Source organism: Chionomys nivalis, chromosome 23 (assembly GCF_950005125.1).
Source record: "Chionomys nivalis chromosome 23, mChiNiv1.1, whole genome shotgun sequence".
Lineage (NCBI taxonomy): Eukaryota > Metazoa > Chordata > Mammalia > Rodentia > Cricetidae > Chionomys > Chionomys nivalis.
In genome coordinates, this window is record NC_080108.1 from 389,095 (window position 1) to 450,458 (window position 61,364).

At 45.1% G+C, this 61,364-nt stretch overlaps 2 protein-coding genes across 2 annotated transcripts; both read right to left on the reverse strand.

Moving 5' to 3' along the window:
* Positions 1–14,003: 14,003 nt before the first annotated feature.
* Kcne3 (potassium voltage-gated channel subfamily E regulatory subunit 3) lies at positions 14,004–22,384 on the reverse strand. Its single transcript, XM_057756368.1, has 3 exons — positions 22,326–22,384; positions 18,341–18,481; positions 14,004–16,377 (listed from the first exon to the last, which is right to left on the reverse strand). Exon 3 carries the CDS (start codon positions 16,335–16,337, stop codon positions 16,020–16,022), a length of 318 nt encoding a protein of 105 aa, XP_057612351.1. The 5' UTR covers positions 16,338–16,377; positions 18,341–18,481; positions 22,326–22,384; the 3' UTR covers positions 14,004–16,019.
* Positions 22,385–32,001: 9,617 nt separating this feature from the next.
* Lipt2 (lipoyl(octanoyl) transferase 2) lies at positions 32,002–34,077 on the reverse strand. Its single transcript, XM_057756406.1, has 2 exons — positions 33,592–34,077; positions 32,002–33,171 (listed from the first exon to the last, which is right to left on the reverse strand). Exons 1-2 carry the CDS (start codon positions 34,055–34,057, stop codon positions 32,942–32,944), a joined length of 696 nt encoding a protein of 231 aa, XP_057612389.1. The 5' UTR covers positions 34,058–34,077; the 3' UTR covers positions 32,002–32,941.
* Positions 34,078–61,364: the final 27,287 nt, after the last annotated feature.

Genomic DNA, 61,364 nt, shown 5'->3' on the forward strand with positions numbered 1-61,364 from the left:
TTCTGAGGCAGACAAGGCAGGGTTGTTTCTATTTTCTATCCAGAATACTGGGGCAAGATGGTTCAGTAGGCGGAGCAGTCTCCTGCAGTCTTGATGATCTGAGTTCAATCCATGAAGCCTATAGAGATGAGGAGAGCTGACTCTGAAGTTGTCTTCTAACTTCCATGCAGTTGCCATGGCTTGTGAATAGCCCACCCAACCCCCAAAGTAAATAAGTAAATGTAAAAAAGAAAAACCTTAAGAATACTGGAGCCCAAAGTCACACAGTGGGTAAAGCAAGGTCTTGAAGCCAGGATATGACTACTACTGTTTCCAGGATACAGAGTTCTTTATCCACTCCAGCACTGCAGTGACTTGGAATAATTTGCTCATCCAGTCAACAAATACATTGTGTCTGTGCTAAGGCAAATGCCATTTTAGGTGGTGTTGAACAGGATGGTGTTCCCAACACTGACAGCCAAGCACGTGTAACAGACTAGGAGACTGGCAGTGTGTGGGTCGTGATAGCAGGAGTCCTTCGGAAGCACATTTGGGATGGGAGTGTTCAGGTAATCGGAAAGGATTCTCAGCTGGACCTCTGCCCCTCCTTGAAATCCTTGAGGTCCAACTGTCTAAATTGTTTTTTAAAATGTATGAATTTTAGGTGGAGAGATGGCTCAGCAGTTAAGAATCCTGGTTGCTCTTCTAGAGGACCAGGGTTGGTTCCCAGCACCCACACAGTGGTTCACAATCTTTATAACTTCAGTTCCAGGGAATCTGATGGCCTCTTCTGGCTTCTGTGCTGCATACACATGATGCATAGACATGTATGTGACAAAATACTCATACACATAAAGTAAGTTAAAAAAAATTAAACGTAAAACTCTGTGTTCAGCACATCGTCAGAGTGTGCAGCCTGTAACCGGCACAACTGTGAGCTTGTTTGCTCTACCTTGCCAAGGAAATAACATTTAGATTGAGATCCAAGAGCCAGTGTGAGTTAGCAGACTGAAACCTGTAGACCCCAGGCATGTCTCACCTAGTTCTGGGTGAGCTGCCCAACCTGCCCTTATTTATTGACCAGGACACCACCCCGCTGTGGCTGCCCTGGTGTCCTCTATTGTCACTACAATCCCTTCTTCCTTCTCTGCAGTCTGGTTTCCCATGGCACCCAGATCACCCTCTCCCTGCTGTGCTCTCTCTCTCTCTCTCTCTCTCTCTCTCTCTCTCCCTCCCTCTCCCCTGCTGGTGTCTCTGTCTCTGTCTATCTCTGTCTCTCTCTCCCTCTCCCTGCTGATCTCTCTGTCTCTCTCTCTCCCCTGTTGGTGTCTCTGTCTCTGTCTCTCTCCCTCTCCCTGCTGGTCTCTCTCTCTCTCTCCCCTGTTGGTGTCTCTGTCTCTTTCTGTCTCTGTCTCTCTCCCTCTCCCTGCTGGTCTCTCTCTCTCTCTCCCCTGTTGGTGTCTCTGTCTCTGTCTCTGTCTCTCCCTCTCCCTGCTGGTCTCTCTGTGTCTCTCTTTCTCTCTCTCTTTCTCCTGCTTCTCTCCACCACCCCACCCCCCGCCCCATCTCCCTGCTGTTCTCCTGCTCTCCCTGAGGTTTCTCTATCAGGGTCAAGATCAAGAGCTTGTGTTTTCATCTGTAGTCCTCAATGATGTTTAATTCAAAACAGGGGAGAACCTGATCCACTCTGGGAGAGCCTTGCCTGCAAGGCTGAGTATCAGAAACCCGAGGATCGTTTGGCCTTCTCATGATTGGCTGCTAATTATTTTATGCCCTTGACTGCAGTTTTTTGTTTTGAGGCTTTTTTTCTCAATGGGAGAAATAAGTAAGGGAGCATGAACTCCTCTTGTTTTTAAATCCTAAAATATCAAGCCTGGGGGAAATTCTGGCATACTTTCCACTCCCAGAATCCTTATGGGGAGAGGATGATCAGCAGATGTAGATTAAAGGGGGAGTAAAGAATGGCTTCATCTTTAAGAAGCCTTCATCACATGGCAGGCACACGTGAACATCAGAATTCTTAGAACCGACTGTCAAGTGGAATTTTTCTCTTACCATCTGCACCTCTGTACAAAGATAGGACAGAGTCCTGTTTCAATGCCTGTGTATCTTGATCACAAAATGAGTTTCACTTCAGCGATGTTACTGTCCCTCATTCCCAGACTCCACCATCTAATACAGCGCCTGTTAGTTAGCTACCTGGTGAGATTATAATGCTGTGCTGAGTGTTTTATGTTGTTGCTGACATTATACGACATAGGACATACTACTCTGGCTACATAGGAAATTCTTTTTGTTCTAATCTCTCTCTCTTCCTTCCTCTTCATCGCTCTCTCTCGTTTTATTAGGCTGCTAAATCTTATATTGTTGGTAGGCATGGTAGCACCCAACTGTGACCCCACTACCACTCAGGAGGTAGAGTCATGGAGGTCAAGAGTTCAAGTCTGAGCTACTTGAGACTCTGTCTCAAAACACACACACACAAACACACACACACAACAACAAAAACCTAGGCTCCTCAGTGGAAGAAACTTAAAGGGTATTTGGTGTAGTGCTTCTGATTAAAACCAAGAGGCACAGTCAGCTCCAGAGAGGCACTGAGTGACAAGTGGTATAAGACTGCCCGGGAATAAGAAGTGGGACTTAGAAATCATAGACAGTGTTCTTTCTGCCATAGGTATTTTCTTTTTTCTTTTTTGCCAGATGGTCACTACTGAGTTTGGATATGAATCTGGAGTGACCGCCACTCACCTCTTTAGTCCCACCCCCTTCCAGTTCCTTTGTCTTCCCTCTATCTTCATCTTAAAATTTGAATCAAATCCAGGAGCCACAACAGGAACTGGGCTTGCCTCTAAGAAAATCCTGAACCTTGGCTGATGGGGCCCTAGGGTGTAGCTGCTTTCACACCGCTCAGTGGACTGTCAGAGCAATTTCAAGATGTTTCTAATGTCTCCAAGGGACATTCTTTAGTGCATCCAGTAGTTGGCATGAAGTCTTTGGAAGTCTGCTCTAAGCTTCCCCAGGCTGAGGGGTATTTAATCCAAATCTACCTTGGGCTTCCTAAAGATTCATTTCTGATTTACTAAGCCTGCCATAGTCTTTTTTCTTTTCTTTTCTTTTTTTTTTTTTTTTTTTTTTTTTTTTTTTTTTTTTTGGTTTTGGTGTTTCCAAGACTGAATTCCTCTGTAGAGCAGCCCTAACTGTCCTGGAACTCTCCCTGTAGACCAAACTGGCCTTGACTCACAGAGAACCACCTGCCTCTGCCTCCCTGAATGCTGGGATTAAAGCCATGTGCCACCACTTCCCGGCCACATAGTCTTAATATACATGGAAGCCAAGGCAGGCTTGAAAGACTTGCCTTTTTACCTGAAGCCATCCGAGATGAGCTTCACCTCCCCTCTGGAGAAGGGATGTGGGCAGACTGGTGTAGTGCCCAACACAATTCTTTGTATGCTCATAGCTGTTTGTAATAAATGTGCACGAGAAGCCTCAGTTTGAGTTTAGCAGTGACCACTGTTGGGATTCACAGCATGTAGGCACGTTCAATGCAGCAATCACAGGGAGCAGCTGCTGCAAGGAGTGTGTTAGCTGTGGGCCTCTAGCTGCAGTGCCTTCTGGAATCTGGTGCAGTGTTACCGCAGCCCTACCCCACCCTCATTATAGTTCCCTTGGCTTTTCCCTGCTGACTGAGCACTGCATGTATGCCCAATGTGGGGTCTTCAAACAGCAGTCTCTGATCCCCATTATCATCATTAAGACTTTCTTAGACTGCATGGAAGACTTGGGCTCCCACTACCCAGTTTTCCTTCCTCCGCCTTTTTAAATGGTGTCAACACTGCATTATGATCTGAAGCTCTCCACCTGTTCTGGACACCTCATCCCTGGATCCTTCACAGATCTTCCCCCGCCCCACCCAGAAAGACTGCTTGCATTTCTCACTCCATCTGGGTGTCTTCTTAGCTTCCTGGAGAATCCAAATAGGAGCTCCAAAACAAGAAGCCCAGTTCAAACAGAACTGGTGCAAGCTTTCCTCTGCTGGGAGAGGATTCATTCGAGGGCAGGTGAGGAGCTAAGTGATGTGAGTCTTATAGAATCCTCAGAATCACGGAATGAGCGCAAATTCAGCATTAGATTTATCATGCAGGTTTGGTTTTTGTGTCATCGTGGCTGTAGTAATCTCACCAGTGACTCATGTTTTAATAAGAGTAAGGAATCATGGGAATACAGAAGAGCTGTTTTATTGAGAACTCTGTGTCAAACAGGCATAAAAGCAGGCTCGAGAGATGGCCAAGCAGTTAAGAGGTTATGCTGCTCTTTGCAGAAGACTAGAGTGTGGTTTTCAATACCTTGGTCAGGTGGCTCACCTATAATTCTAGTTTCAGGGGAGTGTGATGGCTCTGGCCTCTGAAGGTACTTCACACCACACACACACACACACACAGTCATGTACACACAGCCACGTACACATGCACTCGTGTGCACACACAAACCAAAGCCACAGCAAGATGTCTTGAACCACAGACCACTGGGGTTAAAAGGATCTACAGATATTGTATCTGGTGTTTTTTGAACTGTGTTCCATAGAGGTTTCCATGAGCCTGGGCAGAAGGTTGCATGTAAAATCTAAATGTATGGTTGTTCAAAGAGCAGAGAGTGATTAAATTTAACTCAGAGAATAAAGGGGTGAGCAGATGAATTAATGTAAGTCAAATGGCTGATAAGTGGAGGAACTAAGATGAAAATCTTGATTTTCTGGCTTGTGTAACTTTATTTTATATAAAATTATGCAAAATATAACTGTATAACTTCAGCTATTACTTCTGTAGTTAGTATGTTGGCTGTGAGGAAACTAGAATGGAAAGAATTTGGAGGGATGGTACGAAGCATGCTTTGTTTCTGTAGTCTTATTCCTGGGAGAATGGCATATTAAATTTGCCCTTTTGGATGCAACTGGGTGACTCCAAACAAGTATGCTTTTCCTAGAATCTGGTTTTCATTATTTTTATATCCTCGGGCTCACGAGTCAGCAGGGACGAGGATACCAAGAGAACTGCCTAATGGAAGGAATCTGTTTGCTTCTAACTTACAATATGAACAACCTCAGCACACAGATCAAAGCCCACGGAAACTTCTATGCCCCTAAGCAATCTACAGGACAGTATTTTGAGAGATGGCTAAGAGATATTTAATATGCCCCTTTAAGAAGCCCATATTATCAAATACTTTGTTCTCTATTCCATCTGTCTTTGGGATTCATGCTGCAGAGAAAAAAGTCCCTGAAATTCAAAATGTGGTCTATTTCACCCTCTCTCTGTTTAGAAACTTGATTGTTAGTAGAAACTTAGGTTCAAATGATATCTATTTTCATCATCCACAACACACTTGAGAAATGCTGAGAACAGTCAGGTCTCAGTGGTGGCCCTGACTCTGCCAAAGTTTGCAGTTTTGCTTTTTTTTTTTTTTTTTTTTTTTTTTTTTTTTTTTTTTTTTTGGTTTTTCAAAACAGAGTTTCTCTGTGGCTTTGGAGCCTGTCCTGGAACTAGCTCTGTAGACCAGGCTGGTCTCGAACTCACAGAGATCCACCTGCCTCTGCCTCCCGAGGGCTGGGATTAAAGGCGTGCGCCAATCCCTTCATCTGCAAAATTAGAGAATTAGAATCAGTAATCTAGAGAGGGAAACTGATTGTACTTTATAAAATACTTGCTCCATGCAAGACATGGTTATGCCATCAGGCCATAAGAGCCCTATACTTTATTTGTTCACTATTTTATTTTATCCATGTGTGGGGCGTTTTGCATGTGTGTGCAAGTGTGCTTGCCTGGCGTATACACGTAGATGCCAGAGATCAAGGACAGGCGTTTGCCTCTATTGGTCTCTGCCTTCTTTCTGCCAACTCTTTAGAGACTCTTGAAGCCTTCACTGAGCCTGGGGCTTATCAGTTCAGCTCTTAAGCTCCTGGGATCTGCCATTTGTTTGCCTCACGCTGCATGTAGGTTCTAAGATCTGAACTCAGGTCCTCATGCTTATGCAGCAAGACTACTGAGCCATTCAGTGGGTATTTATTTGCTATTTTTGAGACAGCTCTTGCTCTATAACTCAGACTGGCCTCAACCTCTATCATCCTGCTGCCACTTCAGAATGCTGGTCTTGTAGACACACACCAGTACATCCAGTTTCCTACTGTTGGCTTAGGACTTTGCTGTTACCATCTTTTTAATGATTTTCAAAAAGGGGATGCACATTTTTACTTTTTAATGGTCATGAAAATTACATAGTTTGTCTATATACTATTGTATCTAATATTTATATCAATTCAATGAGAGAGAGAGAGAGAGAGAGAGAGAGAGAGAGAGAGAGAGGCATGTGGATATAGAAGTTTAGAACCTGACTAGTTAAATAAATTGCTTAAGGTCCCATGAGAAGTGATGAGCAGAGCCAGGGTTCTAGTCCAGTCCATCTTCTCTGAAGCTTTTGTTCTCCCACTGTGCCAGCTCCCGGTGAAAACTCTTTACAATTCTAAGAATCCTTTGTTCTGTAAACTACTAGATCTGTCTATTAGACAAAATAGCTTTATTGACCCCATTTACTGTCAGAGTATTTGATGCTTCAATGAATTAAAGAGTAATTGACTAAATGTCAGAATGACAGGTCTGGAAGTTAGACATGACATCCAGCATGTCTCATTTTACCATTTACTTACATGTGACCGTAGTCAGTTAAATTCCTTCAGTCTTGGTATTTCCTTATAGGTATGTTGTGAGGATTAAACAAAACAATGCATTTAATGCATTTTAATCCCTTAATAGACATTACTGTGTTTTTATTGATGTAGTCAAATTAGATTTGCTATTACAATCTTAGAATTTCAGCTACTGTAAATTATCTGATTTGTTAATAACCAGTACAAGAACATTACATTTCTTCACTCAAAGAAAGAAAAACAAACAAATAAACAACAACAACTGATTGACTCCAGCCAGGGAAGCAGATAGACTGACTGCAGATCATCCCCTCTCCTCCATTCCCCCAAATCCCCAATCCCATCCTCAATTCTGTAACAGACTACCTGCTGGGGCCTCTCTTCACTCTACCACCATTCCCAGGGGATGAAGTAGATCCTGGTGGAACACCCTGCCTTTCTATCTCTTGTGGACCCTTTAGCACCTCCTCTCAGTTCATCCTCACTTCTAAGTGACAACTCCACACACCTAGACATGCATTTTACCACACATTTTACCTGGAACCCGCAGTGACCACACTTATCAGGATTCCAGAAAAATGTCCTACCAGACAACACACAGCCACCATACTTTCCTAAGAACCAGAAAGGCAACAGAGACCAAGGCACAAAACACCTACCCAGCAAAGTCAAGACCAGATATCAGCACCCAGAATTACAGTCGTCCCAATCCCAGATGCTTAGATGCCAGCATAGAAACACAATAACAGGACAATACATCTCCACTAGAGCCCAGCAACCCTACCACAGCAAACCCTGAGTTTTGCAACATAGCTAAGCACAAGAAAAAATACTTAAAATAACCTCTAGGATATTATAGATGTCCTTGAAGATGAAATTAATCTCTTAGAGAAACCTATGAAAACACAAATAATGGAAGAAAATAATAAAACAGTTCAAGACCTAAAAGTGGAAATGGAACTAATAAAGAAAACACAAACTGAGGGAAATCTGGAAATGAACAATTTAGGAATGCGAACAGAAACTTGGGAGGCAAGCCTTGTCAACAGAATACAAGAGATAAAATAGAGAGTCTTGGGCACTAAAGACACAATAAAAAAAAATGAATACCATGGTCAAAGAAAATGTTAAATCTGAAAAAAAAATCTGGCATAAAATATCCAGGAAATCTGAGACACTATGAAAAAAAAAACAAACCTAAAAAGTAATAGTAACAGAGGAAAAAAAAAGAAACCCAGGTCAAAGACACAAAAAATATTTTCAACAAAAATCATAGAAGAAAATGTCCCTAACCTAAAGTAGATGTCTATCAAAGTACAAGAAACACAAAGAACACTAAATAGATTGGACCAAAAAGGAAATCTCCCTTGGCACATGATAAACACCAAACACACAAAACAAAGAAAGAATATTAAAAGCTGCTAGGCAAAAAGACCTAGTAACATATAAAGGCAGAACTATGAGACTAACACCTGACTTCTCAATGGAGACTCTAAAAGCCAGAAAGATGTATGACAAACTCTAAGAGACTACAGATGCCACCTCAGAGTATTGTTCTCAGAAAAACTTCCAATCACAATGGACGGGGAAAATAAGATAGTCCATGATAAATATCAAAATTAAGTAATATCCATCCACAAACAAAATCCCCACAATGTAAAATGACTACTTAATTGTCGTCTGCTGTAGTCATAGATTAGTGTCTTATTTGGCCATCATCAGAGAATGTTCTTCCTCCTCAGCCAAATACTTATACAGAGAGTGAGAGACCTTGGGACACTCAGCCCTAAATGAGATGCCTGCATCAGATCCCTCCCCGCAAGGCTCAGGGAACCCTATGGAAGAGAAAGCCATAAGTATATAATGGCCAGAGGGGATGGACGACACCAAGAAACCAAGGTCCTCTAAATCAACATCATCAAAACTCACATGGACTCCCAGAGACTGAAGCAGCATGCACAGGTCTATACCAGGTCCTTTGTATATGCTATGGCTTCTAGTTTAGTGCATTATGGTATTCCTGAGTGTCCAGGCAGAAGGATCCAGCCTCCAGCTGCTCATTTAGCTTGGTGTCCATTCCTCTGGTGACCTTGCACTCATCACTGTCACAGTGACTGGACGGGGACTGGGAGAAGGCCAAACACAGGCCCCCATCACCCCTCTATCTTCCAAGGCTTGTAGAACCCAGCTCTCTTCCCTGTAGTCTGTAGGCTGTTCCTCCCCTAGATAATTAAACCCTATTCCTTTAGAAATTTATAGGACGGAAAAAAGACCTTCAAGTATTTTCCCCTGAAGTAAAGAAAGCTCTCCAACTTTCCAAAGACTAAATGTTTTTTCCAAATAGGGGAATATTTCTTTTTATGAACTCCACAACAGAGAACTGATAGATCAACTCAGTTATATAAATTTCTCAAACTCTTCATCTTCTGGGATGGTTCCAATGACTACCTTCCCTGAGCCACCATATTTCACAATTGATCCTGTTATGTCAGATCATGGTGCAAGTGGGAAGTAGAGAGGGGTGGGGAAAGAGGGAGGACTCCACAGATTATGTGAAGGAAGGAAGAAAACAATGAGTCAACTAGAGACAGTCCTGCTGAGTGTCTACCGTCTTTAAGGAAGCAGTCTATGCTGTGGAGGAGCTGTAGAAGTGTAATGCTGCGCCATCTAGTGGCTAGTTCTTTCTAGTCAATAGTTAGCATTGCTAGTCTTTGGGTTTTCCTTTTATTTTAGTATATACTCCAACCAGTAACTACCTCCTCTTTTATCATCCCATTCCTGGTGTCTGTCAGGACAAAGGAATGGGCTCAGTGTCAGTGCAGTTCTTGAGGAGAAACTGATTCCTTAGAAGCGGAGTTAGGCACAGAAGGTTTTTTGGTGGGAGACTCTGAGAAGATTGGGGGTAAAGAAGTTAGGAAGCAGGAGTGGGCAGAGGGCAAAGCTAAGGCATAGTACGGTTGCAACGGAAGCCTCAGCTGATCCGAGGTTTCTGGAACTGAGATGGTGGCTCAGCGTTGTCCCAAGTTGAAGGGATGAGATCAGAGCATCTTATTTATATCAGCTTATCACTGGCTTCAGCAGCCCCCAGAAAGAGTAGAAACCTTTGGCTCATGACAGTGTGTAGCAAAGGATGCTGTTGTTCATCTAACACTAGCTTTCTTCCCCCTTCCTTCCCTTTTGACTTGCTTCTAACTCAGCCGCAGGGCTCACTCTGTCACGGGTTAACCACTGCTACAGATGGGTTCTCTGGTTTCATCAGGCAGATCATGTTCAGAATTCTCGGTAGCACTTGAAAGAAGAATCTTTTCAATAAAGGGCTGGCTCTGAAAGCCTTGCTTTGTCTATGTCTCCTGTGCTTACCCTGCCATGTTAATATGACCACCCCAGTGAGAAAAGAGACCAGACTCTATGGTGCCATTGGGGGGAAGATGAAAAGTCACGCAGCCACATTCACAAGACAGACGTAGTTACTTATACTCCTAAGGTTTCCATAATTGCCCTCCTGAGAAGAGCCAATGAAGGTAGCAGCATTTCTTCTTTCTAGCAGCGTTATAAGTATTTTGATCTTGACCAGTTATCTCAACAGAGAGAAGGGTGCACTCAATACTACTAGCTGTCCACCAAGCTATGTAATAGACATTGGCTGGGGTGTGGGTAGCCAGATAGATCTTGTGTGCCAGCTTCCCTTGCAGCCTGCTGTGGGCTAAGCCCTCATGAATGGACCTGAGCAAATGAAATGTATGCAGCTTTTGTCAAGTGTGCTTTACAAGTAAACCTCTGAACCTGGACTTCTATCTTCAGTTTCTCCTCAGTAAAAAATGAGATTCCTTTTTTCTTTCTCTCTCTCTCTCTCTTTTTGGTTTTTCAAGACAGGGTTTCTCTGTAGCTTTGGAGCCTGTCCTGAAACTAGCTCTTGAAGACCAGGATGGCCTCAAACTCACAGAGATCTGCCTGTCTCTGCCTCCCAAGTGCTGGGATTAAAGGCGTGCGCCACCACCCAGTAAGAAATGAGATTTCTGGTAGAACTGCTCCAACAAGAATGACTCTGAGTAATGCATGCAGGTTGGAGTCATTGTCCTGGGTCACTGAACAAAAATGAAGCAGCACCATCAAAGGTACATATATGTATATGTGTTCATGTGGAGACCAGAGGACAGCTTCAGCTGCTATCTCTCAGATACCATCCATCTTGTTTTGTGATCTCTCATTGAGCTAGTACTTTCCAAGTAGGCTGTACTGGATGGCCAGTGAGTCCAGAGATCTACCTGCCACCACTTCCCTAGTGCTGAAATTGGAAATATGTGTCAGCATGCCAGTCTCTCCAACTAAGCTATGGCCCCAGCTGTCCCTGTTTCTCTGTTTGACCTTCACAATAATGTCTGTCCCCTCTGCCTTCTGGTACTTAACTTTTTTGTTTATTACATGCTTCTACTTAGTGCTATTGTGTTTTGTTCTTTATTTCATGTTCTTCCCCTCACCCCTAAGTTTTGAGAACCCCTGTAGCCAAGACCAGCTTTGAACTCACTATGTAACCGAGGTTGGCATTGAACTCCTGATCCTTCTACCTCACTTCCCAAGTGCTAGAATTGCAAGCGCACCATCCTGCCCAGTTTCCATCACATCTGTTAAACTTGAAGGCTCTCTCAAGATGAAACACTCTGTTCCTGTTCCTCAGCTAGCACAGCTGCGGCAGATGCTGATAAAGTCCTTGTAAAACCCTTCACCTGCATGGAGTGATGCTATCATTAGTGTTGCATCTTCCCCCAGAGATTGAGCCTCAAGCAAATGTACTCGGGGTGTGAGGGGGTAAGTACCCCTTTAACCACTAGCAGGTCCAACATGGTATGTAAAAAAGGGAGCCACAAAAGGTGGAACCAACTCATTGGCAAACTTCAGAACCTTCTCAGGAGCCAAACTGTTGCTAATTCAACCAAGAGCAGATCCTAGTTAGCTCACTTTCACAGTGCTCTCCTGCCACAGCTCATGGCTGCTGGCCTTCTCCACAAAACTGACATTTGTAGCACGATTAATAAAAACCCAGAGACAGATATTGGGGTTCAAAACAGCCAGCCACAGTCTCTTACCTCTATCTCAGTCCAAAAGGGTGATCTGTCTCCAGGAATCCTTGAAATGAGGCTGCTAGTGCCATAGAAACTGGGTGGTAGTGGTGCACATCTTTAATCCCAGCACTAGAGAGGAATATAAGACAGGAGGAGACAGCTCTCACTCACAGTCTCATTCTGAGTTCTTGGAGGCAGAATCGCCATTTCAGACTGAGGTAGAGGTAAGAGCCAGTAACTGGATGTTTTGTTTTTTCTGACCTTCAGGTTGAACCCCAATTTCTGTCTCTGGATTTTACTAATCGTGATTCAGTCCTTCATCAACCAGAACCCCCTTGCCTCCACTTCTAGTCTTCCCATCTGAGCAGGGTTACTCACAATGATGGATTCACTAGTTTAGGGGTACAAAATGTTCCCTTACCTTAAAGGAGTTGAGTTCTCCCATATAGTGTATGTCCTAGCCACATATGAGGGCTCCCTGTGTATCAGACCAAGGCTGGACACAACCTGGCATACACCTTGTTAGACTCTTTTACTTTCTCTGTCTGCTTTGTTCTGTCCCTTGTACATTATTCCTGCCAAGCATTCCTCACCACTAAACGTTTGTCTCGGGTGCTCTTTCTTGTAAATTCACTGGTGTCAAACCTTTACTCTCATTTTTCCAAATTGCATTCTTATTTAGTTCCAGGGAATTTCATCTCTGGCCTGTGCACACCACAGGCATAACTGGCTGGTTTGTTCTGAAGTCACTATGTCAAAAATAAGTGAATTTTTTGAAATAATTATAGGAAATACCTGCTATGTTATATCACTGTGACGATGTTAAAATCCAAATTAAAGGTGAATACATTCATAAGGCAGTGTGTTATGTGTAACAAATGCCCTCAGGCATTCATTGTTTTACTTACTCGTGTATAACATCCATGCCTATGCGATGCTTACCGTAAGGTATGTACAACAAATACCTGGTGAAGAAATGAGACTGAAATTTTGCTTTGAGAATCAGGACCATGTTCTGATGTTTGACCAGCAGAGGGCAAAACAGATGCAGACAAAGATCTGAGAGATGTCTCCGGATTGAGACTACTCCCTCACAGTTGGTCTGGGGTCCATCTGACAGGGTGTGTGTGTGTACTGAAAGTAACACCTTCATCAGAGGTGTTGAATGTAGAATGTTGAATCTGACGTTTGAAATTCTAGAATTTCTACTACCAACTATCAGTAGTGAAACTCTGTGAATTCAGACGAGTTCCTGGTCCTGAGATCCCTACAGTTGCCTTGGTCTCTGCAGCTTCTGTTTTTGTTTTTTTTTTTTTTTAATATTTATTTATTTATTATGTATACAATATTCTGTCTGCATGTATGTCTGCAGGCCAGAAGAGGGCACCAGACGTCATTACAGATGGTTGTGAGCCATGTGGTTGCCGGGAATTGAACTCAGGACCTTTGGAAGAGCAGGCAATGCTCTTAACCTCTGAGCCATCTCTCCAGCCCCCTGCAGCTTCTGTTTGAACTCATGAGCTGTGCTGCACTTATAATCTCCCCTGTGCTCATGTTAAATTTGCAAGTAAAGGAATTAGAGTTAAGTCTCCTGATGAATGTGTGTGCTGAGCGTCCTCCACAGATGGGGATGGAGTCAAAGAGCAGCCACACAGGGGCAGCTTCTGCGCCTTCTCCCCAGTTGCCAAGGACAGTGTGTTTCAAAGTCTCTGCTCCAAGCTCCCCTTGTCTCATTTTCTCCATTTGCTCTGCCTATTTATCCTATTTATCCTACACTTCAGAGCTCAGTTCCAGTTCTCCCATTCTCTAAATCCTGCAGATCAAGTTAATCTCATTTCTCAAAAACACTTCTGTCCTCTTTCACCTGACCGACCACTCAAAGCAGTACTCAATTGCAGTCCACCATTTATGTGGGTGTTTAGAGGAGAGAGACTCTGGAGTCCCAGTGGCTGTAGACTCCTGAATCAGCTGTCTTGCCTTGTCATAGGTCCTTAAGGAAGTCACCTCTTTCCCCTCATGAAAAGGTGCTCAAGGCACGGACTTCGACACTTTTGTAGAGGTCCAACATAACTGCTCATCCAACATACGCTCTTTTGAGCCTCCATTCAATAAACACAGAAGCATTTATTTTATTGTTTTTAAAGATTTATTCATTTGTATTTAATGCGTGTGGACGTGTGCCTGCATGTGTGTCTGTGTATCACGAGCATGCCTTGTGCCCTCGGAGGCCAGAAGAGGGCACTGGATCCCTTACAACAGGAGTCAGATGGTTGTGAGCCACACGGAGCTGGGGAAGCAAACCTGGATCCTCTGCAAGAGCAGTTGGTGCTCTTAGCTGAGAAATATTTGGTTTTACTGGGAGAAGCAGTTTTCCTGCCCTTTATAATGCAGGCATCATTTGTCGGGTCATATAAGTCAAGTATCACACACACTGCTAAAATGGGAAGGGAAAATCACCTATAATTCTACACCACTGAGATAACTGCTATCAAAATCCTGTGAGGGGTTGCTGAATACAAACATGTATGTTTCTGTGGGGCCTTCTGGAAAACTCACAGGGATCCCTCAGATCAAAATCAGACAGCAATGGGTGGCTTCAGAATTGCTGATGAATAATTCATTCACCACGGTATATAAATTAGGTAGAACCCTGTGAAACGACTGATATTCACCTGTTTTTGACTGATATAAATAGCACTTTGATGTGCTTCTGCCTAATTGTAGTGAATGTAAGGGCAGAACTGATAAGCCCTGATATTAAACCTTAAAGTTTATTTCATTACACTAAGGAGAAAAATGAAAGAACCAAAAGGAGAAGTACCCAGCTGTTTTAGTTAGGGTTTTTAGTGCTGTGATAAACATCATAACCAAAAGAAACTTGGGGATGAAAGGGTTTATTTTATCTTACATATTTCAGTGAGGGAGTTGGGGCAGGAACCTGGCACTAGGAACCTAAGCAGAATCTGTGGGGAGAGCTACATGCTGGCTCCCTTCATCTGGCTTGTTCAGTTTGCTTTCCTGTAAACCCAGGACCACTGCACAAGAATGACACTACTCACAGTGGCCTGGGCCCTTTCACACCAATCATCAATCAAGAAAATAACCCACAGGCTTACCTATAGGCCACTCTGATGGAGGCATTTTCTCAGCTGAGGTTCCCATATGACTCTAGATTGTGTCAGGTTAACAAAAACGAAAAACTTCCAACCAGCACAACCAGATAAAGTTATAACAACTTTAAAAGTAAGATGTCCATTGGACTTCCCAATGAACCACACCTTTTAGACACTGTATCATTTAACAGGGCCATCTCCTAGGTATATAAGTAATCCCCTTGAAACAAACTTGAAGTTGGTGTTTCTCACAGAATTCAGAGAAGAAGAAGCTACACCCGAGGTAGTGAAGTCCCTGGCATTGGACACATGACAAGGAGGAGCCTGGTGATGTGACTCAAGAGGCACATGACCATGTTACTAGTGAATATAATGATCAGAACTCTGCACTTTGCACAGTCTCTGTCAAGATCTTCAAAGTGCTTGAGCAATGCATTAACACAATGGCATGTTTGGGGTAATATTTGTAAAAGTAAGATATTTCTTACTACCCCCTCCCCAACTCTCTACCAAGATAGGGCTTGCCCAGGCTGGTCTTGAACTCCTAAACTCAAATGATCCTCCCTACTTAATCTCTTGAGCACTAGGATTACAGGTATGAACTACTGTGCTCCACCTCAAGTTCTTTGGGCCAGGATCTTACTCCTTGTATCACTGAAACGTCCTAGACAAAAAGACTAGAGTTCCTGGATTCCAGTCAAGGCACCTGTTCTGCTTTGTTGGCAGATGAGGCAAAACCCGCATGTGTTGTATGTTTAAAGAAATAAAACATGAATTAACACAAACAAGTAGTATTACCTGGTTTTATCAAGGTTTCTCATGTTTGAAGATCACACATTAAAAGATTATGTTTCCAGAGCGTCTTCTGCTCCATTTCCCTTCCTCTTCCTCTTCTCCTACTCACTGGTCGTCCATACTTCTATGTATTTGTTCATGGGCTCCTAGTATATAATGCCTATCTTTGTCTGGGAAAAAATGTCTTATCCACAAGACCAGGCCTACCAGCCTATCCTTTCTGGTCCCAATGGTAATCTCTCTTAGCAATTTCTTGTTGCTTTTGTATAGATAGAGACACTAAGGCTTGAGAGGGTCCAGAGTTGAGTTCTGGGGGCCCAAGAAGACAATCCTCAGGCAGCAGACTCTTCCGTCATTCTTGGGCACCTCACATCAGATCATAGACACACGGTTCTTGATGTACACATGATAGGGGTCACTACGTTTGTCCACCTTGCGAGAACGGGTGTATCCCAGAATGAGACTGCCCACAGTGACAGCAAATAGGAACATGACAAAGAGAATATACATGTAGGAGTTGTCATTACGGCCAGGAAGACTAGCTCGGCGTTCTTCAGTTTGATTGTCTGGCCCAGGTCCAGATCCTGGCCCAGGACGGCAGAGCAAGTGACTGTGGAGGGTGGCATTCAGAGCCTTCAGCACAGCATGGAGGCTCTTGTACCAGGTCTCAGTCCCATTGGAAGTCTCCATAGCAGCAGAGATTGAGGTAAAGGAAGAACTGGAACGTGATCTGATGGTGAGAGGAGAAAGGGAAGGGGTGTCTCTGTTACCAACAGCTTGAATGACTTGCCTATTTTGCAGACCTAGGCTCGAGACCCAATACCACAACTCTTCCCCACTCTACTTTGCTTGTCTGTCTTCTCCACTAAGCCTTGGGCTCAGAGATGGGAAGGGCTACATCTGCTTTCCTCACTGCTGTACGTGAGCCCTCACAGAAGCATCCCATTGTGTATGTGGAATAGAGTCATTCCTGGCCACTGAAAACCATTTTACTCTCTCTTTTTCTTGGATTGTATAAATCAATTAGACTAGGCAACACGAACTTTAGAGGTTATTTAATCTAGCTCCTTCCATTTTATGCACAGGGAAACTGAGGCCCCAAACAAATAAGTAGCTTGTTCATGATCAGGGAGTAGTTAGCAGTATCTTTTTTCAGGACTTCTTAATAGGCCAAATAGTACTTCCAATTCAATGCCTGATTCCAAGGCTCTCTTTCACTGAGGCAGAACTGTCAGGAAATATTATTATTACCTACATGTATCAAACATGACTTTACCTACCAGGTTTCTCCCCTAGAAAAGATAGTTCTCACCATGATAAGTACTCATGACCGCTCTATGAAGAACTAGAACAGAACCTAAATAATATAGCATCACCATACTGCACCCAGGACAGACCTACATTCTATGAAAGACCTTTGGGGTTCTCTGCCATCCACTGTGCTTTTGTCTGAATGAAAGAGGGAAAAGAACATAGATTCCTGAATTAAGATGTAAGAGGCAAGAAATCTGAGGTTTTTTTCTCCATATGGGCTAGTGGCAAGCAGGAACATCACAGTGAAATTAATGACTCAATGAGTCACTCAGTCAATCATTATTTTCTCAGACTAGGGTCTGTGCTGGGGCCTAGAGAAAGCTCAAACCCAGCACTTACCCTCAAGGCCAGCCTAATGTGATACAGGTGACAACACAGGAGCTATGTAAAAGAACTACTTAAAGTGATTAACACTCCTTAGGACTTAGAGAATGTTCAATGGGATGGAGTGGTTTGAACTGGACTTTGAACCGTCCTAAGAGATAGAGAAGGCAAGGGCAGGAAAGATATGAACAATGGTACATCAACAAGACAGTGCATAAAGTGTCTAGAAGAATGGAAGATCACATATAGATGTTGGAATGGAAGATGGACAGAAGGAGGGGACAGGGTGAGGGACAGAAGAAATCCATGGGGCCAAATCATTGGAGTGCCGTGCTGCGTGCTGTAACTTGATCCTGTAGTTGGCTTTAAAGATACCATTGCATTTAAGAGGGTAAAATGGGCAGATCAATAATTGTGTAGCTGCTATGTGACCTGGCAGGGGTGAGAATTGAGTCAGGTCAGTGACAAGGATGTTTGGAGACAGGGCGCTGAGTCCCGGAGCAGGGTAGAAGGCGTGACAAAGTAGGAGCAGGGACAGATGACTAACATGAAGGTTGAAGAGGGAAAAGCCCCAGACAAATTTACAGTCAGACACAGACAACCAGCATGGATCTACACAAGCCCACTCAGAAGGAAGTTAGCTTCCAGGATGGATGTGGCTTCCTTATCTATCAAAAAAAAATCATCAATGGGAGTTGTTGAGCATTGAGTGTAAAGTTTCTCGTGCAGGATGCAAAGTTCTAGAGATTTATGCCACAGCAAAGTGAAGACTGGTAACACTCATATGGTTAAGAGGGCAGACTTACGGGGTTATGCATTATTAACCATAACTAATAAGGTTGTTATGCTTCCCAAGCTTGCTCTAAGTATGCATTCTTTTATTGCATTGAAGAGGATTAATGTGCTTTTCATTTTGAGAAGCACACACACTCAGTTTTTAAACCCTAAGCATCCATACAGCAGAAGTGAGATCTCTCAGCGCCTGGTCAGTTTTCTTAGGTATCCTTCCTTGGAAAGGAATTTTGACTGCTGGAGCACAAATCTGGAGAACTCACCAAACAGTACAGAAACTCTGCTGGCTCTGAGACATCTCTGAGAATCTCCTTGTGGATGTCCCACGATTCCTCAGTTCCTTTACCTCCCCAGGGTGCATCTGGATACAGCCAGAGTCTTGGCGTTGACAGGAAAGCTGAGAGCTAGAAATTGGGGAAGAGGCAGGAGAGGAGGAAGAGAAAGGAACCAGTCACACAAACCTCAGAACCAAGGGTGGATCCCCCGAGGTCAGTTCCTGAGAGTTGTACAATCATCTTTCTGTGGGTTCTGGCCCCACCCCTACCACTCCTCTCCCCTTCCTGCAACAGCTAGCCAAGGCCAGCCTAGAGCTGTAGCTATAGGAACTGTGTGATGGCCAAGGAACATCTGATTGTTGTCTCTCAGTCCCCGGTTCATAACACCTTAACTGGGTGACTTTGTGGGCATCCCATATTTAACCTGTGGAGCAGCCAATGGTACAACCTAAAAATTTTCTCCTTCTCCAGGGTGCTGGCACCTTGCAGAAGCCTTCTAGAATCCAATAGAATGAGCTGAGTGGTAAAATAGGAGTCTTCAGTTTCATAGAAATAAATGGAGCTCTACTAATCAAATCTGTGTGGATAGACAGTGTATGGATGTGTCCCACCTACTAATCAAATCTGTGTGGATAGACAGTGTATGGATGTGTCCCAGAAGGCCACTGTGTTGGCTCAGTGAGGAAAGGTGCCTGTTGCTAACCCTGATGGCCTGAGTTTGATCCTGGAATCTACATGGTGGAAAGAGAGAACCAACTCCTGAAAGTTGTCCTCTGATGTCAATATGCATACACACACCCAATAAATGTCATAAAGTAATTAAAATGAGCACGTCACACAATTAACTCTCTGTAGCATGGCTTTGGTGTGAAGATTAAAGAACATTCTGTAAGGCACAGCTGTAAATGCCTCAGATGGTGGTGGTGGTCTGTGTAGTGCAGGAGCTGGACTGGAGAGCCTTCAGAGTTCATTAAGGCTAAATGTCCACATTTTACAGCAAAGGAAATAGAAGCCTAGGCAGCAGTCTTGGTTCAGCTGCCACTTGTGTGACTTTGGGCATGTGATTTCCGTGCTTTTGGGTCTCAACTTCTTCTATCTGCATCTGCAAAATGAAGGGGTCATGGTCAGCTCAAACGTCCTGTGACGGTATGAATCACAGAGCCGTGTTGTGAGATCTTGGGAGATTGGAGGCACCCTCTGGGAGCCGAGGCATCTCAGCCTGACATGGAGAAGGCTGCAGAGTCTTTCTAGCGGGTTAAGATATTCCTGAGTCTCTAGATTGACTTACAGCTGACGTTACGGGCTAGGTAAACTGAGGGCCAACTGATTGACTTGTACCCTTTTCCTCCTAGCATCCTACCTGTGTGGGCAGTCTGTCCCCGGGGAAGAGACAGATTGTGTGGGAAATGGGAGTGAGGGGCAAGTGAAGGACAGGGTGGAATCCACTGAGTGGAGTGGAGAGGCAAGCAACCTTTCACCTGACAGACCCTCCCATCAGAGCCTTGCGGGACATTTGGAGTTCTGACGGGAGGAACACAGAAACCATATTATGTACTCTCTTGTGCCAGCTAAAAAGAACTAATGATTGTCAAACTCCTGTGGATGAGACCCTGCCACTGGCTCCACCTCCCTATGGCTCTCTCAGTCTGTGTTTATGGCAGTGAGCTCCAGGCCATGGACTCAGTAGACATTGCCTGCACTTCGTGTCTCTTGCCTTTGGTTATATTGTTTTCTTAAGCAGAAATTCCTTGGAACTTTCCATCTGCTCAGCAAACTCATCCATTCGTCCTTTCCCAAGACACCTGCCTAACTAGTTAGTTTCTCTTGTTTGTTACCGGAGTGCTTTGAAAACAGCCTCATTAGAAAACCCTGCTACAGAAAAAAAAAAGGAAAGAAAACCCTGCTCCTCAGCCATTGTGGGTGAGTGTACATGTGGGCCCAGTGTGTTCATGCACATGTGCTTGGAGATTTCCAGGCAGGGAGCTGGGCCTCATGCATTTTTTTTTCTACAGGCCTGTTTACATAGCAAGCACTGAAGAACAAGAGAACAAGTGAACCAATACCTCTTCTATAGAGAGCCCCACAACCCTTAACTCTCGTCCCAACAGATTCCTGAAAACAGCCTCCAATGCTTTCAGAGAAAAACAAATAACAGCTCTAAGTTGGATCAAGACAGGCAGCCTTAGGGAAAGGAGAGGCTCCTTGATCAGGTGGCATGGAGCAGGCAAGGGAAACTGTGAGCCTTCTTTGGAAGCCCAGACACTTCCTGCATCTGATCTGAGCCCATTTATCCAAAGGGCAAACATTCTTGGCCCCCAAACATCAGTAAATGGTTTTGCAACACTCTTCCCTGTGTACCTAGGTGTGGCCATCCACACCCACAAACCGTACACACTCAGTCCCTATCTCTTGCCTTTCAAGGGAGTCTTTCATGAGCCCAGCCGGCTGTGTGGCCTTGAACACTGCGTTTATTTGCTCTGAACGGCATCTGTAGGATGGGGCAGTTACCCATGCCCGGCTTACCTCATGAACACTGAAGAGACAATGGATGGGGAAGTGTTTTGGAAGCAGCAAAGGTAAGAGAACATTGCTGGGAAGGCTGCTGACATGGTCCCCCCGCTGTCTCCACATCTTATATATAATATATATATAACTTATATAATAAATTCACCCCTTATTACCAAGAACAGTCCCCCTGTGTGCCACTCCCTGCCGTGGCCCTCCCACCTCCACAGAAACCAGAGGGTTCTTATTACTTTTCGTGAACCTCCGAACCGTGGGCCTCCTGCATTGTCTCCCACCTTTTCTGGTGGATCATGCCTCCCTTGCTGTTTAGAAGTGCCTCCTGCAGTGTGAGAACGAGGAGATCTGGGTTTCTGCCCTCTACTGATCCAGTACGTGTAGCTGCGTGTAGACCGGAGGTTCTTGGTCTTTTCTGGCCTCCCTCTTAGAAGCTACTTCAAGCACTCCTCACACTACAGATAGGACTGTGCCTTGAGAAGTGTGAAGAAAGTTGCTTGTTGATTTTCATCTTAGGGTGTTAACAGACTTTAAAAGCATTTTTAACACTTCCAGCACAGCAACCCTCCATCTGGCATTGACAAGGTGGCTGAGTGCCAGAGAGAATGTGTTTATTCCATATGTGCACATGAAATAGAGTACTGGGCTAGGGGTGAAGAAACACTGATTATAATTCAATTTGCCCCCCCCCCCACATCTCTGGTGTGACCCTGGATAGGGACCTCAGTTTCCTCACATGCAAATGAATGAGGCATAGGAAGCTGGAATTAGGAGGAATTGCTACGTGGGCTTTGCATGCTGGCTGAGATAAGAGACCTCCCAAACATTCCCCTGTGCCCTAAAGTGGTTTATGCGGAGCAACTGGAGCGTGCAACCCATTCTACTGGTGGCGACTTTTAGAAAAGAAAGCCCAAGTCACAGAGCCATGGTTGACCAGTACAGGTTTACACTACCTGAAAACTAGAAACCAAGATTTCTGCCTTCCAGCCTAGATCTGCTACTAGCCACAGAAGTTGCTTTGGGAGTCCCGCGCTTTCCTGGGAACTTGTCGCAGAAGACTAGTCACAGTGGAGTAGAAAGGGCAAGGCAGTTAGTTCTGCAGAGCCGGTGGCTTTGGTCGAGCAAGACCAAAGCCTGGAATGTTGCTTCTGCGAGTACCCCCTGCAGACCTGTAGGTGTTCTACACCTTCACCTATCTGCAGGCATGAAGGAGCCCTTGCTGCCTGGAGAGTACTGGGAGGACGTGTGCGAGCCTCCCACTATTTCCACGATCAGCTAAACTCTCATCTACTTGTGTTGCTGGGGGATACCTGCTCTTCTCTCTGGGGACGATCCACTCGGTATTTTAGTAGCACCCCAAACTGGGTCCTCCCTGTCAAGAAAAACACATACTGGACCCTCGCAGAGGAGACGGAAACCCCTGCACTTTTCCTACCCTGTGCGTGCGCCTTACCTGCCTCTGCGATCTTCCCCTGTGAGCGCCGCAATGATGCCCAGCAGCGTTCCTTGCCGTCACTGCTCTGCACAGCTCTGGATCCCCTTTTCCCTTCCCAGCTGTCCCCTCCTCCGGCCCCGCCCTATGCTAGCACACCAGCTTCACCGCTGGCTAGCTTCGGGCGCCTCCGCCCAGCTCCTTAGCCTCACCCGGTTGTGGGGAACCGCCCGCTTCCTGGACCTGAGACCAAAATTTTCTCGGTCTCACAATTTGTGTCGCTATGTCTTAGGCAACCTAGCAAAAAGCTGATCTCCAGAAACCCAGACCAAGCTCTGGCCATTGGTGGAGTTGGGTGTAGCATCTGTGTGGTTGTGTGGCCCTGGGCAGCTCCCTACTGGGGCCTTGATTTCCTCACAGCTGGGTATCACCATTCTGTCACAAACTGATGGTAGGGTCAGACATGTTCTCAGAATCCAAGATACTAAAACAGTAATAGCCAGGGGGTGGGAAATGTGATTCTAACACAAACCCTGTTTTCCAGTTTGCAGATGCCCAAATTTGGGGGTGCTCAGGGTTTGTGTGTGTGTGTGTGTGTGTGTGTGTGTGTATGACTTATCTATACTTACCAAGCAAATTAGTCAGAGCGCAAACTCAGAATCCATTACACTCCAGCAGGTGGCTCCTCAGTAGACCCTCACGTTCCCGATCAACTTGCATCCAGCCACATCTTAATGGGTGTCTGCCCCAGATCACTGGGTCCTCATTCAAACTGTTTCTGATGATGTTACAGGCTATGTAAAAGAGAAGAAGCCCAGGGAAGCCCAGAAATGGGGGCCAGGAGGCCATCAATAGGAAGATGACAGAAACATGGACCAGCCTCTCAGGGACTTGGGGACCACTTATTCAAGCTCTCTTTACCAGCGGAGGGCCACACAACGCATTCAGATGAGCTCCCTCACACCCTTGCAGAGATCTACTGCAGTATTTCTGAGGCGCGCAATTTCAATCACAGAATTTTAGTATATGATTATCTAAGAAGTGCTTAGGATGGGGGGGACCTGTCGTGTGGTAGGCATCTTGTGCATAGTTTCTAATCTTCAAAACATATCATTGCTGTGTTGTTTCTGTGACATACGCTTTTATGCATCCATTCCTCCCTAAGCTGGAGACTACTCTCAGAGAAGTCACCTTGTCACCTAGGTATGCTCTTAGTTTCCAGTCTACAAACCAAGGGAGTGCTGGTTTCAGTAAAGTAGACTGCAGGCTCCTCCCAGAGGCCCTGATTCAGAAGAACTAGGGCCCAGAAATCAACATTTTAATAAACAAGACTCCCAGTGATGCTTAACACTAGCCTTGAGGGCACTGGACATACAAGTGGTGCACAGACATATATGCAGGCAAAATACACACACACACACAACAACAACAACAAACAAACAAACAAACAAACAAAGAACCCACATAGAGTGGAAAAGATGGTTCAGCAACTAAGAACACCTGTTGTTCCCTTTAACTCAACACTTCCCACCCAAGGTTATGATTGAGTCCAACCCTGGGATAGAACTGGGTACCAAGTCATTCTCAGATGAATTTGTTAAGTGAATGAATGAATGAATGAATGAACGATGGTTATGGCCATGGAAATCATTTGGCATTGTGCTCTCAAGGAAAACTCTCTAAGAAAAGGTACACTTGGATAACTTAGGCTAAATTCTGTCGGCATCAGACTCCCAGGTCTAACCAATCACTCATCCCTAAATGACACACACTGGAGTCCGGAACTCCAGCTCCCCCTCAATCTCTGTCTCTGTGCATTAGAAAACAGGTGACACCTGAACCTGGGCAGTTTAGAGAAAGTATGATGGGGGCTTAGGAAACCAACAAGGAGCAGGGCAGTACACTGGTTAGCAGCGGCAGAAAGGGAAGTCAGACGGAGAATGAAAGGTGGAGGGGATGGGGTTTTCCAAGAATCTGGTGAAGGACAGTGGTAGGGAGGGAATCCAAGATGGAGTTACAACCAACCATGCTGGAATAAATAGCAGTCTCTCTTCCCCTCCTGCCCTTGGCCTTCTACCACTGTCTCCTGTTGGCTCAACCCAGATGCAAGCTCCAGATGCAGGAGGCCTGTACTGGGCAGAACGTTGGCACACCGAGGAACAAGCAGAAGTACACCTGGTTAATATCTAACAGAGGCAGTGACAACAGGCAGAATGGGTGGTTCCTCTTGTGTTCCCTTCCAGTCCTGGGTCTGGGGATGAGGAGGTGTGGTGGTGGGAGTAAGAGAACTAAGGTGTGTGGGAGGAGGGTGTGAAACATTGCAGGAAGTAGAAGACAGCAACCTTCAGTTTCCTAAGTACCCGTGTGCTCTCCAGGCCTTTATCTGTGCTATTCTCTCTGCCTGGACACACTTCCTCACAGAAAGGTCTCCTCCATGAAATCAGATGTCCTCCTCCATCTCTCTAGGCTCCATTCCTGTCTATTTCCCCTTTCCTTGCAATATCACTCTGATTAAAATCCCTCTTCTTATGGGCAGTGCCTTCTGAGGTGAGAAGAATTTCCCTGACTTCTCAAATCTCCAGACTGATGGAAAATATGCCCTGGTTGGGGAGGCCTCCAGTCAAAGGGTGGTGATGTGGGAGCCCCTGGATCATAAGTGTGTTGTTTGTTTCTTCGGGTGCTTCAAATCATCCACCTCAAAAATCATCAGATGTGGCTGTCTTTCCTGGAGCACATCTGAACTCAGTCAGGCAGAATCTCCTCATTCTTCTGAGTCTAGAAGTCTCCTAGACAGTGAAGCCTTCGGTCAGTGGAGGGAAAAGCCAGCTCAGGACATCATTGGCTCTGGGACCTGAGCCAAATTACTTTACTCTTCAGGATCATTACCTGCCAAACAGGGATCTTGGTCCTGCAAATCTCAGAGCGTTCTGAGAAGCACATGAAGGCACGGCTTGGAAAGCACCCCGAGGATTTAGGATTATTGTTGCTGTGATGACCAGAGCACCTTGGAGAGGAAAGAATTTATTTTTCTTATGTGTCTCACTATTTTCCTTTCCTTTCTTTTCCTTTCCTTTTCCCTTCTTCTTTCTTTCTTTCTCTCTCTCTCTCTCTCTCTCTCTCTCTCTCTCTCTCTCCCTCCCTCCCTCCCTCCCTCCCTCCCTCCCTCCCTCCCTCCTTCCTTCCTTCCTTCCTTCCTTCCTCTCCTGATTTATTCTCTCTCTTTTGAGACAGGATCTCAATTCCCCATGTAGATTGGCCTTGAGCTAAAAGAATTCCACCTGCCTCTGCTCCGCGAGTGCTGATATTAAAGGTGTGTTCCACCGTAGTCTCACTATTTAACCGTGGCTGGCTAGAACTCACTTTGTAGACCAGGCAAAGTTGTAGCAATGCTCTTGTTCCTCCTCTTGGTGCTGAGATTACAGCACATGCAGTTTAAAATATTCTCTTGGATTGGCGCTATTATAAGCAGAGTGTTTGTCTCTCTTATATGACCCAGAATTCTGATCCATTCAATCTCACTTCGAGGCTTTCTTACTTTTTTCAGATTTATCACTTCATCTACGTTCTGGCAGTTTCTGTTCACACAACTTCCAGGCCACTTAACACTTGATTGCTCATTTTGTCTACAGATGTGTCTCTGCTACAGAGCTGTGACTCCTAGAAAGGGCTGGACCTGACCCATCTCTGTACCCTCGGAGTACAGGAGAGGCTGACAAACCTATCTTATTGTCCATTGCAATCAACACAGATTGAGGACACATTGGCCAATGGAAGCCTACTGAGGGGTGCCCTGGGGTCTAGAAACCATCTTACATGAAAATAGAAGAATCAGGAGTGTTTTGCTTGGTAAGAACCCATCTGAGAATTAATCCACTTTCTGATTTTGCAGACCATTTCTAGACATTGCTTCTGCACAAGCCCTGGGCTAGGAATGAAACCACGGGTGCATAGCTACCATGCTGGCTGCAGAGCTTAAAGTCTGAATGGTGCTGGACACACAAACAAGAAACTTGGCACAGTGTGGTCAGGTCCACCAGGAGACGTGAGGGTTATGCCCAAGAAAGGCCTCCGGGGAGGCATTGAGGGAGGGCCCAAGTTTGACAATGTTGGTAACAGATTTTGGTTTAGGTTAAAAAAATATTTTCTTTCTTTCTTTCTTTTTTTTTTTTTTAAGATTTATTGCTTTTATTTTTGTTTTGTTTTGTTTTAATAGGTTTTCTCTGTATAGCTTTAGTAACTGCCCTGGAACTAGCTGTTTGTTTGTTTGGTTGGTTTTTGAGACGGAGTTTCTCTGTAGCTTTGGAGCCTGTCCTGGAACTAGCTCTTATAGACCAGGCTGGTCTTGAACTCACAGAGATCTGCCTCTCTCTGCCTCCCAAGTGTGCTGGGATTAAAGGCGTGCACCACCACCTTCCAGCTAAAGATTTATTACCTTTTAAATTTATATGTTTGCCTGGGCATGGTGGTTTACAACTTTAATCCTAGCACTTGGGAGGCAGCAGTAGGACAATTTTAGGAGCTGGAGGCGAGCCTGGTCTACATAGCAAGCTCCAGTCCAGCCAAGGCTATAATGAAACTCTGTCTCAAAAAGCCAATAACAACAACAGCAACAATAGTAATAATATAAATTTATGTATATGTTGTGATCCTGATAGGTTAGGCATAATTGTTGACCTGTAACCCAGCAGCTGGGATATAGAGGCAAGAGGATCAATTAAGGTCTGGTCCTAGGCTACATGAGACCCCGACGAAGCAAAAGGTGAAAGGGCTGCTGGGGCTGAGTTTTGTGTGGAGCGCTTGCTCACCATGCAGAGGGCCCTAGACTCCATCGCAACCATGCATAAGGTAGACTCCATCACAGTGCTAACAGAAATGGGCAAAGGGCCGGCTCAGGAGGAAGATCTGGAGCTATGTGAGTAAGGCTGGCAAGCCCATGCCACGGACTGAACACTGATGTGTATCAGCAGAAGGACAAATGTGGAGGCTCATCATGCAAGCTATTAAACCACCACTTCCTCCTCTGTGCTAGCAATGCAGATATAAAACAAAAGCAGAAGGCAGTGGCATGGTGGCACATTCCTTTAGTCTCTGCACTTAGGAGGCGGAGGCAGGCACAGCTACATAGTAACACTGTACAAACAAACAAAACAACAACAAAAAGAAAATAAGCAAGCTACCAAAATTAGTCTTCCATATATAGAAGTTCATAATTCTGGGAATTTGGAAAATTAAACACTAAGGCCTTAGTCTAGTGTCTCTTTGTTGTTCTTTTAAGACACAGACTCACATATCCCAGGATGGCCTTGAACTTGATATGTATTGGAGGGTAATATTGAACTTCTGATTCTCCTGCCTTCATCTCTTAAATGCCAGGATTACAAACACACCCCACCACGCCAGGTTTCCTGCAGAGGTGGGTAAAGAACAGAGTTTTGTGCACTCCAGGCAAGCACTCTACCAACTGAGTGCTAACCCCAGCCCCACAGCCCTGTTTTCAAAAGCAAAAGATTAGTAACGACCTTAATGTCTCCACTAGGAACTAGTTAAATAAACAAGGGCACAGAAAAATCATTCAATGAACTACTGAATAGTCCTTCAACAGAGTGAAATGTTCTTTATGGGAAAGGAGTAGGCCAAAGCCCCTTGGCCTGAGGACTGCCATTTTTACTTCAACCTCCCTTTTACCTGCAGGGTGAAATAAGTTCAGGCTCCCAAGCCCTAGAGAAGCTGAGAACTTTCCAATGACTAACCAACCTCCTCCCTAAACCATAGAAATAGTTGTCATACATCTTTAGTTCTCTGGAAACATTATGGCTGTTCCCAAGAACAGAAGGAACAGATGAAGTTGATTGGTTGGATTGAGAGTTTTGCATTGTATATCGGTTGACAATGATGGATCCTTCAAGGAAGCCCCTAATCTCTAAATCCTGACTGGTGAAAAATTGTAACTGTAGCTTGGCGATAAATGTTAGGCTTAAAAACCCACTTTTGCCCCTGCTCAGGGCTGTCAGGAGAAACAAGGCTCCCAAGTCCTTGCTTGTACTGCAGCCCTGATCAATCAGTGACCCACTTATGTGGTGATTAAATAAATCTCTGGAACCCATAAGTGTTGTCTCTCTCCTTCCCCATGACACATAACGGGCTGGGTGTAACATTATGTGCTGATCTGAAGCAACATCCAAAGCTGAGGGCTAGCACACGATAATGCTACTATGTGAGAAAGGGTGTGCATAAACACATATGCGCATTCATTACACATTCATGCACACATATACATTTACACACACACAAATATTCTAAAACATATAAGTAAAACATACTGTCCTGTAAGTTCCCAGGGAAGGAGGCCGGGGCTGCAGGGCTGAGGGACTGGGACAACTCCTACATTTCCACATGCTATACCCTTACATTTCTATTTTGCATATATGCACTATTTAAATCTTTATTCTGCGTACATGCATTATTAGACAATGAAGGCCAGGCCTGGTGGCTCCTATAATCCAAGCACTTGGAAGGTGAAGGCAGAAGGAAGGATCAGGAGTTCAAGTTCTTCTACTGCTCCATAGCAAACTTGTGCAAACAAAAACAAAAAACAATAAAAGTTTTTAGTAAAACAAAATCAAATCATTCAAAAACACAAATCATATGCCAAGTTGTACACGCTCACAGTCTCAGTACCTGGGGGGCTTAGGCAGGAGAACTGTATTGAGTTTAAGACCAACCTGGGCTGCATATTGAGATCTGAAAAAAAAAGGACAAAACAAACAAAAGTATGTGTAATTATAAAGACCATATAACAACGTGGCTTTTTGTATGCAGCAAGATACACCTGGCCATGCTCCCAAAGCTGGTTCTGTCTGGTTTCCTGCCATCCTCACTGAGGGAACAAGATCCTAGACCATTAACTGCAGCCAGTCACGTCCGTACCCTCAGTGCTGGCCCACCAGACCCTGGACAATCTGTTTACGCATGAGGAAAAGCTTCTGAACAAACAAGAGGGGGCTTTCTCCAAGGGGAGGCCAGGGAGCTACATATCTTCCTCTTGCTCAGCTTCCTTCCTGAAGGAAGGTCCCCAGTGGGAAACCGGAGGTGAGATCTGTCCTGTCAGGAAGGAGAGCCAGGAATCTGCACCAGCAGCCTGACATGATGCCACCGGTCCAACCTCCACTAAACTCTGGTGTTCTGCCCCCTATCCTCCCTGGCTCTGCCCACCTGCTGTTGGAGGCTCCTTTGCTTCAGGAGAGAAGCCCCATTCCCTTTAGAGAGCAGCCTTCTACCCTAACCATCTATATGATCTCATTCAAATCACTTAGCTTCTCAGTGGCATGTTTTAGAAATCTATTTGTTTTGTTTCATGTGTATAAGTATTTTGCCCACGTGTGTGTGTGTGCGCGCGCGTGTGTGCGTGCACATTTGTCCAGTGCCCAAGGAGCTCAGAAGAGGGTGTTGGGTCCCCTGAACTGGAGTTACAGATGGTTGTAAATCACCATGTGGATGCTGGGAACTGAACCTCGGTTCTCTACAAGAGCAACACCTGCTCTCAGCTGCTTAGCCATCTCTCCAGCCCCATCCTACCTGTTCCCACCCATAAAATCGTCCTTTATTGGCAAGCTGCTGGGAAAACAAAAGAAGCATTATTTCTTTCTATAGCCTGTACCATTTCCAAGCTACCTTCTTGTCAGTCTCTTCCACCTGCTCCTCTTCAGCCCGCGTCTCATCTATCACAGCCTTCCTCTCTCTCCTAGGGCTCACCACACCCAGGCACCAGATCCATATAGCCAGCTGTCTCTGAGATTTCTCCATGTTCATCTCCCGTGACTGTCTCAAACTGGATCCATCAACAACTTAACTTGGTTACAGAGAGTCCCAGGCAGTGAAGGGTGTCACCTGTGACAGATATTCCCACTTCAGTTCAGTACATCCTCCCAAGTTATTCTAGATCCTGTCTAGTTGACTGTTTACACTGGCCATCATAGGTCTTCACAAGTGTGAGCTAGTGGGTGAGTAGTCCAATTAACTCATGGTTTTTCTACCAAAATATGCCTGCCTCTGCCTCCCAAGTGCTGGGATTAAAGGCATGTGCCACCACTGCCCGACCTATCCTTTTTTTAAAAAATTTATTTATTTTATGTGCACTTTATTTGGTTTGAAGATGTCAGATTCCCTGGAACTAGAGTTACAGACAGTTGTGAGCTGCTATGTGGGTGCTGGGAATCGAAGCTGAGTCCTCTGGAAGAGCAGCCAGTGCTCTTCTTAACCACTGAGCCATCTCTCCAGCCTCCACAGTTCTGTTCTTAAAACCCTGCTGCCATGAGGGGAAGTTATGGGACCTGGGGATAGTTTCCTTAAGAAAACCAATGGAGAGCAGAAGGTAACAATCGTAATGAGACTAGTTACTAAGAACTGGGTCTGTGCCAATACTGTTCTCAGCTACTTTACCTGGCATTAAGCCATGCATCTCCTCTCATGCCTAGGCAGACAGTGTTTCAAGTGTGGTTCAGGAAGGCAGACTCAGTCAGCTACCAGGCAGCTACTCTCTATGACCCAGAAGAACAGGTTTTTGTTTGTTTGCTTTTTTCTTTTTCGAGACAGGGTTTCTCTGTGGTTTTGGAGCCTGTCCTGGAACTAGCTCTTGTAGACCAGGCTGGTCTCGAACTCACAGAGATCCGCCTGCCTCTGCCTCCCAAGTGCTGGGATTAGACCCAAAAGAATGGTACCGGCTCTCAGAGAGGATCCGAAGTTCGAGGTCATCCTTGGCCACCCAGCAAGTTCTAGGTCAGCCTGGGCTATGAGGCCATTGTGAAAAACCAAGCAATCAGAGGCAGGGGTTTCTGGCACGTTCTTATAATCTCCATATTCAGGAGGTAGAAACAGGTGAATCAGTAGTTCAACACCTGCTGAGCTCATAAGAGCGTGTATCAATTTTTTTTAAAGTCAGTTTTAAGGCTATCCCCATGTGAGCAATGAGCACCTGCAGAATGAGGTTAGTCAAATGAGGTGCCTGAAAAGTACAAAGCATGCACCCAACTTTGTATGACTTAGTATGATAACTATAAAATAGTAATGTTATGTGCTTCATAGATTTCTTTAATGAATTGAGGCAAATGTATTAAAACTAACCACCTTCTAAAAAAGCCCTTTTAACCCAGGCTGTAATGTCACACACCTTTAATCTCAGCACTCAGAAGGCAGAGATAGGTGGATCTCTGAGAGTTTAAAGCCACCCTGGTCTGCAGAGCAAGTTTCAGGAGAGCCAGAACTGCACAGAGAAACCACTTTGAAAAAACAAACAAACAAAAGCCGTTTTAATGAGGCTCCCAGAAAATGTCAAACTACAACGCAGTTCTCACTACATTTCCAGTGAACAGCACTGAAGCCTAGAGAGAGGATGCAGAAGAAATAACTTTCATAGCGCAAGTGTGGAACCCAAGTTATGAGGACCCGTCTCCAAGATGGCTCCTGAAAAGCTCCATCTTTTTCTGCTGAGATGGCCCTTCCACTCTAAATAAGGCCCTTGGGAGAGTACAAAAAGGGCCATGTGACTTCCACAGCTAGGTCACAAACAGCGGAGTTCCTAACATGGCTCCTTCCACTGCCCCGCAGTGGCGTTCGCAAGGTAAGAAACAGGCCTCTTTTTTTTTTCAACATTTTTTAAAATTTTTATTTATTATGTATAGTGTTCTGTCTGCATATATGCCTACTCGCCAGAAGGGGGCACTAGATCTCATTACAGATGGTTGTGAGCCACCATGTGGTTGCTGGGAATTGAACTCAGGACCTCAGGAAGAGCAGTCAGTGCTCTTAACCTCTGAGCCATCTCTCCAGCTGAGACCTCTTATCAACAGCTAGAAACAACCAAGCAAGCAGAATGGGGTGACCATGCAAAGGGACCTCCAGCACCAACTAAGCCTCCCAGTGACAACTGTCACCTTTTAATGCAAGCTCTAGTAAGACTCCAAACAACCTAGGTACGTTTCTTCCAAATTCCCGACCCACAAAAGAACGAGGTAATGTGTTCCTGGTTGTCTTGAATCACAAAGTTTCTGTTCTGTTACTGAGCAAGAGCTGACATCCTTACAGTCCAGGGATCTTGTGTAGGAAAATATTCTCTATACAGTATTTGTGTGCAAGGAGGAAGTACCCTTGTCTTTTCCATGGCCTCTTAACCCACCTCTGTTGACCCCAAACACAAACAGGCAAAATATCAAACCTGAGGGATTCAACCCCCAAAGGCAAAAATCTCATTTTATTATTTTTTTTGAAGAGACTGTCCCTTTTATTGAAGACAGACCCAGGTTTTTGAGAATGAAATTACTTTATCTCATCACTGCACTTGGGCCACAGAGATTTGATTCCCATAGAACTCAAAAGACCTATGGACCAAAATCGATGTTAGATACAGCACTAAGAAAGTAATGAAGAAAAGACAGTTTATAACATTGGAGTGTCGCCAAGCCGAGAAACATGGAAGCATGTGACTTTTCATCTCGATCCTTGAGGTAGGTGGGGAGACCCAGGAAGCAATAGCTCAGAGCTCAGGATCTGTCCTCGGTCATGGTCAGTAAATCACAAAATGGGGTACTGGGGACTCAAGTCAGACTAGGGGCGTTCTATCGCAGGACCACCATGAGTGCCCATCAGCTGGGGCTGTCCTCAGAGATTAACGTGCACTTGAAAGTCTCCTGGAAGGCCACAAGGAAAGACGGCATCACTTCATCCACAGTGACGAGTCTCTGGAGCGCCTCACTCAGGGAAGTGACTCCTGTCCCAACCAGTCCACAGGGCACAATGTGCTCAAACCAAGTGAGGTCTGTAGAACAGTTCAGAGCCAGGCCGTGGGATGTGATGTGTCTTCCACAGCGGACTCCTGCAAGGCAAGCCAAAATGTCTTAGAGTAGCTCTACTTCCCTTCCTTGGAGCCTCGGGATACCTCTAGTGCATAAAAGGTAAGTGGGCTTGGAGCCTGGGGACTAATTCTATGAGGTGTGGGGGCGGGGGCTGTGGTTACACATCAGCCTTTCTTATTTTCGAGACTCCTTAATACAGGGACTACGTTGCTTTGGAAGTTTGACATTTGGCATTCTGTCCTCCCGTTGTGAGTCATAGGAAGTAACTTGGCAATTCATGCCTGGTGTTTCTCCATCCATGAGTGCTGAACTAGAGGACTCTTCGGTCTCGGAAAATTAAATATCCTTGAGGCAGGCAGGTCAGGGGTATTCGGAGCCCAGAGTTGCCCGGGGTTGGCCCTGTCCCCGGCTCCGCCCCAGCTCCGCCCTGGCGTGCTCACCAATAGCGCAGATCTTGCGCTCGCCCAGCCAGACACCGGTGTAGGGTGGTGGCCGCGCTCGGGCTCCCCGCAGCCCCCGGAGCTCGCACAGACGCACGGCGCACGCCTCCAGAGCCGCCACGTGGGTGCGCAGGCGCAGGCCTAGGCGCCGCAGGTCCAGCACAGGGTGGCACAGCAGCTGCCCCGGGCCGTGGAAAGTAGCCAGGCCGCCGCGGCCGGTGGCGCGCACCTCGGCTCCGAAGGCCCTCAGCCGTGTAATCTCCTCGGGCGTCAGGCCTCCGCGTAGCCCGCCAGTGTACACGGGCCCCGCCGGCTCGCAGACCAAGAGTGCGCCCGCCTCGGTCCCCGAGAGGGTCCCCGGGCGAGGGTCAGCCTGCAGCCGCCGCAGCCACTGCTCCTGCAGCGCCAGCAGTTCGGAGTAGTGAGCCCGCCCGAGCCACACCAGCCGGACCACAGGCAGCTGCATGGCCAGGGCTGCAGCGTGCCGGAGCCCCGCCTTCTGTCGGGCTCGGGGCGGGGACTCAGGGCCACGCCCATGAAGTGCGGTTCCGGTATGGGTTCCCGTTCCCGCCTACTGACCAGCCTTACCCTCCCATTCATTCCTATGGTCAGTAAGTGCTGCGATCTGCAGGACGTAGACCCAAAAGCGTGACCCTGCAGTGTGCAGTGTGTGAGGAACGAAGATCCAGCTCTGGGAGCTGAGGTGTTCACAACTGACAAGCTAGTATCAAAGTTTTATACTGTTGAAAGAAAAAACAAACAACAATAACATAAAAAAACAACCAGAACTCGATACTATGCTAAGTTCCTCAAAAACTGAAAGGGAGATCAGTGTGCAAGGAGGTTTACTGTGGTTTGGCATGGGACATAGGAGTTACTTTAAGGTCTGTAAAACAAGCTGAGGATGGTGGTGCACACTTCAGCGGATCTCTGAGTTCAAGGGTTCGAAGCCAGCCTGATCTACAGAGTGAGCTCTAAGACAGCCAGGACTTTAAAAAAATCCGCAAAGATGTGATGGAAGCAGACAGAGGCTCTAGTTGACTCTGGCCAACTCATTAGAATTATTCCATATTAAAGCAAGCGGACAGAAATGCGTGTCCTGCGTTGATGAATCACAGAAACAGGCTACCCCTGGGAGGGCATTGTCTTTGTAGAGGTTTCTTCCATTATGGAGAGCTGATCTCTGAGGGGAACTCGGGTGAGTCACCAGCAACCTGTTCCCCAAAGCTGAGAGAAGGACAGGGGCTGGAGGCTAGAACATCAAGATTAATTTGTAAAAGACGCCAGTTGACCCAGAAACCCTTCCCCACCTGAGCTTCATACAACACCGCATGTGCCAGAAAAGCCCCCAGAACTACCATTGGAGAGAGGCAGGTGTCATGTAAAAGTCCTATAAAGGATCCCGAGCCTCATTCCGCGAGATTTTTACTTAGCTCACTCGCGCACTCCCATTCTTCGGGAGTGTTTTTCTTTCCTTAATAAGCAGTCTCTAGTTCTAACCCCGTCATGTGTCTGTAGTGCAAGCCTCTGACCTGGGACACAAGACCTCTGTTCTGCTCTGGCCGCTAAGCATATCTTCCCCCCTTTTCTTTATTTCCGATTCAGATATTAGTGTAAAACCTAAGCCTGCTTTTCTGGCATTCTGTACCATCTTAGAAGTCTCCCATCTGTGCTGTGAAAGCGTCCACCTCCATCTCAAAAGGCGTGGCTTTCTCCCCTTAATCCCCACCCCCTTGACAACTAATGAGATTTTTCAGCCTGCTTGTCTGATTGTTTTTCTCCCAAGTCCTAATACAATTCCACTCAATTTGTTTTAAAATTATCCTATTAAGAGACTAGGAATCCAAAAGAGGGAACCCCGATTCCTCTGATGTACCAAGAAAGGAGCTTTGGTGTAGACTGGAGGAGCTAAGATGCCCAGGGAAAAGGTGAGGGGCTGTTGTTGACAGATGTTTCCGGGCTCTTGAGAAGCTTGCTATCTCCAGATGCTGGGCCTGATGGCTACAGGAGCTGTGTGTGTGTGTGTGTGTGTGTGTGTGTGTGTGTGTGTGTGTGTGTGAGAGAGAGAGAGAGAGAGAGAGAGAGAGAGAGAGAGAGAGAGAGAGAGAGCAGTCTGTCTGACTGCCTTTCTTGATAACAAAAGAACCCCATACACGTTGGGGTATGTGTGGGGCTAAGGGTGGAGTCTCTCAAACATAAATATGAATCTTCATGTAACTGGGGAATAGTCCTGGTGTAACTACCTGGCAGGAATGAAAATATACTAAATACCCTTGTACCTTCCCTTCAGCTATCAGACTACTGAAAGAGTGGACCTCTAGAAACAGGATTTCTCAAGGAGTCAGGTGCTGGGTAAAGGAAAAGGCTGATGGGGGGAGTTTGTCTCCCTGTGAAAGATTTCACACAGTCTGACTTTCTCCTGCATAATCTTGCAGGAGAGATTAGAGTCCAAGTAATGATGGGTCCCTGCCCAGGACTGCCTTCTGTTCAAACCAAAATCTCATATCAGGACCTGAGAGATGGACTTGGAGATGTGGAGGCAGGCAGAGGGAGGTCACGGGGCTTCGCTATTCTTACTCATGTGACAGCGTTAAATCTCTTCTCCGCTCTTCACTTCTACACTGTCTGCTTAGCTGGCCTAGAGTCACAGACGGCCAAGCCCTGCTAATTAGAACTGTCAGGTCCCAGGATTTGACTCTTGTTTGCTGTTGGTGGTGGTTTTGAGGGTTTCTGTTTTGTTTTGTTTTTTGAGGCAGGGTCTCGTTGTTTGCTCTGGCTGTCCTAGAACTCACTATGTAGATCAGGCTAGCCTCGAACTCACAGAGCTCGGCCTGCCTCTGACTCCCAAGTGCTGGGATAGACTTTGACTCTTAATATCTCCAGTAACACAGGGTGTGGGTGAGGCAGGAAGTGAAAAGAGGAAGAATAGAATAAGAATAACAGCCAGAACAAGGCTCAACGCCAAGAATTAACGAGGTGGACAGACTGGCATGGGCAAACATATATAATAGGAGGTTTCAGAGCAGATGACAAAAGTTATTGTGAGTCATCAATGGTGGGGATGTGGTTTAGAAAATAAACATGACATTTAGATAGCCCCAGGGTCTGGGAGAAAAAGAGAAATTGGGAAATGGGATTGCATAAGGCCCTGTTCCGGAGCACCTAAAGAGTTATGTGTAGGGTGGGGAAAGTAACGGCAGTGATTTGGTTCCTGTAGAAGACAAACTCAGAGGTTCTACCTACGACATGTCCTGGTGTGAAGCAGAATATGCAGGAAAGCCAGGATCTGGGCTCAGACGATCTTTTTGTATGCTGTAAAGAGTATCTCTGCCTAGGCTGCCTTCTGATTGGTTTAATAAAGACCTGAATGGCCAATAACTAGGGAGGAGAGAACAGGCTGGACTTCCAGGGAGGGAAAGGAACTGGAGATAAATCCCAGTGCACGAGAGATGCCAGTGAGACACAGAATGAGTTCGACATACAGAATGGGGGGCGAGGTAAAAGCCACATGATAGAATGTAGATGAAAACAGTTGATTTGAGTTATAAGAGTTAGTTGGGAACAAGCCTAAGCTAAAGTCCAAACTTTCATAATCACTAATAAAAGTCTATGTGTCATTATTTGGTGACTGGTGGCCCCCAAGAGAATGTCAACTACATCTGTCACTGTGTTTGTGCTCCTTTGGGAAGTACATTTGGGCTGCCAGGAGCAGATGTGGCTCACTGTCATGCAAACTCTTACGCTATTAAAACATTTTAAATGCCATATTCTGTAGGTTTTGAAGTGTCTGAAGACCACCTATCTAAAATATATCTTTGTTTAATCTTGAAAACTTACCTGACTATAAGTTTGATTATTAGAGATGACTATTAACCTGCATTTCCTTTTTATAAGATTTATTTATTTCTTCCATATACAGCATTCTTATCTGCATGTATGCCTGCACACCAGAAGAGGGCATCAGATCACACTATAGATGGTTGTGAGCCACCATGTGGTTGCTGGGAATCGAACTCAGGACCTCTGGAAGAACAGTCAGTGTTCTTAACTTCTGAGACATCTCTTCAGCCCTAACCTGTATTTCTTTATTATCCTAAATAGATTTCAAGGATTAAAACTTCACACTATGTTTTAAATGAACTGCATAGTGAACAATATCTTAAACAAGGATAGAAACATATATACAGTATAACAAAAATAACCTTAAATTTGTATCAGTATGTTGAATTATCTCGGGTTGAGAAATACCAGGCTAGTTACAAGGTAGAGCAAGTATATTTTTCTTTATTATAAGAGGCAAACTCATGAAACAGGAATGAGAAGTTCAAACTTAGCTGTGTAGCGCTGGAACTACAGAGATAGAGAACCCTGGGCACCCAAAAGGTCACGCCCCAACTTGGTCCCACCTCTTAAAGTTCATTGGCTGACAGAGATTTCTCATCAAATATACAAAAATCTATACCAGTGTAAAATATTTGAGACTAGTAGTTGTCCAAAAGTAGACTCCACAATCCACCCTTTTATCCCATCATTAATATACTATATCCTCCCTTTTTCTCTTCAGAAAGAAATTCCTGAATCTAATCTCCTTTTTCTCATTTTATTTCTGACCATGACCAATAACACTTTGTAACCAACTCCCCTAAATTATGACAAATATCCATAACCCACCAAATGACCAAAACTCACCCACCTCAACTCTTGGGAGTGTGGGCATTGTGTTCTCTAGATTGCTTCCTGTTGTCTGGGGACACTGGTATCTTTAGGGAACTCTGAAAAAATTGGGGTAATGTTCCTAGTCCTGGGAATGCTAGATGCTGTCTAGTCTCAGTATTATGGGAAAATATAAAGCTTATTGGAAGTCTGGCTGTAGTAGTCCGTGAGGCTGGGCCATCTCAGTTATCAGTCTTGCTGTTTTGGATGCAGAACTCTGAGGAAACTGCAACAGAGGCACCCTGAGAGACTGGACTGCCTGGGCCACACTTTTTTATTGATGTCTGGCCCCCTAGTTCTTTTTTTTTTTTTTTTTTTTTTTTGGTTTTGGTTTTGGTTTTTTGAGACAGGGTTTCTCTGTGGTTTTGGAGCCTGTCCTGGAACTAGCTCTTGTAGACCAGGCTGGTCTCGAACTCACAGAGATCCGCCTGCCTCTGCCTCCCAAGTGCTGGGATTAAAGGCGTGCGCCACCACCGCCCGGCCTGGCCCCCTAGTTCTGTCTTACAGTTATTTCAGGTTTGTGTCTGAAGGGAATGGAGTTGCTGAGTTCCTTTGTGCCTACTAAGCCCCAGCCTTTCCCATCAGCATGTGGGTGCATCCACCCAATGCAATACTGCCCTGCTCCACACTTCACCATCGGGTAATAGGTGACAGGAATTCAAAATATAATTTTGCTAGATATGATGGCTCATCCCTGTAATATTAGCACTTGGGAAATCTAGGTATTAAAATCAGGAACTCAAGGTCAATTAGGGCTACATAATTAGTTTGATGAGGCTAGCCTGAGCTACATGAAAACATGCTTCAAAAAAAAAAAGGAAGGAAGGAAACAAAACAAAAGGAAAAACCCACAAAATAAAGTAAATGAAAGTGTGTATTTGTCCTTGTCTTCAAGAAGTTGCCAATCTTGAGGCAGAGACAGACCCATCCACAAACAATGGCAACAAAATACACAGAAGAAGGAGCCATGAACTTTGCCCTAAAGGATCAGGACATCAACAAGACAGATTCATGAATATAACAGTCCCTGTCTCTCTGGCTAAGTCAGGTAGTTCATCAATCTGTTGGGCTAGACAGGAAAGAGGGAGAATATTCTGAGACAGTGTCTACAGAAAGGTCTCTCTCAGGAGGCTGAAGGCCAAACTGGTGATGACCAAGAAGCATTCTAGGCAGGGAGAAGAATCTGTGTGAGGGTTGGGGACATTGATTGGCTGGAGAAATAAAGAGCAGGTGGATGTTGCTGTCGCGACCAGACCGCGGACAGCCCCAAAGGTCACTTAAAGGTTAGGGGTCTTGACTGTCAGAGCACCATGTGCATGAAGCCTCCGTCTTACTTTAAACCACTCAATCTTTCCTCCCCAAGTCACTTTTGATATTGGTGTTTTATCATGGCAATGGAAACCCTGACTAAGACAATGTGGTAGTGATTTACATGGTGAAACAAAACTATAATTTATTATTTGTGTTTTTAATTTTCAAAAAATTTATTTCTGTGTATCCATATCATCATGTGTTCTATAGTTTGCTATGGTGTATTTCCATAAATAACACTCGACTGTGGGACCACATTCTCCTCCTCTTCCTGCCTATATTTCTCTCCCACTGGGTTCCAGGGCCGTGGCCAAGAAGCGAGGTGAGGGAGAGTTGGCAGGGTGTTGGGAGCGGAAGTGATTAAATGTTGAAAGAGGGTCTGGTGGTTGTGAGGTCTGAGCGAGGATGGCCCACTGGGAAGGCCAGGCATGAGGAGGTGAGCTGCCTCCCGGTCTGGAAGGAAGAAGGATGTCCGGGGTCAGGGATGACACTAGTGTTTAGGGCCATGGGAGAGAAATGAGGTAGCTATATTAAGGAGGTAAGGTGGGTGAGCATTTCAGGATGTCCATTTTGGCCCATGTTGTAAAAATAAATATGTCTAGAAATAAATATATATGTAAATAAGTAAAAGGTCCCCCTCCCCCTCCTTAACTGCACTTTTCTACTCCACTTTACTAAGGACAAAAGGAAGCCTTATAAGCTGAGAATGGAAACAAAGAGATTTTAGATTCAGGCTGCTCTGGGAAAATTACAAATGAGGGATGACGCTATCTTTGTTTCTTTTCAATATGAAAAATACCTTGCCTGATGTGGGCACCCTGCCACCATTGGGAGAACCGTGAGAATCCAGTTTGTTCTCAAAACAGTGCCACCGGGAGGTGAGGTCACAGGGAACATTGCTTTTCCCTGTGGCAGTGCTGACCAAAAACGTCTAAATGAATAAGTAACAAACCAGACAATGTGCTGGAAGAAATAGAAGTAGCCAGCACATAATATCTGACCTGGGTGCCCTGAGGCAGGTGATTTCCTTGTTTCCATCTCTGCTAGTTCAAGAACAAAGTAGGGAAGCTTTCAAGCCCTACAGGGGACCTTTTATCACCCACACAGAGCAACTCTATGCATTGCTCTTTTCAAGCCTTTGCAGAGACCAAACTGGGAGTTGGAGAAGGAAAGAAAACGCTAACCTGAATGGTGGATGGAGCTTAATATTCTAGAGCTGAGCTCACTCACTCACTCACTCACTCACTCACTCCTGAGTCTGTCCTGCATGGGGAAGGGAGGGCCTGGAGAGGAATAGACTCAGACCCTGCTTCCAAGGAGGTTGCAGTCTAGGGTACCAGACAGGAAGTGAAACCATCTTGCCTAAGAACTGGGGACTGAGTGTGTCATGTAGATAAGGGTGCAAAAGAGGTTAAGACCTGATCAACTTGTGGGAGTCAAAAACGGTTTCCAGAAAAATCTACTCAAAGGGTAGGAAGAAGTTTGCCAGCGGATAGTAGGGGAAACAGCAGTACTGCACAGGTGATTGCTTCTCTACAGCACTGGGCCCTGTTTTATAGCTCTTCAGATAAAGATAGCCCGGGGTTTTGGAAATGATTAGAACAGAGTTTCTCAAAGCCTGTTTTTTGTTGTTGTTTGTTTGTTTGTTTGTTTGTTTTGGTTTTTCTGAGACAGGGTTTCTCTGTGGCTTTGGAGCCTGTCCTGGAACTAGCTCTTGTAGACCAGGCTGGTCTTGAACTCACAGAGATCCGCCTGCCTCTGCCTCCCGAGTGCTGGGATTAAAGGCGTTCGCCACCACCGCCCGGCTCAAAGCCTGGTTTATAGAAACTCCTGTAGGGGCCTGAACTTATAAAAAAAAAAAAAAAACTTTTTAACGTCCTATTCCGTTTTGATAATAATGCCAACGGAAAGCTAACAAGCCAGGGGAAAATGCTCGCCTACCCTGACACATTGATGTTACCGTCGTTTCTGTGAGCATTTTGGTGCCAGATAACAGATCATCTGGTGCCTTGTTAACTGGGACAGCATCAGGAGATGGGCATGACTGGTATGACGCTTCTATGCCAAGTGAAAGTCAAACAGCCGTTGTGTGGTTAGAGGGAAAACATTTTCAGGGATCTGGACAGAGAAGCGTGGTGGGAGCTTCCTGCTCTACACAGGGCTAGGGGTCTGTAAACTTTGAAACATTCCGTCAAAGCAGTCTGTACTCAGAAAAATTTCTTTTCTTTTCTTTTTTTTTAAAGATTTATTTATTTATTATGTATACAGTGTTCTGCCTGCATGTATGCCCACACACCAGAAGAGGGCGACAGATCTCATTACAGAGGGTTGTGAGCCACCATGTGGTTGCTGGGAATTGAACTCAGGACCTCTGGAAGAGCAGCCAGTGCTCTTAACCACTGAGCCATCTCTCCAACCCTCAGAAAATTTTCTTTTAACAAAACAGTGCCTTCTTGGGCTCAAGTAATAGCTCAGTGGTAAAGAGCAAGGACTGCTCTAGCCAAAGACCCAAGCTCAGACTCCAGCACCCATGTTGGGCAAGCTCCTAACCGCCTGCTACTCCAGTTCCAGGGTATCTGCCCCATCTTCCAGCTTCCACAGGCACTGCATGCATATGCACAAAGCCATAAGTCTCTCTCCCTTATACATCAATTGAAAAATGAAAATAATATCTTTTTAGAACGATGCCTTTTGGTTCATGGTACCGAAGATGTTTAAGTTATATAAGGTCAATGGCTTTATTTACTATTTGCATTGCTGTGCAGATCACAAAGAATTTAGACTGGGTGCAATGAGTACAGGCAGACAACTTAGCTCTGGTGAGGAGATCCTTAGTAAGAATGAGCATGACCTCCTGAACTACAGAAATCTATTGGCTTTGCAACACGAGCCATTTTACCCAGGACACATCCACTGGGAGTGAGGACATCTCGTCAGCTATCTAAGGAACAATCTAGTGTTCCCTGGCTATGAGCTCCCACCCAGGGAAGTCACCCACACCTTCTCCTTGGCTGGGTCCCCAGGGCCTCCCTTAGGTCTTTGTTACAGTGAATGGAATTGAGTAGAGCTAAGAGACTTGCACTCTAGTTCTTGTCCTGTGACTGTGCTGTTTGATTTGACAAGTCACTTTCACTCCCCGGGCCACAGGCTGCAAAACGGATGTTTGAAGAACTCCTAGCAACCTTTAATATTCTACATTTTCTTGTTTGGTTGCTTGTTTGTTTCTGTTTCAAGATAGGGTTTCTCTGAGTATTTCTGGCTGTCCTGAAATTCACTCTGTAGACCAGGTTGGCCTCCAGCTCAGAGATCTGCCTGCCTCTGCCTCCACGTCCTACCATCAATCTGGCTAATGTTTTACACCTTTAAAGCCGTGGCCACAGTGACAGCATGGACCTTGTGGAAGGAATAGACTTCTGGCAGCAGGGCACTCCTGCACTTACACTTGCTGTACTACACAGTCACAAATTATAGCAAAAGACAGGGACATGGAAGTGAAACAAAGCCTGCCACATGCATGATGATCTTTGCCTAGAAAAATACCCTAGCCAGCATTTTTAATGTGAAGGGTGAGTCTCTTCCCCTTATTTTTTGTATAGTTAAATGTCTTATTATTTGATTTTATTGCCCTTATTAGTTTATGACCTATAGCACTTTGTCTTGCTCATTGGTAATGTTTTAGAGGTTTTTTATTTGTTTTGTCTCTTTTGCCCTTTTCATGTTTCTATTTTACCTTTGAGCACATAGTATGCAGTTATAATAATTGTTTTAATGTATTTCTCTGTTCATTCTAATTTCTGTATCCATTATAGATCTATTTCCATCCAATTCTCCTTACTTTGAGTCATGTGCTTCTGTCTCCTGCATGTCAGCTTTGATTTGCTCTCAGTAGTGGGATTTCTTTCTGTTTTGGATGTTTGTTTGCTTGTTTGTTTGTTGAGACAAACAACAGGGTCTCACTCTGTTGTAAGAGAACATGAATAAAGTGTCCCACCCTAGCTCAGAATTGAGTATAATAAAGGGTTCTTTATTTATGGTGGCAGACTCACAGATCACAGTCCTCTGCACAAGCAGGGAACAGGAACTGAATCCAGTTGCCAAGATATAGCGGGTGAGTGTGCATGGTTTTTGGTACCTAAGGCCATGTCCAACCTGGTCCAGCATCTCAAAGGCCATTGGCTGAAGGAGGTTCCCTAGCACCTCTGTAGTTCAAGGTTCTCTTGAACTTGCAGTGATCCTCCTGCTTCAACCTCTTAAGTGCTGGGATTACTTGTATCTGTGAGCCACCACATATAGATACACAGAGAATAAAGTACATTTTAAAAATAATAAAAAAAGATGATCTGGATCACTCATCACTTGGTTGACCATGAGGACCAGATTACTGGCGACAGGAGAAACGAGACATCTCTTACAAGGAGGAGATCCTTGTAATTAAAGCTCTCACTGTGATTGGTTTGGGTGGAATGGCTGTGGAGATGACTACGCAAGCTGATGCAATGAACTTAGTATTTGGGGAGTTATAATAGTCCATTTTCTGTTGTTATTACAAAGTCCCAAAAGCTGAGCACTTCATGAAGAAAAGATGTTTATTTAGCTTCCAGGTTTAGCGGCCCAGCAATGATTGGCTCTAGCGATAACCTCCTTGACTACCTTATATCATTGTGTTGGGCATCATGGCAGGAAGGTGTTTGAGAGGGAGTTGTCCTGTCGAGAAATGGAAGACCAGAATGGGTTACCTTATATCATTTTTTGGAGACTAGGTCTTGTTTTGTAGTTCAGGCTGGCCTCAAACTCATGATCTTGCCTTCCAATGGAATTATAGGCACATGCTACCATACCTAGCTCACACATTTATTTTTTTTATTCCAGACTGGAGGTCAAGCTCAGTGCCCTGGGTATACTAGTGAGTGCTCTACCACTGAGCTACACCCCTAATCCTCACTTAATCTTTACAATGATTCAGAAGATTAGGTGTTTACCCCCCCCCCCCCCCGTTGTCAGATAAGAAAACCTGGGACTCAGAGACATTTGAGTAAGTAGTTTGTGCTTACCCAACTAGTAAGCAACAGGACAGAGGTCTGAAGCTGACTTTTTCTAACTGTTGAATTGATCTGTGCCTTTTCACTTCCCTTTTATTTCTCAAGCATACCTTTAAAATTAGAAGTGTAGGCGTTTATAAGCAAGCACTCGCCACTTCCTATGAAGATCAGAGGTTGATTCCCAGCACCCACATTGGGTGGTTTACCACAGTCTATAATTTTAATTCCAGGAGATCAGATGCCCTCTTCTGGCCTCCTTGGGCTCCTGCACACAGGTGGCATACACTCACAGAAACACATACATATAAATAAAAATACAACTTTAAAAGTGTGGTATATTCTTTTCACAGGTCAAACACAAAGCAGGATCAACATGTTAGCCATTTTCCCTTCCCTCAGTACCTTCACCTCTCTCACCACCGTGCCTGTTTTACCCCCAACTCAGCGATGTGAGCACCGTGATTTATGAGTTGCCACACTTTTGCTAATACAGACGTAAAATCCCAGAAAGGGTTGTCTTTGTCGTTAGTGATTTAAGAAATCTGCTCTCACCTATCACGGCATCACAGCTGTGGTTCCTGGATTCCACATAGTTTGTTTAAGTCACATTAAGGGAGATTTGATTTACCTTTTGAATAGCTAGGTCATGTCCATGGTATAAGACTGATGTACAGAAGTCTATTCAAATGTGTTCCTGCTATTAGGAGCCCAGGTCATTTCCAATTTTGTCACCATAAGCAATGTTCTCATGAATATCCCTGAAGCTTTACTTTTAGGTAATGATACTTTTGTTCTAGTAATATATAGTCTTTAAAGGAGATATGTCTAGTCCAGTGGAGTTTACATTTTGAAACGTAATTGATTGTTCTGGAAGACTCTAGATAGATATAGTACAACACTATGTCTTCACCCCTAGTGGGGAATGTTGTTCACTTCTTCACTCAACAATAGTGGGGTTCAGAACATGCTGTCCCCAAACACAGCACCTTGTGGCAGAGTTTTTCCCAACTGCCTGGTCCCAAATAAACACACAAGAGTTTATGTTAATTAATTAATTAATTACAAATGCTCTGCTAATACCTCAGCCTTATTACTAACTAGCTCTTACTTTTAAATTAACCAATATCTATTCATCTATGTATTGCCACATGGCTCATGGTTTTACTGGTCTTCTGGTATCTTACTTCTTGGGCTGTTTGCTTGCATCTCTCCTACTCAGCCCTTCTACATCCCAGTCCTCAGTTTGATTGTCCCACCTAACTTTATCTTGCATTAGTATAGGCCAAACAGTTTTATTATTAACAAGTGAGAGTAACACATATTCACAGCATACAGAAGGATTATCCCACAGCAACTCTGCATTTGAGAAGATGGCAGGAACAGGAAAGTCTCTCTCACATTCTTCCAGCCATCTTCTCAGAATCAGGCCATGAAAGCTGACCTCGCTCTAAGGCAGGGGAGAGTTTCTGACCTCACTCTAAGGCCAGCCTTGAGAGCCTTGCTTGAAAGGAGCCTGTCCTGCAGCAACTAAGGGAAAAGAGGACAAATGGCCACAGAGGAGAGTCCGAACAATGGGCCTTGCTACATCACCTCCCAGCATAGTACCATGGATGATTCTCTCACACACCAATACTTCTCTATGAATGCTTCTTCTTCACCAGCATCAGAAACACATACATTTACCTATGGGAGGGAGGTGAGTAGGTATTATTCCCAAAGGAAGATGCTGGTACAAAGGTTCTCAACCTGTGGGTCATGACCTTTTGAGGGTGGAACAACCCTTTCACAGGGGTTACCTATCAGATATCCTGCTTATCAGATATTTACATTATAATTCAAAACAGTAGCAAAATCACAGTTATAAAGTAACAATGAAATAATTTTATGGTTGGGGTCAACTCACCATGAGGAACTGTATTAAAGGGTCACAGCATTAGGAGGGTTGAGGACCACTGTTCTAATATCACATAAAAACCATGAGTATGCCGGGCGGTGGTGGTGCATGCCTTTAATCCCAGCACTCGGGAGGCAGAGGCAGGTGGATCTCTGTGAGTTCGAGGCCAGCCTGGTCTACAAGAGCTAGTTCCAGGACAGGAACCAAAAAGCTACGGAGAAATCCTGTCTCAAAAAACAAAACAAAACAAAACAAAAAAAAAAAAACAAAAAAAAACATGGGTATGCTTTTCCTTTTATTAAGTTGGAATTACAATTACGTGCAGCCACACTTGGTGGAGGGTCACCTTCCTTAAAAATTTATTTATTTTTACATCCTGACCACAGTTTCCCCTCCCTCCTCTCCCCCACCTTTTTTCCATGCCCCTCCCCTCCCTATCCACTCCCTCTCTGTTTCCATTCAGAAAGGGGAAGGCCTCCCATGGGTACCCAAAAGCAAGTTGTTGCAGGACTAAGCACCTTGGTGAAGGGTCATGTTGAAGACTGTAGGTCATCTCTCTTCATCCAGGTCCACGCTAGTCTCTAGAAAACAGCCATTATTGCCTCATAGTCCCAGGAAAAGCGTTTGCTCTTGGCAAAACTAGCTCACCCCTTGTCCTAAAATTTCTATCCAGCACATTGTCTGGATGTACTTACCTTTAAATTCCTGAAGCACATGCTCAGCTCACTGTCTTGTGGCTTATGATTCCTAAGCAGTGTCCTCAGATGTCAAGCTCTCTGGGGGTTTCATGGAAATTTCCTAACTCTGTTGGCTTAGGGAAGGAGAATACGTCTCTTCTTATGCATAGATCATCATCCAACGAAGAACACTGGTCCAGGATTTAGGAACTATGAGCGCCCATGATAGTGAAGGTTGGATCCTTAACACAACAGCATCTAGACTCACCTGGGAGACAAGCATCTGGGCACACCTGGGAAAGGTCTAGAGATCAGGTTAACTGAGGCAGGAAGACCCACCTCAACTGTGGGCAGCACAATTCCTTAGACTGGAGTCTTAGACTGAATAAGAAGGGAAAGGCAAGCTGAATGCTGGTATTTATCTCTCTCTGCTCTGACTGTGTGCACAGTGTGATCAGCTGCTTCATGCTGCTGCCATGCCTTCCCTGCCATGAGGGGCTGTCACCTCTGATTGAGCCAAAATAAACCCTTCTTTCTGTCCTCAACTTGATTTTGCCAGGCATTTTGTTATAGCAATGAATACAATAATAAATGCAACTCTCGTCTAGGTTCTGACACTAATTCATGGTGTGTCCTTCAGAAACTTTTTCAGCCTGGGCCTATTTCCCCTGGCTCAGAGAAGTGCAGGTGTTGCCTTGAGTCACCATCCACTTATTTAGAGGCTTATTGAGTTCTTGTTATGTGCCAGAGACTATTGTAGGCCCTGAGACTCATCAGAGAATAAGCTATGCATCTCTGATACATCGGAGGCAGCAGTGGTTAGCCTCCTCTTGCAGAGACTTTTGTGGGATCTAGGGGGATGTTTCCTCTGAGAGCTGCGTTGCTGTCTGTTTTTGCCCACCAACCTGGTCCATCTGACCTGGAAGCATGGCCTTACCAACGACAAAGGAAAGGTTTATTTGTAGAGGCCAGGAAGTCCCCCATGACCCCTCTACAACCACCTCTGAGACAGGAAACCCTAGGAGGAAAAAACAAAAGATGAAACACTGGCTAGCTTCCCAGCTCCACGCACTGACCACGATCTGGCCTGCAGCATCCCTTCTACCCAATGACAGTGACCTCCCTCCAAAGCTCTTTCCTTGCCATTGGGCCCCAGGCCCTCAGTTCCTTTCCTGGGGATCCAGAAGGACTCAGGTGACGCAGAAGAAGTCAGTGAGAAGATGACTGAGTCTCTGAGAAAGGATGTGTGATGTCCTCTTTCTCATTTAAGCCTTGGCATCCGGGACGGAGGGAAGATGAATGAGTGGGGTGGGAAAACAGTAAGCGTAAAGGAAGTGAGTGACTCAGGGCTCCAGCCTTCATCTGGCCATTCCCCGGGCTGGGCCGCAGTAGGTTCAGAAGGGGCTGGGAATGTAAGAGATTCCCAAGTCTCTGAGCTTTGTTTATTGGATTCCTTGGGGATCCTCATCCACAGTGCCCCTCCTTTCAGTCACCCTTCTCCCGATACCATAGCTAACTTGCTTGGAAGACTCAGCCAAATTCGAACTATATGCTGAGTAGGAAGTAAAACCAAACCAAAGGAAGCAACAGACAAACAAAACCCAAGAAGACAAGGTTTTGTGACTTAGTGGCAGAGAGCTTCCTGTGTGTACGCAAGGCATTGAATAAATCCCAGGCACCACAGGTGAGCTCTCTCTCTCTCTCTCTCTCTCTCTCTCTCTCTCTCTCTAGGTTTTCTGTGCAAGGAATTACTCTCTCCAGGAAAAACATTTTTACAATTAAACTTACTCTGTGTGAAACTAGAGAATCAAACTTGGGGACTTGCACATGCTAGAACATTGTATTGTCAAGCTACAGCCCCATTCACACAGCTAAACCATTTTATTTGTTTATTTGTTTGTTTATTTGGTTTTATTTATTTATTTATTGGGGCAGCAGAACTGACTAAATACACTTGGGACCCAGACTGTGAATGAAGGAAGTTCATGGGTTTAAGAGTACCTAAGGGGAGGAAAATAAAAATTTTCTTTCATTTTTCAAGATTATATTTATCCCCTGAAACTAGAATTACCGGTGTTTGTGAGTTGCCTAACGTGGATGTTAGGAACTGAACTTGGGAAATAGTATACAGTCCTAATCACGGAGCCATTTCTCCAGTCCACATGCAAGCACGCACACACATACACACACACACACAAACAAACAAATCAATAAATAAATGTAATTAAATTTTTTTCAAAAAGAGAACCTACGTTCTTGTTTTGCTTCAGGCCCTACATAGTCCAGTCCTGTCTGAGCATCTCTGGTTGGGTTCCATTAGGTGTTGCACACTCTCTTCTCACGCTGAACCTACAGCTGTTCTGGGCTAGGAGCTATGACCTCTCAGAGAAATTTAGGGTTGTGTAAATAATGCACTGATAGTCACATACCTAGTACAGAACGGAGTCAGGATTCCAGCCAAAGCCCAACTTCAGGGCTTTTGCCAATCCTTGGCCATGTCAGTGTCTTTTCCTCCACCCAGGAGAGATGTAGGTAGGAAGACAGTTGTGGGGAGTCAGGGAGGGGCTGAGGGGGCCTGTGCCAGAGCTGGAATTTCAAGAGGGCCTAGAGAGACCTTATCTGTGTGCGCATTTACACACAATTGAACACCGTGGCTCACACGCAAATACTGCGCCCACACTCTCTCACCTTCTCAGCCACTTACACCACCTAGCCCCAGGTCTGCCTGCAGCAATAGTTAGATTATGGGTGTTCTTTTTTTTTTTTTTAAGATTTATTTATTTATTATGTATACAACATTCTGCCTGCGTGTATGCCCACACGCCAGAAGAGGGCGCCAGATCTCATGATAGATGGTTGTGAGCCACCATATGGTTGCTGGGAATTGAACTCAGGACCTCTGGAAGAGCAGCTGGTGCTCTTAACCACTGAGCCATCTCTCCAGCCCCTGGGTGTTCTTATAAAGTCCTAGAGTGTCAGCCTCACAAGGACCACTAGGGAAGCATGTGACCTAATGACGTGACTCCTTCATTTGGTAGATGAGAATACTAAAGCTTAGAGAGGGAGGAAGAGAGCTGAGGGCCACAGGCTAGCCTCAAATTCCAGTTTCTCAGTGTAGCAAGAGAACAAACTACAGGAAAGGAACCGGGAGTAGCAATCCTGAGGCTAACCAGCTTTTCTCTCTCTCTCCCAATTATTGCTCTTGTACTCACTCACCAGCATCTGAGAAATACTTGTTTCTGAGGCAGGCTGGGCACAGTTTTCTCACCCTCCCCCCCTCCATCTAAGTCCTTATTGCAATTCTATTGCTCAAGACCCAAAGCCACCTGCTTTGGGGATCAGGCAGTTGAAACTAGAAAAGCTAAATTGTTCCTTCACGCTTAAAGAAAATAAAACACAAAGGAAAATATAAACAGGATCATGCAGGAGAGGCTTAAATCACCCCACAGAACAAGGCAGTTTCTATGGATAAAAATACAAAGCAGAGCAGGCACCATGCCCTTCCAGGGACTTGCCCTTGAAGGGGTTGGGGTGCTAAGATTTCCTCTGGGCAGTCTCCCCAAATAGCTCCCCAGACCAAACTGGCTTGGCTAGCTCAGTTGGTAGAGCATGAGACTCTTAATCTCAAGGTTGTGGGTTGATGTCCCACGTTGGGCATCAGGTATAAATGAGGGTAAATAAGTCCATGAGAGTCCAAAATAAAGAGATATCAAATATTTATTGGGGAACACTCGTGAACAACAATAAGAGAGCCGCCGCGGTCCTCTGCTCTGGGAGTGCAGGAAGCTGCGATCAGACCTCCAACCACCACACAAAAGAGTGAGCATGCTTCTCTGTGCTTATCAGTCCACACTTACCACCTCAGACCGCGCCCAAAGGGCTGGCACCCCGAAAGCTACGGACTGAGAACAGGGGTTCCACATACTCTTGACTCTCCACCCCTATGGGTTTTGTTACTGTTGTTGTTTAATCTTGATTGATTTTGGTTCGATTTTTTGATTCCTCTTGTAAGATAAGCAAGAGAGACCCTTGCCCACATCTGGGGAGAGTGCCAACGTGTAGAACTCAGGACCAGCACAGATAGAGCCCTAGGCAAATCGGGAACATTGGCAGCAGTCCAAGTCTGTTCTCTATTGTTCTAACGAAATACCCAATTTATAAAGAAGAGGAGGTTATTTGACTGTTGTCTGCTCTGCTTCTGATGAGCTGAGGGTCTTGTGCTTTGACTTATATGGTGTAAAACAGAAAGGACACATGGTCACAGTAGACGAGACAGCAGTGGGGAGCTGAGGAAGTCAAACTCACTTTTATAACAACCGTCCTTTTGAAATTGTTTTCTAATCTCTCAAATAATTGTGTAATCTCTTTTAATGCCCCAAGCACCTCTTAAACATAAAGACTTCTTAAAGATCCCACCACCTCCACATTACCTTAGGGACCACATTTTATCAGGAGCTTGGGAGGGGGGGGCAGACAATGGTTATAGCCTTAAGCTATTAGGAAGATAATGTTGACAAGCAATTACCACAGTATCCTTGGAAGATAGCCATTATTTCAAAAGTGATTATCTTTTCTTCTAGCCTCAGGTGTTGAAGGAGCAGTTCTGTCTGCCATACTGTGTGTTGGGCACTGTTGAGATAGAGTACAGATTTGGTAGGCTTATATTACAGACTGTCTTAGTCACTGTTCTGCTTCTGTGAGGAGACCTCATGACAAAGGCAGCTCTTACAGAGAAAACATTTAACCGGGGGCTTGCTTACAGTTTTAGAGGGTTAGTTCACGATCATCATGGCTGGGTGCTTAGTGGCAACCCAGAAGGTATGGTGCTGGAGAGGTAGCTGGAACCTTTACATCATAATTTACAGGAGAGAGAGAGAGACAGAAAGAGAGAGAGAGAGACAGAGAGAGAGACAGAGAGAGAGAAAGACACACACAGAGAGAAAGACACAGAGAGAGAGAGACAGAGAGAGAGAAAGACAGAGACAGAGAGAGAGAGAGACAGGGACAGAGAGAGACAGACAGAGAGACAGAGATAGACACAGAGAGAGACACAGAGAGAAAGACAGAGACAGACAGAGAGAGACAGAGAGAGAGACAGGGACAGAGAGAGACAGACAGACAGAGAGAGAGACAGAGAGAGACAGAAACAGAGAGAGACAGAGACAGACAGACAGAGAGAGAGAGCAGAGAAAGAACAGTGGCAATGGTGCAGATCTTTTGAAACATTGTCATCCCCAGTGATATGCCCACTCCAGCAAGGCCACACCACCTCCTCCTTCCCAACAGTCCATCAACTGGGAACCAAGCGTGCACATATAATGAGCCTGTGGGGCCATTCAAAAGCACCACAAGTGTACAAAGTGTTTTCAGGCCTATGATCTCACATAATCTTTACAAGCTGTGTTACTGTGCCTGTCTAAAACACCTGGTTGGTCTAATAAAGAGCTGAAGAGGTGTGAGGCTTGCCTGGTCTACAGAGTAAGAGCCAGGACAGTCAAGCTTAGGCAGGGAAGGAAACCATCAAAAACAGAAAGTTAGTGAAGATGTAATTGAATGAGGAGGCCATGTTCCAGCCCCAGTAAGCAGCAGAACTTGGCAGCTGAGGCCTTGTCTACACACACACACACACACACACACACACACACGGGGTGGGGGTGAGTATTTGAAAACTATTAGAGGAAGAAAAATGGACTCTGGGGAAGAATGGGGTAAGACTGCCAGTGCTTGGCACACTTGCAGTTTCTGTTACTGATTGCTTGTATAAAAGTTTAGCTTGATCACTCATTAACTCCTGCCTAAGAAACAAAGATTAAAGAAACCAAACCCACAATAACAACTATAACAAAAATAAATTTTATTTGAAAACCAACTCCGGCCTGCTTTTGCTTCCTGGGGACATCATGACAGAAGTCAGTCTGTTACTAGGTGGAGAGTAATTGTTCCTCCCTGACCCCACCAGTCACTCCCTCTCACTCCCAACCCCCACTCACTATCAGGAGTCCTATGACGATGAGGGTCAAGAGGCCTGAGTGTGAGTCCCCAGTGCATCACTCTGTGGCTTTGTACCTTGGAGAAAGCCACCAAACACCTTAGAATTCAGCCTTCTCATTTGTAGTTAGCCGTCTGAGTGATGGGCCGTGATAACCATGGCTCCCTTATCCTGGCGTGAAGCTCCACAGACGGTGATATTCGACATCATCTCACTGAGTCCACACAGTCATGGGGAATGGACATTTCCACCCTCTCGTTGTTTACTGGGGGATTCTGAAGATCCAAAAGTGATGAAGCAGCTTACTGAGGACCTCTTTCCTAGAAGGTGGCAGATCTGCAATGCATACCCAACTTGCTTCATGCCAAGGTTTTGTCTCCTAAATTTGTCTCAGCTTTGCTGCTCAATGACTTACAGAAATTTAATAGCTTTAAGAACAATTGTACTTTCTACAGTCCACAATTACATGGGACTGTAGATTTACATAGCCCACAATTATGGTCTTGGCCAGCTCGGCTTTCTGTGGTCAGTGGTGATTTGAGTGAAACTGGATGATCTGGCATGCATGCCCTCGTTCGCATGTTTGGTGATGGGCAGTTGCTGGGACACCTTGGTTGTCCTCCACATAGTCTCCCATCCTCCCCTAGTCTAGCGTAGACTTGTCAACATGGTGGTTCCAGGATTCTAAGTGTAACAAGAGAAATCAAACCTTCATCGCCAAGTATTTTCTAGTCATAAAAAAAAAAATCACTAAGCCAAATCAGGAAGTGTAGGAGAGCACTTTCAAAAGGTCTGGTAGGGCTGGGGATGTAGCTCAGTCGGTAGGGTGCTTGCCTAGTGTGTGAAATTTCCTGGGTTTGTACATTTAAAAAACCTTCTAAAAATTGTTTCCTTTCACTTTCTGTGCAAGGATATTTGCCTGAACGTTATTTCTGTGCATGCAGTTCCTGAAGAGGCCAGAAGGTGGCACCAGATCCCTTGAAACTGGAGTTAGAAAAGTTTGTGAGCCACCAAGTGGATGCTTGGAACCAAACCCTAGTCCTCTGGAAGAGCAAGTTCCTTTAACCCTCGAGCCATCTCTCCAGCCTCAGCAGTTTCATTCTTTATTGCCTTGTTCTCAACAGGTCTTGTTTCCTCGCGGACTTAGAACTCCCCCTTATATGAACATGTTATTGCGTGTATGTATGTGGTCTCTGTGGGCAACTGGCACTGTCAGGAATTCAGTGAACACTTACCAGATGACTGAATTATGTATCCATCTATATGGGCAGATATATATATATATATATATATAAATATTTATTTATTATGTATACAATATTCTGTCTATGTGTATGCCTGAAGGCCAGAAGAGGGCACCAGACCTCATTACAGATGGTTGTGAGTCACCTGTCGTTGCTGGGAATTGAACTCAGGACCTTTGGAAGAGCAGGCAATGCTCTTAACCTCTGAGCCATCTCTCCAGCCCCGGCAGGTATATTTTTAAGCAAACGTTTACTGAGCACCATTTCACACAGGGACGGTGACAATACCAAAGTAGAGAGCATACCTTTTCATAAGGAACTTGCCTAGAAGAAGAAACAAATTCATGATATAGTGTGCTAGAGAGAAACTCAAATGATTATGGAAACACAAAAGAGCTTTAAACTAGTGGTGGTGGGAGAGTGGGGAGGCAGAGAAGGCACCAGAAAAGGGAATTTGGATGAGGGTGTGCTTCTAAGCAAGGCCCAGCAATGCAAAGACTCATGATAAATAACTCAAAATACAGGACTAGGAGTGTGGCTCAGTGATAGAGTCTTCTTGGATCATGTACGAGGCACTTGGCTTGATTTCCAACACTGTACTAAATAAATGAGTAAAGAGAATCAATTAACCAGCTCAATGTTCAAGGATTTAATATCAGTTTGTGTTGGTGGAAGACAGGTAAGACATAAGGGCTTAGAGGTGGGAGACAAAGATTTAATCTTGAGAACTACATCTCAAGATCCACCCAACAGATCTGAAACCAACATCACAACAAACCTGGTTTGCAAATTTTTAGCATCCAAATTGGAAACAACCCAAAAGCCCATCATCTATAGAGTAAGAAAACAAAATATGTTACACTCAGACAGCGGACTACCACTTGGAAATAAAAATCAGTGAAATACCAATGATAGGGTTTGGATATTAAGTGTGTCCAAAGGTTCATGTGTTGAAGAGTTGGTATCCCCAATGCAGCCATGTTCAGAGGTGGGACTTTATAATTGGATTGTGATGGTTCTAACCTCATGATTGAATTACTCTGTGCATGAATTCAAGACTTGATGGGCTATTGAGAGGTAGTGGGACCTTTAGGGATGAGGTATTATTGCAGAAGGCGGGCTGTTGGGAGAGTGCTCTTTAAGGGTGTATTGTATCTCCAGCCCCCTCCTCTTTCTGCTGCCTGCTCACCATGAGGCAAGCAGCTGTACCCAGTACAATGGAGCTAAGCAACCGTGAACTGACACTCCTGGGGAGATGGAGAGAAGGTGAATCTAGAGAACCGAGAACCCTCTCTTCTCTGCTACGAAATTGACTTTATCTGGAGAGCTACTAGGACCCAGTTAGGGGCCCTGAAACCGGTGTTAAAGATGAACCAGGACAAGGCAGGCCAGATGGGGACGGAGATGAAGCCAGAAAAGAGGACAGGGGACACAGATTGTCCTCTTAAGAAGAAAACAGCCTGAAAGAAAAAGGATTGATGGTAGAGAGGATGAAACATAGCAGATGCAAGGAGACCTCGCGGGGGTGGGGTGCAGGCAGTGTGGAAGGAGAAGCCGGGAGAGTTAATATAGGGAGGCTTTCATCTGATTGTGTTTCTTTTACTTCAGTCTTAGAAGAAACTATGAAAAGGTAAGGCATTTTCAATTAGTCATCCCAAAGTATGCAGTATACATCTTTTTTAAAAAATTAATTACAAGCCGGGCGGTGGTGGCGCACGCCTTTAATCCCAGCACTTGGGAGGCAGAGGCAGGCAGATCTCTGTGAGTTCGAGGCCAGTCTGGTCCACAAGAGCTAGTTCCAGGGCAGGAACTAAAAGCTACAGAGAAACCCTGTCTCGAAAAATCAAAAAAAAATTAATTACATGTTTAATGTCTGTGTCTATGTGTGGGATACAGAGGTCAGAAGAGGGCATTGGATACCCTGGAGCCGGAATCACAAGTGGTTGTGAGCCATCTGATGTGGGTTCTGTGAAATAAACCTGGGTCCTCTGCAAGAGCAGCGTATGCTCTTAACCTCTGAGCCATCTCCACGGTGTGCGTCTTAAAGTTGCAGTGTACAAAGGCTGTGTGTGTGAGGGACTTTTGAGATCATCCTCTGGTGTCTCCAGCAGCGCTGTGCCTGGTGGCGTTCAAGCCAGGGTAGGACCTGGACTCAGTCCCAACTGATCACTGGGCCTTTGAAGTAAGCTGGCTTTCCCCGGTTAGTTTATCAGTAATAGTTACTCTGATAACAGCCCATAAAAGAATTTCAGTGGTGGAAGGAAAAGGAAACAACGCCTTCCACAAACAATATTCTATAGTTCAACAAAAGGGGTTATAGAGTAGAACAATACGCAATTCAGTTTCATCCTTCCCATCCTTCGGTTATCTGCCAATAAATATTTGCTAAGGGCCTATCCCATGCCATCATCCAAGGCCAAGTAGGGGGCTGGGGATTGGGATGAAAAGGCGTTTTGAGAATGTCTCATTCCATGGGAACTGAAGCCCTACTTCATGCCACCCTCGTGCACGTTCGGGCCTTTTGTTCCTGTAGTTAGAGTATCTGATTAAGCTCCCTCCATCGGGCATGGAAGCAAGGGTAGCCATGAAGGTGGCCCAGCATGACATGAAAACATGAACTTACTTAAAGTAGTTTGAGGGCTTTGTTTTTTGTTTTGGTGTGTGTATGTGTGTGTGTGTGTGTGTGCATGACAACTAGATCATGCAGGTTTTCAAGCATGGACTTTGTAGGTGAAAATGTGTCACCATGTCAAATATTTGGGTACCCCAACCTCACATGGAGGCGCCCCCAGAATGCTTACCAGACTGTTTCTAATACAGATACCAGCTTCATCTCCTCTGGGGGAGGAGCAGATGTTAGGAACCACATGGCCTCTACAGTCCCACCCAGCTCCTCACTTCCGGCTGCCTAACTGGCCAGGGCTGTCTCCACCCTGTCTCCAGGTCTTCCCACCTCTTCTCATCGTCTCACCTCACAGAACCCTAGCCATGGAGCCCCCACTCCCTGACTGGTGTCCTCAGAGGACTTCTAATCACCAGACTCGGTGCAGAGCCTCCTAGTGATATGAGGAGGGGCACAGAAATTTTGGTGACTAAAACTTACTTCTTTTGCTTCCTTGGGAGCCTCCTGAAACTCCTCCTTTTCAGTCCCCCCTTTTGGCTTCTTCCTCATTGTCCCTCAACTGGAGCTGTTCCTGAGGTTCGGTCTTCAGCTCCATCGGTGACCTATCCCACCCTCATTGCCCTTTACCCTGTATAACCGTTGGGTTACTAATCAAGTGTGTATCTAAGGACAAGCATAGTCAGCAGCCTAAGCAGACATCTTTCAAATGGGGATTCCTGCTCACTTTCTCTCTAATGTGATCTTTTCCAAAGCACCTTCTAAGACCCCCAGAGCAAGAGCAAGGAAAAAACAATATTCAAATCAGATGTAAGACAGGGATGGAAACCACTGGCCTTTTTTTTTTCTTCATATTAAAAATAGATATGTGAGGGGCTGAGAGATAGCTCAGAGGATTGAGTCAGAGTCAGTTCTGAGAACCCAATGCCTGCAACTCCAGCTTCAAGGGATCCAGTGCCCTCTTCTGGCCTCTGTGGGTACCTGCACACATATGCATGTTACCTGGACCTGGAATTATAGACAGTTCTGAAGAACCATATGGGTGCTGAAAATCCAACTCAGGTCCTCTGGAGGAGCAGACAGTTCTCCCAACTCTTCAGTCCCTGGAAGACTCTTTTTTTTTTTTTTTTTTTTTTTTTTTTTTTTTTTTTTTGAGACAAGGTTTCTCTGTAGCTTTGGCGGACTCTTGTTTTGAAAAAAGGAACTGTGGACTTGTTATATGTTGAGTGGCATAATAAAGACAATATTATTAGCTTATTTCTTACATATTTTGTTTACAATGAAAAGACATGGTGTCTATCCTCAGATACCCAAGTTCAAAGCTGTCTCCTCATTTCTTGTTTTTAAGTTTGCATAGTCACCTCCTTTGGGTTCCCATGGCAACATGGGATGCTTTAACAATGCATCTAGTTGTAGCCCCAGACTGTCAGTTCTGTAAAATGAAGACCACATCGTGTCCCTACTAGCCAAATAAGGCTAGCAAGCAAGCAACAGGTGTTTAATGCATTAATATCTATCTGATATTTTCATATCAATAAGGCCTGTGTCCTTGGCTCTCTGGAATGCCCGTTGAGTAAATTGTGTAGACCTTGAATCATGGTTATTAATCTTGAACTTATTGATTTTGGTTTGTCACCCTGCTATCTCCAGTTCTGGAGTACAGGGTGGGGTTCCTGAGTCTACTCCTCCATACCTCCCCTTCCTAACCAAGGGCTGTCCCCTGCCTCATAACTGGGTCTTGGGATCCCGACTGCTCTCACCCTGCTGAACTGTCTGTGTTCCCACTCAGGACCCTGACAGAGTCCCAGTACTCACCCTTGCCAACCATCCTGGGGATGGAAAGGAAGGGAAAGGACGGTCAGCCTTCTATAGCTGCTGCTAACCTTGGGCCGAGTCTTGACCCTCTGGCTCCCACTGCTGGTCTCACCTGGCACTGACACCCTAAGTTTCGTCTGGCCAGCCTTGGTTCTTAGGCTAACAAAATGTATGACACACTGCTATTAAGGCTAACTAAACATACTCCCAGCACGACACACTGCTATTAAACTTCATCCTTAAGACAGAGGGAGTACGAGCTCTGTTTGCTTTTAAATGCCTGGGTGTGGGCTGACACAGTAGCTCCATTCCTTTTTGAAGATCTGCACTTTATGTCTCAAGTACAAGAAACACTTCAGATATCCGGAAGAAGACAATGAATTGATTTTACATTGTTAAGTGCTTTGCTTTCCCCCACCACGTTTTCTCTGATTATAAAAATTATATAGTCCTGTAAAAACTCAGTTATAAGAAAAAATAAAAATAAAAAACAAGGAAGAGAAAAAAAGGCAGCTCGATGCTACCATTAAAGCGAGCACAGTATGGGAAGGTGGGCTCTAGGGAAACCCAGGACAGAAACGCAGCTCAGTCACTTGAACCTCTATGGTGTGGAGCGAACTACTTAACTGTGAACAGTTTCTATAAAATTGAGATAAAGACTTAAGTTGTGCGACATCTATACGATAAGTATACTGCTGTATGCATAATATTTACATCCTAGATTATCGAAGAGATTGCATGAGAAGATTTAAGTACAAAGTCTATCATGGCGCCTGCCCATTCAATGAATGCTAAATCATAGTAAACACACCCCAGTTTTCCAGGGAATAAGGTTTGTGAGCCCACTACACAGCAGGATCGGGTTCCTTCCAAGTCCTTTTTTCCTCCAGTGGCCTCTTCTCCCAGCGTTTCGTAATTAGCACTATCTGAGACAGTCTTCCTTCCCATCCCCCTCTGGAAAAACCTTCACCACTCTCTTAGTTGGGAAGGATTTTAACAGGCATTCATTCCTCTATCGGACTCTGCCAGTATTGCCCACTGCTGGGCCCCAGTGCTGGAGAAGAAGCACTTAGAACAGAATAACCATTTAATTGTTGTTGTTGTTGAATACAGGTATCAAATGGCAAGGATGGGGCACTCTATTTACCTCATTGTTGATGCAAAAACCATAGCTCTCATCTTAAAGGGATTTTTTTTTTTTTTGGTTTTTCGAGACAGGGTTTCTCTGTGGTTTTGGAGCCTGTCCTGGAACTAGCTCTTGTAGACCAGGCTGGTCTCGAACTCACAGAGATCCGCCTGCCTCTGCCTCCTGAGTGCTGGGATTAAAGGCGTGCGCCACCACCGCCCGGCTCTTTTTTTTTTTTTTTTTTGGTTTTTTGAGACAGGGTTTCTCTGTAGTTTTGGAGCCTGTCCTGGAACTAGCTCTTGTAGACCAGGCTGGTCTCGAACTCCCAGAGATCCACCTGCCTCTGCCTCCCGAGTGCTGGGATTAAAGGCGTGCGCCACCACCGCCCGGCTTGCCCGGCTCTTAAAGGGAATTTTAAATTTAAAATTTTAAGCTTAGGGCTGGAGAGATGGCTCAGTGGTTAAGAGCATTGCCTGCTCTTCCAAAGGCCCTGAGTTCAATTCCCGGCAACCACATGGTGGCTCACAACCATCTGTAAGGAGGTCTGGTGCCCTCTTCTGGCCTGCAGACATGCATACAGACAGAATATTGTATACATAATAAATAAATATTTGCTTAAACTGGGCGTTGGTGGCACACGCCTTTAATCCCAGCACTCGGGAGGCAGAGTCACGCGAATCTCTGTGAGTTCGAGGCCGCGTGGTTTATAAGAGCTAGTTCCAGGACAGGCACCAAAGCTACAGAGAAACCCTGTCTCGAAAAACAAAAACAAAAGCAAACAAACAAAAAAACAAATTTTTATGCTTAAAGGGAGCTACTTTGAGTGACCCTGCCTTGGCTACCCCAAACTCCTCGTTCCAATGTGGAAGCAGCTTCATGAAGTTTTATAGTTCTATGGAGCAATGAAAGACACAAAGCAAGGCAGGTTTAAAATACATTCAGAAAGGCAGATACATTCTTATGGGGGAAGTTTTCCCATAGGACAAGATGCTATCTGATGACCTTTTTAGTTTTTAGGTTGGCAGAAGCCAGTAGTCTGCTAAATTAATAGGTTCCGAAAGGTTCCTATCCATGAAGTCCCAAGGTGGTAATTCCGATACAGAAGAGGGCTAGAACTAGCTCAAGATAAGGTAATTAGCCTCTGGACCGGCAACATTTCAATCTCTCCACAGCACTGAAATGCTCATCAGTCCAGCAGTCTCCGCAGACGTGGCTTCTTTGCAAGAGTTTAGTTCACATCACCACCCTTAGGCATTAGGAATGAAATCCAATCGGGAAAGTGAGCTACCATTGGATTTCACTGCCAGACAGCAAGAGGTATTCTTCTCACTTCCCAAGCGGAAAA

Excerpts from the sequence above, each read along its gene's own strand:
- Lipt2 (XM_057756406.1), bottom strand. The coding sequence starts at position 34,057 with ATGCAGCTGCCTGTGGTCCGGCTGGTGTGGCTCGGGCGGGCTCACTAC. Across the intron at positions 33,172-33,591 it reads GCGCAAGATCTGCGCTATTG|GAGTCCGCTGTGGAAGACAC; the intron begins GTGAGCACGCCA and ends CTTGCCTTGCAG.
- Kcne3 (XM_057756368.1), bottom strand. The coding sequence starts at position 16,337 with ATGGAGACTTCCAATGGGACTGAGACCTGGTACAAGAGCCTCCATGCT.